At 43.3% G+C, this 72,089-nt stretch overlaps 4 protein-coding genes and 1 long non-coding RNA gene across 8 annotated transcripts in view; 3 read left to right on the top strand and 2 right to left on the bottom strand.

Moving 5' to 3' along the window:
• LOC135510278 (gastrula zinc finger protein XlCGF57.1-like) overlaps positions 1–13,554 on the bottom strand; it is a 14,168-nt gene extending 614 nt beyond the window's left edge. The window contains exons 1-2 of the mRNA XM_064931086.1: positions 13,285–13,554; positions 1–1,836 (exon numbers count right to left, since the gene is read on the bottom strand). The exon at positions 1–1,836 is cut by the window's left edge and continues 614 nt beyond it. Of these exons, the coding sequence (XP_064787158.1) occupies positions 407–1,836; positions 13,285–13,450 (1,596 nt within the window). The 5' untranslated portion in view covers positions 13,451–13,554 and the 3' untranslated portion in view covers positions 1–406. The remainder of the gene's footprint in view (positions 1,837–13,284) is intronic.
• Positions 13,555–19,721: 6,167 nt separating this feature from the next.
• Positions 19,722–26,634, top strand: LOC135510277 (zinc finger protein 100-like). Its single transcript, XM_064931084.1, has 2 exons — positions 19,722–19,979; positions 24,011–26,634. Exons 1-2 carry the CDS (start codon positions 19,814–19,816, stop codon positions 24,967–24,969), a joined length of 1,125 nt encoding a protein of 374 aa, XP_064787156.1. The 5' UTR covers positions 19,722–19,813; the 3' UTR covers positions 24,970–26,634.
• Positions 26,635–33,122: 6,488 nt separating this feature from the next.
• LOC135510276 (zinc finger protein 250-like) lies at positions 33,123–34,942 on the top strand. Its single transcript, XM_064931083.1, has 2 exons — positions 33,123–33,374; positions 33,710–34,942. Exons 1-2 carry the CDS (start codon positions 33,209–33,211, stop codon positions 34,807–34,809), a joined length of 1,266 nt encoding a protein of 421 aa, XP_064787155.1. The 5' UTR covers positions 33,123–33,208; the 3' UTR covers positions 34,810–34,942.
• Positions 34,943–51,118: 16,176 nt separating this feature from the next.
• LOC135510275 (zinc finger protein 287-like) lies at positions 51,119–59,973 on the top strand. Its single transcript, XM_064931082.1, has 2 exons — positions 51,119–51,394; positions 57,218–59,973. The coding sequence occupies exons 1-2, from the start codon at positions 51,229–51,231 to the stop codon at positions 58,126–58,128; spliced, it is 1,077 nt and encodes a 358-aa protein (XP_064787154.1). The 5' UTR covers positions 51,119–51,228; the 3' UTR covers positions 58,129–59,973.
• Positions 59,974–68,129: 8,156 nt separating this feature from the next.
• On the bottom strand, positions 68,130–71,523 carry LOC135509905 (uncharacterized). Of its 4 annotated transcripts, none has more exons than XR_010451011.1 (5): positions 70,532–71,523; positions 70,211–70,428; positions 69,554–70,103; positions 69,110–69,205; positions 68,130–68,799 (listed from the first exon to the last, which is right to left on the bottom strand). It is a non-coding gene; the product is annotated as an uncharacterized LOC135509905 (long non-coding RNA). The 4 variants fall into 4 exon arrangements; XR_010451012.1 differs by having other exon boundaries at positions 70,211–70,643; positions 71,073–71,523; XR_010451009.1 differs by having other exon boundaries at positions 70,211–71,520.
• Positions 71,524–72,089: the final 566 nt, after the last annotated feature.

The raw sequence follows: 72,089 nt of genomic DNA, 5'->3' as shown, positions 1-72,089 counted from the left end.
CATGGTTCACAGAAATTCTGATTCATTTTAGAAACAAATCTAAATGTGTTTTTTTTTTTTTTGAATCAATTAGACCATGCCCATTTCAAGATCTGTCTAAATAAATATAGATATTTTGAAATGATAGAATATTTAGGCATGTTAGCTGGCGAACTCCAGCTTTGTAGTACATCCCTCAGATCTGTGATATCCCATAATACTGGGATGCTACTCTTAGAACCTCATCGTTCAAATTAAACTTTATTCGTATAAAACGTTTCACAAAAAGTAAATCCATCACACATTCATTTATATGAAAAACCACAGCGTCAATAATCCAGAGATGCTTTGTTTTTCTAAGTGTCCACATCCTGCCTTTTAAATTCCCATCTGCTAACCCGCAGATCCTCTTTGTCCTAACTAGATTTTAATCGTAATTTTCATTGTTCATGTTTTCATCCCGTTTTCTTTCTTTGTGGACGTTATTCACATGCTTCAGCAGATGAGCCTTACGAATAAATCTTTTACCACAGACTGAACACCCATGTTGTTTCTCTCCTGTGTGAGTCTGTCTATGCCTACTTAGGTCCCCCTTCTGATTGAAGCTTTTCCCACAGTCACCACAGCTAAATGGTTTCTCTCCTGTGTGAGTCAGTATGTGTCTCCTTAGGTCCCCTTTCTGTCTGAAGTTTTTCCCACAGTCACCACAGCTAAATGGTTTATCATCTGTGTGAGTCAGTTTGTGCCTCCCTAGGTCCCCTTTCTGACTAAAGCTTTTTCCACAGACACCACAGCTAAATGGTTTCTCTCTTGTGTGAATCAGGTTATGCCTGGTTAGGTTATTCTTGAGATTGAAGCTTTTCCCACAGTCACCACAGCTAAATGGTTTCTCTCCTGTGTGAATCAGTTTATGCCTGGTTAGGTTATTCTTGAGATTGAAGCTTTTCTCACAGTCACCACAGCTAAATGGTTTCTCCCCAGTGTGAGTCAGTTTATATACGTTTAGGGCACCCTTGTGACTGAAGCTTTTCTCACAGTCACCACGGCTTAAAGATTTCTCTCCTTGGTGAATCCTCATGTGCTTGGGCAGAACTCCTTTGTATTTGAAGGTCTTGCCACAAACAGGGCAGGTGCAGGGTTTACCACTGTGACAGAGTCGGACATGGGCCTTCAGTTTACAGGTGGAGTTGTAGCGTTTCTTGCAGAAGCGGCATTCACTGAGTCTCTTCTTGGTGAGAGTCATATGCCTCTGCAGGTCAGCTTTCAGAGCAAATGTTTTACCACAGTCATGGCAGTGGTGAGTTCTTCTAGATGTGATGCTGGGTTTGGAACAGTGTTCCTCCAATGGTGAGTTGAGATCCAATAGTGGACTGGGATCCAATGGTGGACTGGGATCCAATAGTGGGCTGGGACCCAATGGTGAGCTGCTGTCAAGTCCTACTGGGTTGCTGATTACGGCTGAGCTGTGGCTGGAGGCATTGTTTTGATTATCTGGAGGGTCACAGTGAATGTCAAGACCCTTAATGTGGGTCACAGTGCCAAAAGGTTTGAGATCCACCGGTTTAGAGTCACTCTCTCTGTTTTCCTCAGTCTGGGTTTGAGGAAGAGTCGAGGACCAAAGTGGGTCCTCCAGATCACATTCACTTTTCACACAGGGAGGAGTAAAATCTAAATCTATGATATCAGGCTCCACCCCTTGAAGCTGCTCTTCCTTCTGACTGCTCCTCAGTTCCTCCTGTTCCTCTTTAATCTGTATGGGCTCTTGGTCCTCCTGCTCCAGACTGGGGCTCCACTCCTGCTCACAGTGCTGCTGCTCAGGGGGAACCTCCTCTTCAGAGACAGAGAGCTGCAGGGAGTCTGGAGGGAAGGAGAGAAGGAGCAGAGGTTACCTATACCAAAGAGGAAGAAGCGAAGCGAGAGGGTTTACTCCACCCAAAATCTTTCCACGTTAAGCAGATCATTAATTATCACTGAGTGGCTGCAGGATCTTTTCCCGAAATTTAGTCCCCTTCACTAAAAGATCTGGAGCTTCCCGAAGTTTCTTTGCCATTCACTATGTGTCTACTCTACTACATGCAGAGAACAGACTTTTCTGGTGCTCGTTTAATAAAGGTAAATCAGTGTCAACAAGATAAAAGCATTGTACATAACAAAACCCAATTTATTAAAATAAAAAAATGTCTTGAGGCCAAATAGTGCGCACCACCAGGCAAAATAAAAAAAGGTAGGCTATGCTACACAGCATTGAAAACACAATCTGCCCTAAAAATATATTCCCTCCATCATTCAACACAACACTGTAGGATACTTAAAAACAATACTGCATAACTCAGGAAGATCCAAAACGCATATCCCCATGAAATTGACTGAGATCAAAAGGTTGCTATGCAGAATGATGGGATGTTTCACCGGTAAAACCTGGAAGAATTGTGATGCACGATTGAATGCGGTGTTGTTTTAGTCTTTAAGTAATGTTATTCTATGCTATTATAGTCGGTTCTGTTATCTAGAATACTGTGATCATTATGCAAATCACAGCATCTCACTCTCCATTGAATAGAGGCGGTTGATGTTTCTAATATTCAAAGACGTATTCAAAGAATGAGATGTCTCCACCAATCCAAAGAGAGGAATAGACAGCCTGACCATTCCGCTCTGTGGACAGCGAATCCAATTGTTTGGGCAGAGACATCTCATTATATCCAGTATTTCCAATAGTGTGTGATTGCAGCCCCCCCCCCCTCGAGCATCCCGTTGGTTTCTTCATGAACGCACCCCCCCCCCACCCAGCATCCCGTTGGTTTCTCCATGAACGCCCCCCACCCAGCATCCCGTTGGTTTCTCCATTAACACCCCCCCCCAGCCCAGCATCCCGTTGGTTTCTACATGAACGCCCCCCCCCAGCCCAGCATCCCGTTGGTTTCTACATGAACGCCCCCCAGCCCCCCCAGCCCAGCATCCCGTTGGTTTCTACATGAACCCCCCATCCTCCGAGCTAGCTACCAGTGTCAGCCCCACCTCTTCTTCTGTGGGGTTTATCTGCATACAACGTTATTTTGCATCATCGCCTCCTACTGTACAGGAGCGGCCCCGCCTGTCTTAGCTTCAACATTTTAAATTTACCAAAATATAACGCCCACATGCAGCAATGCCCCAAATTGCACCATTCTCAGTATCTCTGCCCATACAAACTTTAGAGTCAATTTGAACCTTTAAGCCAGTTAAATCAGGACTACGTGAACTATAATTCTAAATCAATATTTGAAAACTAGAATCTATTTTTAAATTTCTCAATAAAATTGAAGAGAATAAGCTACTTATTTTTTTATAATCCTTTTTTGAATTAAATTCAAATCACTTCTTGGTTTTCATGACAAATGTTTTTCTCCTAAAGATTAAAAACAACTTAATCAATGAAATGATGATCAGTTAGTTAACAGTTTATCAATAAAATACAGTGGTGTAAAGTAGAGGTCGACCGATTAATCGGAATGGCTGATTAATTAGGGACGATGTCAAGTTTTCATGACAATCGGTAATCGGTGTTTTTGGACACCGATGTGCAGAATTAAAAAAGTATTGTTATTTTAAAAAAATTACACCTTTATTTGACTTGGCAGGTCAGTTAAAAACACATTCTAATTTTCAAGGACGGCCTTGGAGCGGTGGGTTAACTGCCTTGTTCAGAGGCAGAACAACAGATTTTTACCTTGTCAGCTCGAGGATTCGTTTTTGCAACCTTCCGGTTACGAGTCCAACGCTCTAACCACCTGCCTTACATTGCACTCCACAAGGAGCCTGCATGGCAGGCTAATTACCTGTTACGCGACGGCAGCAAGAAGCCAGGGTAAGTTGCTAGCTAGCATTAAACTTATCTTATAAAAAAACAATCAATCTTAACATAAATCACTAGTTAACTACACATGGTTGATGATATTACTAGTTTATCTATTGTGTCCTGCATTGCATATAATCGATGCGGTGCCTGTTAATTTATCATTGAATCACAGCCTACTTCGACAAACGGGTGATGATTTAACAAGCGAACATTTGCGGAAAAAAACACTGTCGTTGCACCAATGTGTACCTAACCATAAACATCAAAGCCTTTCTTTAAAATCAATACAAAAGTATATATTTTTAAACCTGCATATTTAGTTAATATTGCCTGCAAACATGAATTTCTTATAACTAGGGAAATTGTCACTTCTCATGTGTTCCGTGCAAGGAGTCAGGGTATAACAGCAGTTTGGGTATAACAGCAGTTTGGGTATAACAGCAGTTTGGGTATAACAGCAGTTTGGGTATAACAGCAGTCAGGGTCTATGCAGCAGTCAGGGTCTATGCAGCAGTCAGGGTCTATGCAGCAGTCAGGGTCTATGCAGCAGTCAGGGTCTACGCAGCAGTCAGGGTCTATGCAGCAGTCAGGGTCTACGCAGCAGTCAGGGTCTATGCAGCAGTCAGGGTCTATGCAGCAGTCAGGGTCTATGCAGCAGTCAGGGTCTACGCAGCAGTCAGGGTCTACGCAGCAGTCAGGGTCTATGCAGCAGTCAGGGTCTATGCAGCAGTCAGGGTCTACGCAGCAGTCAGGGTCTATGCAGCAGTCAGGGTCTACGCAGCAGTCAGGGTCTACGCAGCAGTCAGGGTCTATGCAGCAGTCAGGGTCTACGCAGCAGTCAGGGTCTATGCAGCAGTCAGGGTCTATGCAGCAGTCAGGGTCTATGTAGCAGTCAGGGTCTATGCAGCAGTCAGGGTCTATGCAGCAGTCAGGGTCTACGTAGCAGTCAGGGTCTATGCAGTAGTCAGGGTCTATGCAGCAGTCAGGGTATATGTAGCAGTCAGGGTCTATGTAGCAGTCAGGGTCTATGCAGCAGTCAGGGTCTATGTAGCAGTCAGGGTATATGTAGCAGTCAGGGTCTATGCAGCAGTCAGGGTCTATGCAGCAGTCAGGGTCTATGCAGCAGTCAGGGTCTATGCAGCAGTCAGGGTCTACGCAGCAGTCAGGGTCTATGCAGCAGTCAGGGTCTACGCAGCAGTCAGGGTCTACGCAGCAGTCAGGGTCTATGCAGCAGTCAGGGTCTACGCAGCAGTCAGGGTCTATGCAGCAGTCAGGGTCTATGCAGCAGTCAGGGTCTATGTAGCAGTCAGGGTCTATGCAGCAGTCAGGGTCTATGCAGCAGTCAGGGTCTACGTAGCAGTCAGGGTCTATGCAGTAGTCAGGGTCTATGCAGCAGTCAGGGTATATGTAGCAGTCAGGGTCTATGTAGCAGTCAGGGTCTATGCAGCAGTCAGGGTCTATGTAGCAGTCAGGGTATATGTAGCAGTCAGGGTCTACGCAGCAGTCAGGGTACATGGAGTCAGTCAGGGTCTACGCAGCAGTCAGGGTATATGCAGCAGTCAGGGTCTATGCAGCAGTCAGGGTATATGCAGCAGTCAGGGTATACGCAGCAGTCAGGGTATACGCAGCAGTCAGGGTATATGCAGCAGTCAGGGTATATGGAGTCAGTCAGGGTCTATGTAGCAGTCAGGGTCTATGCAGCAGTCAGGGTCTATGTAGCAGTCAGGGTCTATGCAGCAGTCAGGGTCTATGCAGCAGTCAGGGTCTATGCAGCAGTCAGGGTCTATGCAGCAGTCAGGGTCTACGCAGCAGTCAGGGTCTATGGAGTCAGTCAGGGTCTATGGAGTCAGTCAGGGTCTATGCAGCAGTCAGGGTCTACGCAGCAGTCAGGGTCTATGCAGCAGTCAGGGTCTACGCAGCAGTCAGGGTCTATGGAGTCAGTCAGGGTCTATGGAGTCAGTCAGGGTCTATGCAGCAGTCAGGGTCTACGCAGCAGTCAGGGTCTATGCAGCAGTCAGGGTCTATGCAGCAGTCAGGGTCTATGCAGCAGTCAGGGTCTATGCAGCAGTCAGGGTCTATGCAGCAGTCAGGGTCTATGCAGCAGTCAGGGTCTATGCAGCAGTCAGGGTCTATGCAGCAGTCAGGGTCTATGGAGCAGTCAGGGTCTATGCAGCAGTCAGGGTCTATGCAGCAGTCAGGGTCTATGCAGCAGTCAGGGTCTATGGAGCAGTCAGGGTCTATGCAGCAGTCAGGGTCTATGCAGCAGTCAGGGTCTACGCAGCAGTCAGGGTCTATGGAGTCAGTCAGGGTCTATGGAGTCAGTCAGGGTCTATGCAGCAGTCAGGGTCTACGCAGCAGTCAGGGTCTATGCAGCAGTCAGGGTCTACGCAGCAGTCAGGGTCTATGGAGTCAGTCAGGGTCTATGGAGTCAGTCAGGGTCTATGGAGTCAGTCAGGGTCTATGCAGCAGTCAGGGTCTACGCAGCAGTCAGGGTCTACGCAGCAGTCAGGGTCTACGCAGCAGTCAGGGTCTATGGAGTCAGTCAGGGTCTATGGAGTCAGTCAGGGTCTATGGAGTCAGTCAGGGTCTATGGAGTCAGTCAGGGTCTATGCAGCAGTCAGGGTCTATGCAGCAGTCAGGGTCTATGCAGCAGTCAGGGTCTATGCAGCAGTCAGGGTCTATGTAGCAGTCAGGGTCTATGCAGCAGTCAGGGTCTATGCAGCAGTCAGGGTCTATGCAGCAGTCAGGGTCTATGCAGCAGTCAGGGTCTATGCAGCAGTCAGGGTCTATGCAGCAGTCAGGGTCTATGCAGCAGTCAGGGTCTATGCAGCAGTCAGGGTCTATGCAGCAGTCAGGGTCTATGCAGCAGTCAGGGTCTATGCAGCAGTCAGGGTCTATGCAGCAGTCAGGGTCTATGCAGCAGTCAGGGTCTATGCAGCAGTCAGGGTCTATGCAGCAGTCAGGGTCTATGCAGCAGTCAGGGTCTATGCAGCAGTCAGGGTCTATGCAGCAGTCAGGGTCTATGTAGCAGTCAGGGTCTATGCAGCAGTCAGGGTCTATGCAGCAGTCAGGGTCTATGCAGCAGTCAGGGTATATGGAGTCAGGGTCTATGCAGCAGTCAGGGTCTATGCAGCAGTCAGGGTCTATGCAGCAGTCAGGGTCTATGCAGCAGTCAGGGTCTATGCAGCAGTCAGGGTCTATGCAGCAGTCAGGGTCTATGCAGCAGTCAGGGTCTATGCAGCAGTCAGGGTCTATGCAGCAGTCAGGGTCTATGCAGCAGTCAGGGTCTATGCAGCAGTCAGGGTCTATGCAGCAGTCAGGGTCTATGTAGCAGTCAGGGTCTATGCAGCAGTCAGGGTCTATGCAGCAGTCAGGGTCTATGCAGCAGTCAGGGTATATGGAGTCAGGGTCTATGCAGCAGTCAGGGTCTATGCAGCAGTCAGGGTCTATGCAGCAGTCAGGGTCTATGCAGCAGTCAGGGTATATGCAGCAGTCAGGGTCTATGGAGTCAGTCAGGGTCTATGCAGCAGTCAGGGTCTACGCAGCAGTCAGGGTCTACGCAGCAGTCAGGGTCTACGCAGCAGTCAGGGTCTACGCAGCAGTCAGGGTCTACGCAGCAGTCAGGGTCTATGCAGCAGTCAGGGTCTATGCAGCAGTCAGGGTCTACGCAGCAGTCAGGGTCTATGCAGCAGTCAGGGTCTATGCAGCAGTCAGGGTCTATGCAGCAGTCAGGGTATATGCAGCAGTCAGGGTCTATGGAGTCAGTCAGGGTCTATGCAGCAGTCAGGGTCTACGCAGCAGTCAGGGTCTACGCAGCAGTCAGGGTCTACGCAGCAGTCAGGGTCTACGCAGCAGTCAGGGTCTACGCAGCAGTCAGGGTCTATGCAGCAGTCAGGGTCTATGCAGCAGTCAGGGTCTACGCAGCAGTCAGGGTCTACGCAGCAGTCAGGGTCTACGCAGCAGTCAGGGTCTACGCAGCAGTCAGGGTCTATGCAGCAGTCAGGGTCTATGCAGCAGTCAGGGTCTATGGAGTCAGTCAGGGTCTATGCAGCAGTCAGGGTCTATGCAGCAGTCAGGGTCTATGTAGCAGTCAGGGTCTATGCAGCAGTCAGGGTCTATGTAGCAGTCAGGGTCTATGTAGCAGTCAGGGTCTATGTAGCAGTCAGGGTCTATGTAGCAGTCAGGGTCTATGCAGCAGTCAGGGTATATGGAGTCAGTCAGGGTCTACGCAGCAGTCAGGGTATATGCAGCAGTCAGGGTATATGGAGTCAGTCAGGGTCTACGCAGCAGTCAGGGTATATGCAGCAGTCAGGGTATATGGAGTCAGTCAGGGTCTATGTAGCAGTCAGGGTCTATGCAGCAGTCAGGGTCTATGCAGCAGTCAGGGTCTATGTAGCAGTCAGGGTCTATGCAGCAGTCAGGGTCTATGCAGCAGTCAGGGTATATGGAGTCAGGGTCTATGCAGCAGTCAGGGTCTATGCAGCAGTCAGGGTCTATGCAGCAGTCAGGGTCTATGCAGCAGTCAGGGTATATGCAGCAGTCAGGGTCTATGGAGTCAGTCAGGGTCTATGCAGCAGTCAGGGTCTACGCAGCAGTCAGGGTCTACGCAGCAGTCAGGGTCTACGCAGCAGTCAGGGTCTACGCAGCAGTCAGGGTCTATGCAGCAGTCAGGGTCTACGCAGCAGTCAGGGTCTACGCAGCAGTCAGGGTCTACGCAGCAGTCAGGGTCTACGCAGCAGTCAGGGTCTACGCAGCAGTCAGGGTCTATGCAGCAGTCAGGGTCTATGTAGCAGTCAGGGTCTATGCAGCAGTCAGGGTCTATGCAGCAGTCAGGGTATATGGAGTCAGGGTCTATGCAGCAGTCAGGGTCTATGCAGCAGTCAGGGTCTATGCAGCAGTCAGGGTCTATGCAGCAGTCAGGGTCTATGCAGCAGTCAGGGTCTATGGAGTCAGTCAGGGTCTATGCAGCAGTCAGGGTCTACGCAGCAGTCAGGGTCTACGCAGCAGTCAGGGTCTACGCAGCAGTCAGGGTCTACGCAGCAGTCAGGGTCTACGCAGCAGTCAGGGTCTATGCAGCAGTCAGGGTCTATGCAGCAGTCAGGGTCTACGCAGCAGTCAGGGTCTACGCAGCAGTCAGGGTCTACGCAGCAGTCAGGGTCTATGCAGCAGTCAGGGTCTATGCAGCAGTCAGGGTCTATGCAGCAGTCAGGGTATACGAGTCAGTCAGGGTCTACGCAGCAGTCAGGGTCTACGCAGCAGTCAGGGTCTATGCAGCAGTCAGGGTCTATGCAGCAGTCAGGGTCTATGCAGCAGTCAGGGTCTATGCAGCAGTCAGGGTCTATGCAGCAGTCAGGGTCTATGCAGCAGTCAGGGTCTATGCAGCAGTCAGGGTCTATGCAGCAGTCAGGGTCTATGCAGCAGTCAGGGTCTATGCAGCAGTCAGGGTCTATGCAGCAGTCAGGGTCTATGTAGCAGTCAGGGTCTATGCAGCAGTCAGGGTCTATGCAGCAGTCAGGGTCTATGCAGCAGTCAGGGTCTATGCAGCAGTCAGGGTCTATGGAGCAGTCAGGGTCTATGTAGCAGTCAGGGTCTATGTAGCAGTCAGGGTCTATGGAGCAGTCAGGGTCTATGTAGCAGTCAGGGTCTATGCAGCAGTCAGGGTCTATGCAGCAGTCAGGGTCTATGCAGCAGTCAGGGTATATGCAGCAGTCAGGGTATATGCAGCAGTCAGGGTCTATGCAGCAGTCAGGGTCTATGCAGCAGTCAGGGTCTACGGAGCAGTCAGGGTATACGCAGCAGTCAGGGTCTATGCAGCAGTCAGGGTCTATGCAGCAGTCAGGGTCTATGCAGCAGTCAGGGTATACGCAGCAGTCAGGGTATACGCAGCAGTCAGGGTATACGCAGCAGTCAGGGTCTATGCAGCAGTCAGGGTCTATGTAGCAGTCAGGGTCTACGCAGCAGTCAGGGTCTACGGAGCAGTCAGGGTCTATGCAGCAGTCAGGGTATACGCAGCAGTCAGGGTATACGCAGCAGTCAGGGTATATGCAGCAGTCAGGGTATATGCAGCAGTTTGGGCCGCCTGGCTCGTTGAAAACTGTGTGAAGACCATTTATTCCTAACAAAGACCGTAATTAATTTGCCAGAATTGTACATAATTATGACATAACATTGAAGGTTGTACAATGTAACAGCAATATTTAGACTTAGGGATGCCACCAGTTAGATATTATACGGAACGGTTCCGTATTTCACTGAAAGAATAAACGTTTTGTTTTCGAAATGATAGTTTCCGGATTCGACCATATCAATGACCAAAGGCACGTATTTCTGTTTGTTATTATGTTATAATTAAGTCTATGGTTTGATATTTGATAGAGTAGTCTGACTGAGCTATGGTAGGCAGCCGCAGGCTTGTAAGCATTAATTCACATCAAATCAAATTGTATTTGTCACATACACATGGTTAGCAGATGTTAATGCGAGTGTAGCGAAATGCTTGTGCTTCTAATTCCGACAATGCAGTAATAACCAACGAGTAATCTAAAGTAACAATTCCACAACTACTACCTTATACACACAAGTGTAAAGGGATAAAGAATATGCACATAAAGATATTTGAATGAGTGATGGTACTGAACGGCATAAGCAAGATGCAGTAGATGGTATCGAGTACAGTATATACATATGAGATGAGTAATATAGGGTATATAAACAAAGTGGCATAGTTTAAAGTGACTAGTGATACATGTATTACATAAAGATGGCAAGATGCAGTCGATGATATAGAGTACAGTATATACATATACATATGAGATGAGTAATGTAGGGTATGTAAACATTATATTAAGTGGCATTGTTTAAAGTGGCTAGTAATACATTTTGACATCAATTTCCATCAATTTCTAATATTAAAGTGGCTGGAGTTGAGTCATTATGTTGGCAGCAGTCACTCAATGTTAGTGGTGGCTGTGTAACAGTCTGATGGCCTTGAGATGAGGGTGGCAGGGTAGTCTAGTAGTTAGAGCGTTGGACTAGTAACCGGAAGGTTGCGAGTTCAAACCCCCGAGCTGACAAGGTACACATCTGTCGTTCTGCCCCTGAACAGACAGTTAACCCACTGTTCCCAGGTCGTCATTGAAAATAAGAATTTGTTCTTAACTGACTTGCCTGGTTAAATAAAGGTAAAAAAAAAAAAAAAAAAGATAGAGTCTGATGGCCTTGAGATAGAAGCTGTCTCTCGGTCCCTGCTTTGATGCACCTGTACTGACCTTGCCTTCTGGATGATAGCGGGGTGAACAGGCAGTGGCTTGGGTGGTTGTTGTCCTTGATGATCTTTATGGCCTTCCTGTGACATCGGGTGGTGTAGGTGTCCTGGAGGGCAGGTAGTTTGCCCCCGGTGATGCGTTGTGCAGACCTCACTACCCTCTGGAGAGCCTTATGCTTGTGGGCGGAGCAGTTGCTGTACCAGGTGGTGATACAGCCCGACAGGATGCTCTCGATTGTGCTTCTGTAAAAGTTTGTGAGTGCTTTTGGTGACAAGCCGAATTTCTTCAGCCTCCTGAGGTTGAAGAGGTGCTGCTGCGCCTTCTTCACAACGCTGTCTGTGTGGGTGGACCAATTCAGTTTGTCCGTGATGTGTACGCCGAGGAACTTAAAACTTACTACCCTCTCCACTACTGTCCCATCGATGTGGATAGGAGGGTGTTCCCTCTGCTGTTTCCTGAAGTCCACAATCATCTCCTTTGTTTTGTTGACGTTGAGTGTGAGGTTATTTTCCTGACACCACACTCCGAGGGCCCTCACCTGTAGGCCGTCTCTTCGTTGTTGGTAATCAAGCCTACCACTGTAGTGTCGTCCGCAAACTTGATGATTGAGTTGTGGGGCCCCAGCGTTGAGGATCAGCAGGGTGGAGATGTTGTTACCTACCCTCACCACCTGGGGGCGGCCCGTCAGGAAGTCCAGTACCCAGTTGCACAGGGCGGGTCGGAACCCAGGGTCTTGAGCTTGATGACGAGTTTGGAGGGTACTATGGTGTTAAATGCTGAGCTGTAGTCGATGAACAGCAGTCTCACATAGGTATTCCTCTTGTCCAGATGGGTTAGGGCAGTGTGCAGTGTGGTTGCGATTGCATGGTCTGTGGACCTCAGTTAACTTAGCTTTCGTGCGTTTGCCAGCAGCTCTTCGCAATGCTTCAAGCATTGCGCTGTTTATGACTTCAAGCCTATCAACTCCCAAGATTAGGCTGATGTAACCGTTGTGAAATGGCTAGTTAGTTAACGTCACTCACTCTGAGATTTGGAGTAGTTGTTCCCCTTGCACTGCAAGGGCCGTGGCTTTTGTGGAGTGATGGGTAACGATGCTTTGAGGGTGTCTTATCGATGTGTTCCTGGTTCGAGCCCAGGTAGGGGCGAGGAGAGGGACGGAAACTATACTGTTACACTGGCAATACTAAAGTGCCTATAGGAACATCCAATAGTCAAATGTATATGAAATGCAAGTGCTATAAAGAGAAATAGTCTTATAATTCCTATAATAACCTCAACGTAAAACTCCTTACCTGGGAATATTGAAGACTCATGTTAAAAGGAACCACCAGCTTTCATATGTTCTCATGTTCTGAGCAAGGAACTTAATCGTTAGCTTTTTTACATGGCACATATTGCACTTGTTCTTTCTTCTCCAACACTTTGTTTTTTTTCATTATTTAAACCAAATTGAACATGTTTCATTATTTATTTGAGGCTAAATTGATTTTGATGTATTATGTTAAGTTTACTGAATGAACACTTATTTTTTGTTTTAATTGTCATTATTACAAATAAATAAATACATTTAAAAATAAATAATTGTCCAATTAATCGGTATCAGCGGTTTTTGGTCCTCCAATAATCGGTATGAAATAAAATCATTAAAAAAATCATAAAGTACTGAAATAAAGTACTGTAAAATACTACTTTAGTAATTTTTTGGGGTAAGTATTTATATTTTTGACAACTTTTACTTTTTTACATCCCTAAATAAAATAATGTTATTTCTACTGCAAACATTTTCCCCGACACCCAAAATGACTCGTCACATTTTGAATGTTTAGCAGAACAGGAAAATGGTCCAAAGCTCATGAAGATAAAATCCCTGGTCATCCCAACAACATCTGATCTGGCGGACTCACAAAACACACATGCTTTGTTTGTAAATTATGTTTGGGAGTGTGGCCCGGGCTATCCGTAAACTTTTGATACTTAAGTATATTTTAGCAATTACATTTCCTTGTGATACTTAAGACAAGTGTATTTAAAACCAAATACTTTTAGACTTTAACTCAAGTAGTATTTTACTGGGTGACTTTTACTTGAGTCATTTTCTATTAAGGTATCTTTACTTTTACTCAAGTATGACAATTGGCTACTTTTTCCACAACTGATAAAACATAGCTATAGTTAGCTAGATCAGTATATCTACATACTAACCTATTCCACATAGTTGTGTCTCCGGTGTGATCCGCAGCAGTCTCCGTAGCCGATCATTCTCCTCCTGGTACTCCACTACCGTTTTCTCAACTGCCCCGAAAATCTCCACAACAGCCGCCATTAAACGATCATTTAAAAACACACGCAACAACTGTAGTTTAGACATTTTCAGTCGAATTGGAGTTTGGTAGCCTATTTAGTTCAGTTAGTATGTATTTGTTAACTCCACACACGGAATGCAAAATCAAAACAAACTCGTGTCTAATCCAACTTCCATGTTCTAGTCAAGGAATTGGATAAAGTCCTTTGTTCAAGTTGGTGACGAGCCCAGAAACACACAATAGCGCCCCCAGCTGGATGGGAGTTTACTACTGTGCAAGGCAGCCTACAGGCCAGTAGGAAGGGGAAACAATAACTACATGTAGACAGAGGTTATCATAAATTCTTATGCAGGAGTCGACAGTATATCATTACTCTATACAATATCAAATCAATAATCATGAATGAGCAGCATTAGGTCAGAATTGATGAGAAATACTCTTTGACAAATGAAAGGAGTCCTTTTCTGGAATTGTATTTAATATAATGTATAAATTACTACATCCTGACCATTATGTCATCACCTTAAATACATTCCAAATCCAACAACCAGAAATTCCTGTTCCTAATGAAGGGAAAAATTCTACAGACTTTGTACAGCAGACCATTGAATTTCCTACAATACTCTATGCTGCTTTATCATTACCTCGTCATTGAAATCAAACTTTATTTACATACAACGTTTTACGACAGTAAATCCATCATAGATCTATTTACCAGTTTATGCATAGTAAGATTCTGCTTGAGACTGAAACTTATCCTGTGTCAGTCTTTATATGTGCAATTAGGAGCTCCTTGCAAATGAAGTTTTTAGCGCAGTCACCACAGCTAAATGGTTTCTCTCATGTGCGAGTCAGTATGTAACTCCTTAAGTCCCCGTTCTGATTGAAGCTTTTAAAACCAAAAATTACAGCTGAATGTTTTCTGTCCTCTGTGAATGCATATGCAGTATGTCTGGTTAGTTGCTCCTTGAGTTTGAAGCTTTTCTCACATTCACCACATTTAAATATGTTCCCTCCTGTGTGAATCCTCATGTGCATGGACAGATTTCCTTTTTGTTTGTCACAAGAGGGGCAAGTGCAGGGTTCCCCCATTGGTGTGTTTGAATCCAATGCTGGGCAGCTGTCAAGTCCAAATGTGTTACTCCTTATACGGCCTTAGCTGTGGCTCTAGGCATTGTTTTGATTGTCTGGAGGGTCAGAGGGAATTTCAAAACCCCTTAGGTGGGTCACAGTTCCAAAAGGTGTGAGATCCACTGGTTTAGAGTCACTCTCTCTGTTCTCCACAGTCTGGGTTTGGGCAAGAGTCAAGGACTGAAGTGGGTCCTCCTGATCACATTCACTTTTTACACAGGAAGGAGTGAAATTGAACTCTATGATATCAGGCTCCAGCTCTGAAAGCTGCTCTTCCTCCTGACTGGTCCTGACTTCCTCCTGTTCCTCTTTAATCTGTATGGTCTCTGGGTCCTTCTGTCCCAGACTGGGGCTCCACTCCTGCTCACAGTGCTGCTGCTCAGGGGGAACCTCCTCTTCAGAGACAGAGGGCTGCAGGGAGTCTGGAGGGAAGGAGAGGAGGAGCAGAGGTTATTTATATAATACATAATTAAATAGAACACTTCAATTATACATGTACATTTACATTTACATTTAAGTCATTTGGCAGACGCTCTTATCCAGAGCGACTTACAAATTGGTGAATTCACCTTATGACATCCAGTGGAACAGCCACTTTACAATAGTGCATCTAAATCATTTAAGGGGGGGGGTGAGAAGGATTACTTTATCCTATCCTAGGTATTCCTTAAAGAGGTGGGGTTTCAGGTGTCTCCGGAAGGTGGTGATTGACTCCGCTGTCCTGGCGTCGTGAGGGAGTTTGTTCCACCATTGGGGGGCCAGAGCAGCGAACAGTTTTGACTGGGCTGAGCGATAGATCTCTATGATCTACAGAGCCAAGTTGGCTTGAATCTCCAGCACCATAGATAAAGCTTGTGCCTGAGGTCAGGCAGAGGGTCCATTGACAAAGGATCTATTGACAATATGGTACAACAACTATTAACCAACCTTTGTGTGGTGATACTCGGGAACCTTGCGGCTCCTAGTCCAACGCTCTAACCACTAGGCTACCCTGCCGCCCCAAGGTCAGGCAATCCAGAAAATGTCAAGAAATTTGAACGTTTCTTCAAGTGCAGTCGTAAAAACCATCCAGCGCTATGATGAAACTGGCTCCCATGAGGACCAACACAGGAAAGGAAGACCCAGAGTTACCTCTGCTGCAGAGGATAAGTTCATTAGAGTTACCAGCCTCAGAAATTGTAGCCCAAATAAATGCTTCACAGAGTTCAAGTAGCAGACACATCTCAACATCAACTGTTCAGAGGAGACTGCGTGAATCAGGCCTTCATGGTCGAATTGCTGCAAAGAAACCACTACTAAAGGACACCAATAATAAGAAGATACTTGCTTGGGCCAAGAAACACGAGCAATGGACATTAGACTGGTAAGAATCTGTCCTTTGGTCTGATGAGACCAAATTTGAGATTTGGTTCCAACAACCGTGTCTTTGTGAGACGCAGAGTAGGTGAATGGATGATCTCCAGATGTGTGGTTTCCACCGTGAAGCATGGAGGAGGAGGTGTGACTATGTAGGTGGTGACACTGTCAGTGATTTATTTAAAATTCAAGGTGCACTTAACCAGCATATCAAGGCACACTTAACCAGCATGGCTACCACAGCATTCTGCAGCAATACGCCATCTTATCTGGTTTCCACCTAGTGGGATTATCTTATCTTTTTCAATAGGATAATGACCCAACACACCTCCAGTCTGTGTGAGGACTATTTGACCAAGAAGGAGAGTGATGGAGTGCTGCTTCAGATGACCTGGCCTCCACAATCACCGACCTCAATCCAATCGAGATGGTTTGGGATAAGTTGGACCGCAGAGTGAAGGAAAAGCAGCCAACAAGTGCTCGGCATATGTGGGAATTCCTTCAAGACTGTTGGAAAAGCATTCCTCGTGAAGCTGGTTGAGAGAATGCCAAGACTGTGCAAAGCTGTCATCAAGGCAAAGGGTGGCTACTTTGAAGAATCTAAAATCTAAAATATATTTTGATTTGTTTAACACTTTTTTGGTGAATACATGATTCCATGTAGTTATTCCATGTTATTTCATAGTTTTGATGTCTTCACTATTATTCTTCAATCTAAAAAATAGTAAAAAATAAACTTGAATGAGTTGGTGTGTCCAAACTTTTAACTGCTACTGTATAGACGGTGGAGTTGAGTTTTCTCAGTGACTCTAAAGGCTGTATAACCTCTACACTCCTCTCCTTCTCTCCAGACTCTCCTTGCAGCTCCCCCTCGCCGTCTCTGAAAAGGAGGTTCCCCCTGAGCAGCAGGAGTGGAGCCCCAGTCTGGGGCAGGAGGACTCAGAGCCCACACTGATTGAAGAGGAAGAGGCGGAACTCAAGACCAGTCAGGAGGAAGAGCAGCTTCAAGGGGTGGAGCCTGATATAGAGTTCATATTCACTCCTTCCTGTGTAAAAAAAGTGAATGTGATCTGGAGGACCCACTTCGGTCCTTGACTCTTCCCCAAAACCAGACTGTAGAGAACTGGGAGAGTGACTCTAAACCGGTGAATCCTTAACTTTTTGGCACTGTGACCAACCTAAAGGGTTTTGACATTGCCTGTGACCTTCCAGATAATCAATACAATGCCCACAGCCAGAGCTCAGCCATAAGGAGTGGCCCAGCAGGACTTGACAGCAGCCAATCATTGGATCCCAACCCACCATTGGATTTGAATGCTCAAATTGGGGAACCTGCACCTGCCCCTTTTGTGGAAAGACCTTCTCTTCAAACAAAAAGGAAATCTGTCCATGCACATGAGGTTTCACATCATTTAGCTGTGGAGACTGTGGGAAAAGCTTCAATCGCAAGGGGCACCTAACTGAACAGACAGAGTATTGTAGGAAATTCACAGGTCTGCTGTACAAAGTCTGTTCAATTTTCCCGTCATTAGAAACATGAAAATCTGGTTGTTTGATTTAGACTGTCTTTAAGGTGATGACATAATGGTCTCTAAGGTGATGACATAATGATCGGCCTGATGTAATTAATACTGTAACGACCCTGGGTTTATAAGCGTGGAAATCGACCGTACCGCATGAGCGTGCTTTTACGGCACAGTCGATAGCGCGCTGGACCTCGGGCTAGAAGGTCGAGGGTTCGAGACCTGCTCCCTGCTGTTTCATTACATTGGTGTCAGAAGTGGAATGTGAAGGACTTTTTGTCACCGCTGAGCGAGAAAAGGCCCCCCAGGCCGCTCTCATGCTCAGCTCCAACAGTTCCCAGTGGGGGCTCCCATGGAGAGGGTGGGAGTGGATGTAGTTGGGCCTTTCCCCTCCATAGACAGTGGAAACCGCTGGGTACTCACGGCCATGGACTATTTCACAAAATGGCCCGAGGCCTATGCTCTGCCTGACCAGGAGTCAGAGACCATCGTCGACGCCCTGACAGCGGGGATGTTCAGCAGGTTTGGAGCTGCAGAGTCCATCCACAACGACCAAGGCAGAAACTTTGAGTCCAGTGTGTTCACCACCATGTGTGAGAGGCTGGGTATTCACAAGACCCGCACTACTCCTCTCCATCCACAAAGTGATGGCCTTGTGGAGCGCTTCAACAAAACGCTTGGACAGCAGCTGGCCATCGTCTCTTCCAAACACCAGCGTGACTGGGACCAGCACCTGCCTATGGTCCTCATGGCATGCCGCACCGCTGTCCAAGACTCCACCTCCTGCACGCCTGTCCTCGTCATGCTGGGGAGAGAGATCCGCACCCCTGCGGAGATGGCGTTTGGTCGGCCCCTGGATAGCCCTCATGTTCCCCCGGTGCTGGACTATGCCCAGAGACTCCAGGACCGCCTGGAGACAGCCCACACCTTCGCCAGAGAGCAGCTGGTGAATGCAGGTCTGAGGCAGAAAAGGAACTATGACGTGCACACCCGGGGAAGGCACTTTGTGGCTGGGGAGCTGGTCTGGGTCTACAGCCCCCTATGGAAAAAAGGCAGATGCCCCAAGTTGGACAGTCACTGGGTGGGACCCTGCAGTGTCCTGGAGAGGGTAGGGGAGGTTGTTCACCGTGTGCAGCTTCCTCCCAGGGGGAGAAAGGTGACACTGCACCGGAACAGGTTAGTCCCATACAACCCTCCACACGAGCTTCAATGCCATACAACTCTCCTTCCGTGGCCTCCAACTGTTCTTAAATACAAGTAAAACTAAAACGCCCATGCTGCCAAACATACCCTCGTAAAACTGACCATCTTACCGATCCTCGTATTTGGCAATGACATTTACAAAATAGCCTCCAACACCCTACTCAACAAATTGGATGCAGTCTATCACAGTGCCATCCGTTTTGTCACCAAAGCCCCATATACTACCCATCACTGCGACTTGTACTCTCTCGTTGGCTGGCCCTCGCTTCATACTCGTCGCCAAACCCACTGGCTCCAGGTCATCTACAAGACCCTTCTAGGTAAAGTCCCGCCTTATCTCTGCTCACTGGTCACTATAGCTGCACCCACCCGTAGCATGCGTTCCAGCAGGTATATCTCACTTGTAACCCTCAAGCCAATTCTTCCTTTGGCCGCCTTTCCTTCCAGTTCTCTGCTGCCAATGACTGGAACAAACTACAAAAATCTTTGAACCTGGAAACACTTATCTCCCTCACTATTTTTAAGCACTAGCTGTCAATACAGCTCACAGATCACTGCACCTGTACATAGCCCATCTATAAATAGCCCAAACAACTCCCTCTTCCCCTACTGTATTTATTTATTTTGCTCCTTTGCACCCCAGTATTTCTACTTTGCACACTCATCTTCTGTCAAATCTACCATTCCAGTGTTTAATTGCTATATTGTAATTACTTTGCCACCATGGCCTATTTATTGCCTTTACCTCCCTTATCTCACCTCATATCTTGGCCAGGTCGCAGTTGTAAATGAGAACTTGTTCTCAACTAGCCTACCTGGTTAAATAAAGGTGAAATAAATCAAATAAAATACAAATTCATGATATTGCTTTCATCTCGTATAGTAATGATAAACGGTTGACTCCTGACTAATAATTGATTATCTCAGATCATCCTTTACTTATGATAACCACTGTTTGTCTACATGTAGTTATTGTTTCCCTTTCCTACTGGCATGTAGGCTGCCTTGCACAGTAGTAAACTCCCATCAAGCTGGCGGCGCTGTTGTGTGTTTCTGGGTTCGTCAACAACTAGAACGACGGATAAACTAAAAATTAAGATATTCCTTGACTAGAACACGGAAGTAAGATTGGAAAAGTTTGCATTCATTGTGTGGAGTAAAGAAAGACATACTAACTGAACGAAATAGACTATCCATCTCTTATTCGACTGAAATATGTCTAAACTACAGTTGCTGCGTGCGTTTTTAAATGAGCGTTTAACGGCGGCTGCTGTGGAGATTTTCGGGGCAGTTGAGAAAACGGTAGGAGAATACCAGGAGGAGAATGATCGGCTACGGAGACTGCTGCGGAGGACACCGGAGATACAACTATGTGGAATAGGTACGTATGTAGATACTGATAGCTATATATAATTATAATTTATTGATAAATTTAACTGACAACCATTTGATCGATTTTAAGAAGTTGATTTTTAAATTTGCCGCGCATGGATAAAAACCTTGCGTCATAAAAACCAGGAAGTGATTTGAATGTAACTTTAAAGGGCTGAAGATGGCGGTATCAGAGGTTAAAATTTGTAGCTGAGGAACAATTTTAGGGTTTTCTCACAAAGTTTATAGTTTTACACTGCAGTTGCAAAAAAATAAAAAATAAAATAACCATACAATGTAGCTGTTTTAAATAATTTTGTAATTAATCAAACCATTGAAATATAATTTTGACGATTTCCAACGAACAAGCGAGCAAACGAAAAGTTTCAGCTTGTCTTGTTAAGTTAGCTTGCTAACGTCTTCATAGCTAGTAGCATGGAATCAGAACATGACCAAACTTTTGCTGAGATAATGAATGTTGAACTATGTCGCTATTTTAAAAGGCAACTTTAAGGGTCATATTGAGTCATGAAGCAGATAATACAGGGAGATGGATTATATTATTGGTAGATGTCAACCACGTTCAATTCATTGTTGTAAATACTTATGCTTCCAATAACAAGTCAAGTAACTATTTTATTTAGTGACATTGAGAGGAAAATAAGTTAAATTATGTCTAAATTTCCATTGGCCAAAGTCATATGGGGTGGAGATTTTAATACAGTATTACATGATAATCTAGATAGATGGCCTCCCAAGGATAGCAATTCTGTTTGTAAGATAAGGAACATATGTCTAAGGTTAGGTGGTCTAGATATTTGGAGACATAAAAACCCAGATAAATCTTTGGTACTCCATGTAAACATAATCTTATCTATACAATCCTGTAATGATTTCTGGCTGATATCTGAATATATGGCTGACAGGGTTGATACAGTCTCGATTGAACCATCGTTTTTAACAGACCACAAAGGGATCTCAATAAAGGTTTGTCAACAAGAAAAAGTTAAAGGTTACTGGAAAATGAATGAGACTTTACTAGAGAATTAAGTATTTAAGAAGGAAGTAGCAGGAATTATTGATAAATACTGGAATTGTGCCTGTGGTTTGGGAGCTAATGAAATTTGATATAAGGCTATTGGCTATTTCAATGTGGAAAGAAATTGCTCGTGCCAAGAGAGAAAGAATATGACATCATAAAGGGAATAGTGGATTAATTTAAACTGAACTAACCAGGAATTACTGGAGCTATCATCATTGCAAATGCAGTTAGACTGTATCTATGAGGAAAAGGCCCGGGGAATGTTTGTAAGATCAAGACAAATGGCTGGGAGAGAAAATTAAATGTAGAAAAAAGTGCAGGCGAAAAGACTTCCATATGTAAATTAATGATGAATAATACTCCCAATGAAAATCCAAAAGAAATCTCTCAGCATGTTGCCCAGTTTCATCAGAAGCTGTACATCAGCCCAGTCAACTTCCAATATGGATCCTTTGTTAGACAATGTCGCAAACATTGCTAAGAAGGTAGATAATGATTTCAGTGATTTTTGTAATGAATTAACTGAAATTGAGATAAAAAACTGTATTAAACGCCTTAAGGGCAATAGGTCCCCTGGAAATGATGGTTTAATAACAATAAAGCATTCAACGATAAATTGATTCCTTTCATTCTTGCTATGTTTCAAGAATCAATAGAAAAGGGGGATTTACTGGCTTCCTTAAAGCAAGGTGTAATTACTTTGATTCCCAAACCTAATAAGGATACTCTTTGTGTAGACAACTGGAGACCCATTAGCCTGTTGAATAATGATGGGAAATTATTTGCCCTTGTGTTTGCTAAGAGGTTGAAACAAGGCTTGCATCATATCATTGATGAAGAGCCATCTGGTTTTATGCACGTTCAACACATTAGTAGTAACATCAGGTTGGTCTTAGATATGACTATAATGACCTCATCCTTGATAATAGTTTTCTTATGTTTGTTGGTTTTTATAAACTCATGTTCTACAGTGTCAAAAGCTTTATGTTCAAAGCAATACATTTGTGGGGGGTTTGGTTAGCTCACGGGACACCCCAAAGATTTAATATTGGCTGTGGCATTAGGCGGGGCTGCCCAATTAGTCAATTTGTATTGGTTACTCAAATTATGTCTTCATATCAAGAAAGGGAATTTTCAAGGTGTTTCAGCACTTGGCAATGCGTTTAAACTACGTCAACTGGCTGAAGATACCACCATATTTTTTAAGAGACAGGAATGAGGTTTCTAAAGCAGTTTCCTGTATTGAAGACTTTTCCTTCGTTTTGGGTTTGAAAATGAATATCAATAAGTCAGTCTTATTTCCACTCAAGGATTGTGTTTTACAGGAAGTATATGGTATCCCAGTTAAAGATAAGGTAACTTATCTTGGAATAGTTATATGCAAGGATTCAAAACAAAGGAGTGAATTAAACTTTAACCCCATTATTGAGAAAACAAAGAAGAAATTCAACCTCTAGTTGCTGAGAGATATTTCGTTATACGGTCGGGTTTTATTGTCCGAAGCTGAAGGGTTATCCAGATCGGTTTATGTCTCGTTATCACTTGAATTATGCCCTGAAATTGTAAAGGACTTAGATAAGATTCTGTATAATTTTATTTGGAGGAACAAGCCTCACTATTTACGAAAATATATTCTCACTAATACCCAAGAACAAGGAGGTCTTGAGGTTTTAGATTTGAATACTCTAAATAATACTTCAGAATCCAATTTATTTTAAAAGTATGTTAAGAACCAGAACAGTATTTGGAATGTCTTCCCTAAGTATTTATTTGACTGTTGGTTTAGAATGTTTTTGCTTCGATGTAATTTTTATGTTGATAAAATCTCAGTAAAGTTGGCCAAATTCCATAAACAGGAAATTTTAGCTTTGATGTTAGCATATAAACACAATTTTCCCCCCACAGATACTTTATATGGAACAACAAAGATATACAAAAAAATTTTAAGAGCCTTTTTTTGCTAACTGCTTTGAAAGAATATGCAATTGTTTTTGATGCGATTCCAAGGGGGGTTGTACCTCTTTTAAATTCCTCTGGTTGATGTAAGTAACATAGATTTACATGAAAATATATTCATTGGCAATATTACCATCAAATATAAATGTAGTAATAAACAGATTAGAAATATTGTTTGATACTACAATTCCCTCAGCAAGATTCTTTTGGTCAAATATCTATGGTGATATACAATGGGCGAAAGCATGGAAAATTGCTAACAAATATTGTATCAGTAACAAGGTAAAGGAAGTTTAATTTAGCATGTTACATAGAATTTATCCTGTTAAACATGTTTTGGAATGATTCAAGCTGAATATTGACTATAAATGGGATTTCTGTGAAATGGAGGTGACCATTTTGCATTTATTTTTTGCCTGTATTTATAGTAGAATGCTTTTGGATTCACATACAGAATTTTGTTACAAAAAAAATAGGGCCGGTTGTACTATTTAATGGTTTTTATATGATTTATTTCAGAAATTCTGACATAGATAAAGATGTAGTATATTTAATTCAACTGCTAATGATGCTAGGTAAATTTCATATTTGCAAATGGTCTAATTCAAAACCTAACTTTTTTTCACTTTATAAATTAATTTAAACATTATGGCACTACTTTAACTAAAATGAAAAACAAAAAGGCAATTTAAACTTGTTGTATTATTAATGAATATGATTTGTTTGTTTAGGATTCCTGGCAATGTAAATAGTTTGTTTGCATGTGACTAATCCTCTTTTTGTTTGTTGATATTTGTTTAATACATTTAAAAAAATTAATGTTATGTTTTAATAAGAAAATGGAAAAACATTAATAATAAATAGCTTCTTCTCTACAATTTATTGAGAAGTAATTGAACATAGATTATAGCTTTCAGGTATTGATTTGGAATTATAGTTTAACAAGTCTTGAATTTACTGGTTTATAAATTCAAGTTGACCACAACCCTGATATCTAAAGTCTCTATGTAGGTAACCTCTGCTCCTCCTCCCCTTCCCTCCAGACTCCCTGCAGATCTCTGTCTCTGAAGAGGAGGTTCCCCCTGAGCAGCAGCACTGTGAGCAGGAGTGGTGCCCCAGTCTGGGACAGAAGGACCCAGAGACCAAACAGATTGAAGAGGAACAGGAGGAATTTAGGACCAATCAGGGGGAAAAGCAGCTTCAAGGGGTTGAGCCTGATATCATTAAGTTTATATTCACTCCTTCCTGTGTGAAAAGTGAATGTGATCTAGAGGACCCACTTCGGGATCTGAAACATTTTGGCACTGTGACCCATCTAAAGGGTCTGGACATTCCCTGTTACCCTCCAGATAATCAAAACAATGCCTCCAGCCACAGTTCAGCCATAAGCAGTGACCCAGTAGAATTTGACAGCAGCCCACCAATGGATCTCAACTCACTATTGGAGAAACACTGTTCCAAACCCAGCACCACATCTAGAAGAACTCACCACTGCCGTGACTGTGGAGAAACGTTTGCTCTGAAATCTGACCTGCAGAGACATGTGACTCTCCCCAAGAAGAGACTCAGTGACTGCAGCTTCGGCAATAAACGCTACAACTCCACCTGTAAACTGAAGGCCCATGTCAGGCTCTGTCACAGTGGGAAACCCTGCACCTGCCCTGTTTGTGGAAAGACCTTCAAATACAAAGGAGATCTGTCCAAGCACATGAGTATTCACACAGGAGAGAAACCCTTTACATGTGGGCACTGTGGAAAGAGCTTCAATCGCAAGGAGCATCTAACCAGGCATAAACTGACGCACACAGGAGAGAAACCATTTAGCTGTGGTGACTGTGGGAAGAGCTTCAATCGCAAGGAACATCTAACCATGCATAAACGGACTCACACAAGAGAGAAACCTTTTATCTGTGGTGACTGTGGGAAGAGCTTCACTCAGAAGATTAACCTGCTGACTCATGTCAAAAAAATCCACAAAGGAGGAAAACAGGATGAAAACTGAAAGGGGAAAAAATTACATTAGAACTAAGATCTTCGGTCAGAAGATGGGAATAAAAAAAGCAGGATGTGAGCAGAGCAACTTCATGTTGCTCTCAGATAATTGGATGTGAGAAAGTTATGTAAACATTTTTATGAAATTAAGTTTGCTTTGAATAATGAGGTAATGATCAAACACTACTGTCGGAAAATCACAGCTCTGCTGTTCAGTGTCGATATTTTCACATCATTATAAGAGGAATTCTTGATCGTTTGTTTAGGAATGTCCCCCAGGGTGATGACAGGCGAATGCCTGAGTGAGTGTGCAAAGCTGTCATCAAAGGAAAAGGGTGGCTTTCTCAAATCATCTCAAATATAAAACATATTTAGATTTATTTAACACTTCTTAGGTTAGGACATGATTCCATATGAGTCATTTCATAGTTTGTCTTCTGTTATACTGGCTGGGCCGGTAACTGAAAGGTTGCTAGTTCAAATCCCAGGGCTGACAAGGTACACGTCTGCCGTTCTTCCCCTGCACAATGAAGTTAACCCACTGTTCCTAGGCTTTCATAAGAATTTGTTCTTAAATGACTTGATTAGTTGAATAAAATAAAAATATTACCACTGGTCTGTAGCTTGTAGTAGAACTCCGTCCACCAGGGGCACTGTGTTTTTAATATAGATTAACATGACACAAACGGAAGAAGAAAATGCAGTTTTGTTTTTTTCGTTGTCACTAGTTACAACAATAACAAAGTCAAAATTGGCTATATCGTAAGAATAAACAAGAACCAAAATGGCTTTTTTGGTCTTAGTCTAAAATTAGGATTAGGCAATAGGTTAACGGTGGGGTTAGGGTTATGTTTAAAAATTGGAATTTAAGAAGAGAAATTGTAGAAACGGGTGTGGTACCTTTGTGGCTGTGGTAACTGATGAGTGACAACCTTTGTTTTTCTTTCTACTAGCTTCTCTAGGCATAAAGTCAGATTCCACAGCCACAAAGTTAAGTTTTGGTCTTCATTTACGGTTAGGGTTAGGCATAAGGTTAGCAGTGTGGTTAAAGGGATAGTTCATCCAAATAACAAATTGGTTTCCTGACCCTTGTCTATGGACAAGTGTATGACAACAAACCATGCTTTGGTTTATTTTCCCTGGGACCGTTTCCATATGCTAATGTTTTAGCATTTTTGGCACAATCCCAATTCAATTCATGGGACCGATATTGACATTTTTCGCACATCATGTCCAAATCATCTGAAAGTATCTAAAATTGATTTTGAAGCTCAACAAAAGTCACTTATAGATGTTAGAATACAACATTACGTGCGAGAAATGCCAGTATTGCTCCCAGTACCAATATTATACGTTATTTACTGCGTAGGCTGTGAGGGCATTTTCTGTTTAACCTTACTAATGCTTGTGTACTAAAATATCGTTCTTTAAGACTAGGCGTTGTGCTTGAGATAGTTCCTTTTAACAAACTCCTATAAGATAGTAAAGTGTGTGTGCTTAAGCAGAGGTCTGTTCTAACTGTTCTGTGGGTGTGTAGAATGACCCCATGATGTCTGGGGAAACTGACTTGTTCCTCTTAGCTTAACTAGAGACAGAGTGAAGGTTATATCTTACTCACCAGTGATAAAGCTGTTGTTCTGTTTGGAGCCTGTTTCCGGGCAAAGGATTTGTGTGTGTGTGTGTGTGACCAATAGGACCATAAATCATCTGGGTTCACGATCAAAGGCGCTTGCTTGCACAATTTCGGGGAACCGTTGAGCTACTGTTAGAGGAAGTATGTCTGGAGTGACTTCCTGTCACTTTGGGTGCCTATTGTCCCCACTCAGTTGTGACGGACTGAGACAACCTCTATTATAGTCTGTACCCTGTAACCTAGTTTTGTGTCTCTCCACATACACATAAATAAGGTCACATGTTTTGCAGATGTTTGAACTCTGTTTGAACTTTTTTTTTTTAGCGGGGGCTCTCACTCTGTTCACTCTGTTTGTGATACAACCAGCTTCCTTATTGCAATAAGTTTTTAATAAAAGTAACACCTTGATTTAATTATTGACGTTGCCTCTCCTCATTATTAGTAAATAAAGGTAGAATTTCCACCACGGCGTAACGACGGTGACAGGTGTGCGTCATAATAAGCGGACTGGTGACCTCGAGCGCCGGAGAGGGAGTATACGTGGCAGATGTGGAGTCTCTCCCTGCTCAAGTGCAGTTAGGATATGATACATTGCCTTTGGGAAGTATTCGGACAGCTTGACTTTTTCCACATTTTGTTACTTTACAGCCTTTCCTCAACAATCTACACACAGTACCCCGTAATGACATCACAGTACCCCGTAATGACATCACAGTACCCCGTAATGACGTCACAGTACCCCGTAATGACGTCACAGTAACCCGTAATGACATCACAGTACCCCGTAATGACATCACAATAACCTGTAATGACAAAGCGAAAAGTTTATATAATTTTTTTTTTGAAAAAATACCTTATTGTGTGCACACATATTGCTATGAGACTCAAAATTGAGCTCAGGTGCTTCCTGTCTCCATTGAGCATCCTGGAAAGGATCGAAAGTCGTGTGTCCTCAGAAACACGACCCCGCCAGCCGCACCAATGTGTCGGAGGAAACACCTGGCAACCGTGTCAGCGTGGATGCGCCCGGCCCGCCACAGGAGTTACTAGAGTGTGATGGTACAAGGACATCCCAGCCAGCCAAAACCTCTCCTAACGCCTGGAATCGGGGCGAAGTTTCACCTGCCAACAGGACAATATCATAAGCACACAGTCAAAACAATGCAGGAGTTGTCCTTGTGTGGCCCAGACTTGAACCCAATCTAACATATCTGGAGAGGCCTGAAAATAGCTGTGCAGCGACACTCCCCATCCAACCTGACAGAGCTTGAGAGGATCTGCAAAGAAGAATGGGAGAAATTCCCTAAATACAGGGGTGCCAAGCTTGTAGCTTCATACCCAGGAAGACCCGAGGCTGTAATCGCTGCCAAAGGTGCTTCAACAAAGTACTGAATAAAGGGTCTGAATACTTATGTAAATGTGATATTTCAGTTTTGTATTTTTAATTAAAAAAAATATATTATTTGTCATTATGTGTATCATTATGTGTAGATTGATGCGGGGGAGGGGGGGGGGGGACAAGGCTGTAACGTAAAACAAAATGTGGAAAAAGTCAACGAGTCTGAATACTTTCCGAAGGCACTGTAAACTACAGAGTCAGAGCATATATCCCAAGATCAATGCAGTGTTATCACTCTAAAAGCTTTTGGTGGTGTTTGCAGAAGGGAGAAACCGAGATGTCCAAGGCGTGGAAAAGATCCTATCCCGTGTTATATAAGTGATGAAAATGTGAAGTGTTGCAAAAAAAGATAACGAGGTGACCCAAAGTCATGGTTGTCCAACTTTTTAAAAGGGTTGAGGGTTTAAATGGTGCTCCTGAAGAGTCCTTGGAGGTGGATAGGCCATCACCGAAGGCTGCAGGGGTTGCCTTTCACCAGCAGGACCCTGATATTTGAAAGGTTAAGAAGGTGGACTTTGTAGCCTTTATAGCTGTGGTAATTAATGGAACTGCAAAGGTGGAGAGAAGGTCCAGGAAAATAGATATTATTATTATTATTGTGGATGTCGTCACAAGCTGTACCACCCTCTCAGACCCTAGAGAAGGGAGATATGAAGTGGGAGGTTTTTTTGTTTGTCATTTTACTCTTTTTTTTTATTTTGTTGGATTATAAATTTGTTTCCCTATCACGTATGGATTAGATATTTTAACAACAACAACAAATTCAACCTGCCCAGTTGGTGGCGGCAATACACCTTGTTGGGTTGTAGTCTGCCATAAAACCCACAGTTTTTATTTATTTATGTTTTTATCACTTTTTCACGCGGTTCCAATATAAAAGCAATCACTTTTAACTTTAACGTTCGTTACGTTTCATTCCAGAAAGCCATGTTCTTGGCACAAGCGCTCGAGCCAACAGCTCGCAGATACAGTGCGTGTCATTGGTACCACCTGTCACCAGAGGGCGGCAGAGACCATCCTAGAGACATTAGTGACACTCCAGGTATGTCCTATTATTCATTATGATTTCCCTGTTAAAAGAGGTGTGTTTCTGGTTTCCTTTGCAGAAGCTTGAATTGTTTACCGGGTGTATTTGTTTCCTGAGTGAGTTTTTGAGACTTAGTGTTTGTTGTTTTTTCCTGTGTTACTGTGATCCTTCGGCTACCGTTCTCAGCACACTATAATATGTTATCCTTAACCACTGATTCCTCGTCTGGTCTTTTCTCTGTACCTGGGTCCAACCTCACCACGTCACAGCAAGCTTCTGCCTCAAGCATGCACCCAGTAGAGATCACCCAGATTCTAACTTACCAAGGAGCACTGCTGGGGCGGCAGCAAGAACAACTCTCCCAAATATCAGAGACCCTCTGGGCACTTACCGACACCCTCCAACCACAACCGAGGAGGAGCATCATCACCCAGTGCTATAGGCATCTCCGTAGTTCCTCCAGGGAACCTGCACCGGGAACCCAAGATCCCAGCCCCCGAGCGGTATGACTGCCACCCGAGAGGATGCAACGGGTTCCTCACTCAGTGCTCTCTGTTCGAGCTACAGTCCTCCTCGTTCCACACCGATCGGGCTATGATCACCTACAGTATCTTTCAACTCTCAGGCAAGGCCCTGGCTTGGGCAACGGCGGTGTGTTGACCAGCAGCCACCATCCTGCAGCTCCATTTTAGCCTTTGACCACCGAGAAGCGGTGGACTCTGGGGCTGCAGATAATTTCATTGATCAAGACAGATAATTACAAATCCCCTGGCGTGAAATGTCCCGTCCCTCTGCAGATTCAAGCCTTGTTGGACGCCCCATTGGCTCCGGCCAGGTGGAATATCAGACCAAAGCCCATTCTACTGCAGGTTGTGGTGAATAACTCAGACTCTTAGTTTTCTTTTGCACAAGGGCAGAACAGAAGATTTTTACACATTGCCAGCTCGGGGATTCGAACCAGCAACCTTTCGGTTACTGTACCAACATTCTCAACTGCTAGGCTACCTGCCAGCCCACAGAATGGTGTGACTACTAGGCGGACTGATGTCGTTATCATGGCGTCTTCCGTCGTATGTGGCTCTACTGTCCGAACTGGTGTCCCTACTAGTCCTGACACAGTTTCCTGTTCAGAAATCTTGCTCTGATAATTGTGCTGTCCCAACGTTAGTAGGGATTTATTTGTTTATTTATTTTAGTGGTACAGAACTTGGCAAACCATGATTGATTGCTCACTCCAGAACAGTAGTTGGTGGCATGCACATTGAACGTTTGTTTGTGGACCGCCAATCAACCATAGAAGAAGAAGAAGATTTACACCTGTCAAAATGGAGGGAGATTCTATATAGTTTACACCTGTCACACATTGAGGAAACATGGAGGTAGATTCTAAATAGTTTTGCTTTGGAGTAATTTTTATTTAGCCTTTATTTAACTAGGCAAGTCAGTTAAGAAGAAATTCTTATTTACAATGACGGTCTACCAAAAGACCACCTGCGGGGACTGGGTCCTGGGATTAAAAAAATAAATAATGTATATATAACATAAATATAGGATAAAACACACATCATGACAAGAGAGACAACACTACAAACATTATTGGCCACAGACAACAGCACAACGGGCAAGAAAGAAGAGGCAACAATACATCACGCAAAGCAGCCACAACTGTCAGTAAGAGTGTCCATGTCTGTGCATGACCCTGCATTGTATCAATTGATACCTGGTGGCATTGATGGAACAAAAGTGAATTCTAGACAGGGCTTTTCCCCAGATATCTTCCAAGATTGCAGTATTCAACTCTTCACCCCAGGTCTCCTTGAGAAGACTAGTATGGACAAAGAAAAAGGATACAAACTGAAGGGCTTAGGCCTAGAATTCAATCAGATCAAGCTTTAACCAGCGATAGGCAAAACCTGCAAAGCTGAAGTTTTGGCAGTGTGTCGAAGGTGTAACTGTTGGGGCTGTCAAAGCAGTGATCATCTTGATTATTGTCAAGAAACCCTATCCGTTAAATCTTACCGTATGCTTCCCATTCGAAAACAGTTTGCGCATATATTGTGTTTTTGTGACATTTTAGTGTTCGGCTGTTTGAGGAAACAACATTTTTTTTTCTTGAGGTTCGTCGATAGTTTGGTAGCTGAAGTCTATGCCCCTTTGTCAGTAATTGGTTGACAGTAGGGATTCTTGAACGAAGTGTTTGTCATTCAACGAGAAAATACTTGTTTTCATGCCAATCTTTCACTTGAGAAAGACTGTACCAAACATCTTAGAAAGACGTTAAAAATGCGCGACTAAGATCTCCTTGGCAAAAATGTCAATTTATTACACATTTCTTGATTTATCTATTTTGAGGAAGTGTTTATTGGCTATTTGTTGCTACGGCATCTCAAGAGGGGCAAATTGTAATAATTCTGCTGGACTTTTCATTTTTCAACCGAAGAAGGCGTTAAGGGCACAGATGTTCGCTTTCTCCTAGTCGAGTTCTGCTTGGAGCAAACCGAACCTTGTATATGAACACATTAAGCTAAAAGCAGTTGCACCTCCAACACTGATGCGGATGTCAGATCTGATTGAATAGAGCTGTTGTGAGGGAGCTGTAAACAGGTCATTAAATGATACAAACTGGGAGACTAGGTGTGTTGAGTTGGGAGGGTGCTGTAACAGGTCATTAAATGAATGTTGCACAGGGAGGATTTCAAAGTTTTAAATGTTTTCCCTTTGATATAGTGTCTGACTTGTAAATAGCAGAACCATTTGGAATTCGAGAGTTCAAATGTGTTCTTTAACTGGTTAAAAGATGCAAATTGCTTCTCTATGTCTAGGTTTTCAGTTGTGTGCCAGCCCATTCTCACTCCATTCAACAAACACTTTATCAGACTGAGGTGGAACAAAAGCACGATTGAAATATATTGGAGTGTATACAGAGGTATCGGTCACCTCATGAACATGTTTAATCTGGTTTAGAATTCTGAATGAATTTTTGGGCAATCTGCTTTGGAGAAAAGCATAGCTGGAGGAGAGGAATTTGTTGTGAACCTGACTTCCTTATTTAGCCACGGGGGAGTCAGGAAAACAAATCAGGGAAACGCAACAATTTTGTGTCCTTAAATTTAGAGTTGTTTTTAGTGTAACTGTTTCCCCACATGTATTTATCCATTTCCATTATCCCTGTTCTGTAATAAAACACCAAGTTATTGATACATTTAAAATATGGTTTCAAGAAAACATCTTGCATTTGTCCATGAGTATTTATCATCACCACTCCTACCGGTCATAGACTATGGCGACAATGTCTACGTTAATGCAGCTGCCAAATACACTGAAACCATGAGATGCAGTTTATCACAGAGCACTACACTTTATTACGGGCGACAGGTTCAGTTCACATCACTGCATTCTGTATCAGAAAGTAGGTTGGCCCTCTGCAGTCTCGTAGATCGATGCATTGCTTTTCTTACAAAACCTCCCACTATACCTAACATCATTAATAACTTTTTAGAAGTACAAGTTACCAAGGATGGCTAACTCTGTAAATTCCTTGGTTCTCTACAGTTAGGTAAATCAGCTTTTGAGTTGTTTTTTTTGCAACTTACTTGTGGAATAATCTCAAACTCTCAAAGGTGATGATGCCCTCTAGGGCATTTTGGATGCTGATTGAGGACATTTTGTAGTATGTGTTTGTTTTCTGTGACTGTGTTTTGTATCTCTGATTTGCTTTTCATCTTGTATTAATGTATATATTTTTGTAATTACAGGGTTTAGTCTCAGTATGACTCTGTGGTAAAATAAAGGTTAAATACAAATGTTGACTTAATGCTCCTCATTCATGATATTGAATAAATTCTGTATAAAGTAATGATATACAGTCGACTCCTGCTTAATAATCCCAGATCATCCTTTACTTATGATAACCACTGTTTGTCTACATGTAGTTATTGTTTCCCTTTCCTACTGGCATGTAGGCTGCCTTGCACAGTAGTAAACTCCCATCCAGCTGGCGGCGCTGTTGTGTATTTCCGGGTTCGCCACAGTTTCCGGGTTCGCCACAATTAGAACCGAGGTATTTTCTGAAATTTCCTTGACTAGAACACGGAAGTAGGATTCTGTTTTCATTTTGCTTTCATTGCGTGGAGTAACAAAGTATCCACTAACTGAACTGAATAAGATAACCGAATCTCATTCGACTGAAAATGTCTAAACTACAGTTGTTGCGTTTGTTTTTAAATGAGCGTTTAACGGCGGCTGCTGTGGAGATTTTCGGGGCAGTTGAGAAAACGGTAGTGGAGTACCAGGAGGAGAATGATCGGCTGCGGAGACTGTTGCGGAGGACACCAGAGATACAACTATGTGGAATAGGTACGTATGTAGATAGCTAGCTATAGTTATTTCTACCTTATTGATAAACTGTTTGGGCTAACAGTGATAATCAATTTTAAGACTTTTTTTTTAATTTACCGCGCATGGATAAAAACATTGTGGAATAAAAACCAGGAAGTGATATGGATGTAAAATAAAAATAAAATAGAAAACTAGAAATAAATATTATTCTCTTTATTTATTGAGAAATAGTCTAAAATAGATTCTAGTTTTCCAGTTATTGAGTTGGAATTACAGTTGACCTAATTAAAATGGACCCCAACCCTGATGTCTAAAGTCTAGGTAAACTCTGCCCCTCCTCTCCTTCCCTCCAGAATCCCTGCAACTTTCTGTCTCTGAAAAGGAGGTTCCCCCTGAGCAGCAGCACTGTGAGCAGGAGTGGAGCCCCAGTCTGGGACAGAAGGACCCAGATACCACACTGATTAAAGGGAAACAGGAGGAAGAACAGCTTCAATGTCTGGAGCCTGATATCATAGAGTTCATATTCACTCCTTCCTGTGTGAAAAGTGAATGTGATCAGGAGGACCCACTTCAGTCCTTGACTCTTCCCCAAACCCAGACTGTGGAGAACAGAGAGAGAGACTCTAAACCGGTGGATCTCAAACCTTTTGGCACTGTGACCCACATTAATGGTCTTTACATTCCCTGTTTATCGCCATATACTCAGAACAATCCCTCCAGCCACAGTTCAGCCGTAAGCAGCGACCCAGTAGGACTTGACAGCAGCCCACCATTGGGTCCCACCCCACCATTAGATCCAAACCCACCAATGGGGGAACGCGGTTCCAAACTCAGCACCACGTCTATAAAAACTCACCACTGCCATGACTATGGTGAAATGTTTCCTCTGAAAGCTGAACTGCAGAGACACATGACTCTTACCAAGAAGAGACTCGGCGAATGTCACTTATCCAATAAACAGTACAACTCCACCTGTAAACCGGAAGCCAATGTCCAACTCTGTCCCATGGAGAAATCCTGCACTTGCCCTATTTGTGGCATGACCATCAAACACAAGGGAGATCTGTCCAGGCACATGGGTATTCACACAGGAGAGAAACCATTTAGCTGTGGTGACTGTGGGAAAAGCTTCTATCAGAAGGGACACCTTACAGATCATAAACGGACTCACACAGGAGAGAAACCATTTAGCTGTGGTGACTGTGGGAAAAGCTTCAATTTGAAGGGCAACCTAAGGAAGCATAAACTGACTCACACAGGAGAGAAACCATTTAGCTGTGGAGACTGTGGGAGAAGCTTCAGTCTCAATATGAACTTAACCAGGCATAAACTGACTCACACAGGAGAGAAACCATTTAGCTGTGGTGACTGCGGGAAAAGCTTCACTCAAAAGACGAATCTGCTGATGCATGTGAAAAACATCCACAAAGGAGGAAAGCAGGACAAAAACTGAAAGAAAGAAAATGAGGACAAAGTTGTTCTGTCAAAAGAATGGGAAAAACAGGCAGTATGTGGACAACACGTTTTAAGTAGGGCTGGTGTGTGTGTATATATATATATAAAAAATTAAATGGATGATATTTGATGTTTTTGAATAGTTAAAATTCTACATTTGCTTCATGAGTAGTGCATGACCCTAAGATGGCAACATATACAGTATCAGTCAAGTTTGAACACCTACTCATTCAAGGGTTTTTTTTATGTTCTACCTTGTAAAAGTGTGCAAAGCTGTCATCAAGTCAAAGGGATGCTACTTTGAAGAATCTAAAATATATTTTGGTTTGTTTTAACACTTTTTTGGTTGCTACATGATTACTGTATATAAGTGTGTTAGCTAGCACGCACCGATGTAATGGTCACACAAGCTCACTACTGACAGTTTTCATGCTACAGATTTTACCATCAAACATCAACATCGTTAAGCTCTGCACAACTAACGTTTCTGTTTCCTTTTTAACTACAGATAATAAATAATGCTCAACTGGGACCACTGGCTGGGGGGTGATTTATTTTGGACAAAACACAACGCAAGGAGAGTACGACAGACATCTGTTACATCTCTCAGGTGATGAGAGAATGGTCTGACTGATGTCATTGATACATTAAAACATGTTTACTTTCTGGGAAATATCTCCCCCAATTCGTCCAAGAGTATTTCTCAGAAATGTTGACTTACTGCTGCTCGTTCATGATGTTGATTTAATATTTTATGGTGTATTGAGGTACAGTCGAGTGTCCTCCACTCCGAGGTAGCCTATTTTTTTTGGCGAGGAAGTACAGGTGAAGCCAACCACGGAAGAGTTTTGCTGTCTTCCACACCCCCCTTTTAAATCAGCAGTTGTATTGTCGGAGTAGAAAACCATACACACCTCTAAAACGATAAGTAGCATATTGTTTTTATCTATAAAATGGCTTCCACAACGAATTTAAATTTGTTTTGAGCACTTTACACAGTTTGGGATCCAAATCAAATTGTATTTGTCACATGCACGGATACAACGGGTGTAGACCATACAGTGAACTGCTGACTTACAAGCCTTTAACTAACCAACAATGCAGTTTTACAACAAACAAAAAAGTGTTAGAAAAGTATTTACTAAAGGGAATTTGCCTAATGATGCAAGAGTGGAGGACCGTCTCATTTCAAACGAGCGCATTTCCATCCACTTTCACTCTGCTTGCTGACTCTCCTCGATTAACTTTGACCTTTTTCAAAAGGAGGCGAGAGAGGACTGAGGAGAGAGGACACAAGAGTTTAGCAAATCTAACTGTATAAAAATGTTTTTTTTAAATTTCATTGTCTGGGAGAATCTCAATTGCGTACTCCTTGCGTCCTCTCACGTCTCTTTTCACCACCTTAAAACCTATTGGATGAGCAAGCCAGAGGTCCAGCCTCTCTGACATTCTCCTCCAATGAGTGTTGAGGAGGAGGCATAGCTGTGGGAAGTAGTTGTGCTGAGGGTGTTGCACCCCCTGAAAAATCTGAATAAAATAAAATATATACCAAAAAAAATGTATATTTTTTTGCTCACAAATGTAGTGCACTGGGCCTTTATTAGTGCTGTATTTGCGCACTGATATAGATGTTTTCAGCACAGGCAACCCCAAAAAATATGCATTATATTATATATATTTGAAGACTAACTAGGGATGAAAGCAGATTGAATTTCTTCCCGGTATGAGACCTCCTACAGTATGTGTGCACACGGTTGCACACATTGGAGGTCCCATAAAAAAAAGGCTCATGTATTTCATTTTTTATGACTCTAGTCATAGAATTCCATATAGAACCCCTATTAATTCAATAGGATCTCTGTGGGCCTAGTTGTAAAGATTTGTCATTTAACTTTTTTTTATGTTTGACCTTTTATTGCGGCATAAGCACAACCAGTCATGATGTTTTCATCTGATTGTCAAACAGTCACTTCAAAGAGCTGCTTTACGAGGCTACTCTTTCAAGTTCATCCACACGCAACGTAGGGGAGAGCGAGGTAAGTTGTCACGCGGGTAAACTGTTCATACCTCCAACACTAGAGGCGCTAGCTCCAAAATCAAACAGCTACTTTGTGTGACTACATGTTCTATGGTCAACTTCCTGTTCACATGTGGTAAAGGTCACTCATCTGAGGGAAGCACAAGTTAATTTCCCTCCCCCTTCAAAAGTAAAAGATTTACCACTATAAATGTTATGCAATACTATGTGAGGTTTTAAAATTATAATTTTACACTGAGTAGAGGAGACAATAATGTGTATTTTTGGTACTTTAGCTGCAGTTCTATGTTGAGCTAACGCTGAGATTTAGCCAACATTAGCACACACGTCAGTTTCCCGGGCAAGTTGTCTCAATGACCTTGGGGCAAGTCTTCACATGTGACAACTTGCCCCAGTATACATAGACACATAGCTCAAAAAACATTGTGATGTTGTGTAATCAGCTTGGATAATAGTATCAAATGGTTACAGTAAATTGATTATTATATACATATCGTTTAGAGCAGCAGACATATCCCTGGACTACACAAGACAGGCTCTGGTGTGTGTGTCCTAACACACTGCATGCCTACTGTATGAGACAGCATATCCACACACACTACTTCATACAGCGTCATGATTTTTTAATATATTTTTTTATTTCACCTTTATTTAACCAGGTAGGCTAGTTGAGAACAAGTTCTCATTTGCAACTGCGACCTGGCCAAGATAAAGCAAAGCAGTTCGACACATACAACAACACAGAGTTACACATGGAATAAACAAACACAGTCAATAATACAGTAGAAAAAAGTATATATACAGGGTGTGCAAATGAGGTAAGATAAGGCAATAAATAGGCCATAGCGGCGAGGTAATTACAATATAGCAATTAAACACTGGAATGGTAGATGTGCAGAAGATGAATGTGCAAGTAGAGATACTGAGGTGCAAAGGAGCAAGATAAATAAATACAGTATGGGGATGAGGTAGTTGGATGGGGTATTTACAGATGGGCTATGTACAGCGGCAATGATCTGTGAGCTGTTCTGACAGTTGGAGCTTGAAGTTAGTGAGGGAGATGAGAGTCTCCAGCTTCAGTGATATTTGCAGTTTGTTCCAGTCATTGGCAGCAGAGAACTGGAAGGAAAGGTGGCCAAAGAAGGAATTGGCTTTGTGGGTGACAAGTGAAATATACCTGCAGGATCGCGTGCTGCTATGGTGACCAGTGAACTGAGATAAGGCAGGGCTTTACCTAACAAAGACGTGTAGATGACCTGGAGCCAGTGGGTTTGGCGATGAGTATGAAGCGAGGGCCAGCCAACGAGAACGTACATGTCGCAGTGTTGGGTAATATATGGGGCTTAGGTGACAAAACAGATGGCACTGTGATAGACTGCATCCAATTGGTTGAGTAGAGTGTTGGAGGCTATTTTGTAAATGACATCACCAAAGTCGAGGATCGGTAGGATAGTCAGTTTTACGAGGGTATGTTTGGCAGCATGAGTGAAGGATGCTTTGTTGCAAAATAGGAAGCCGATTCTAGATTTAATTTTGGATTGGAGATGCTTAATGTGGGTCTGGAAGGAGAGTTTAGAGTCTAACCAGACACCTAGGTATTTGTGCTTGTCCACATATTCAGAACCGTCCAGAGTAGTGATGCTGGACGGGCGGGAAGGTGTGGGCAGTGATCAGTTTAAGAACATGCATTTAGTTTTACTTGTATTTAAGAGCAGTTGGAGGCCATGGAAGGAGAGTTGTATGGCATTGAAGCTCGTCTGGAGGTTAGTTAGCACAGTGTCCAAAGAAGGGCCAGAAGTATACAGAATGGTGTCGTCTGTGTAGAGGTGGATCAGAGAATCACCAGTAGCAAGACCAACATCATTGATGTATAGAGAGAAGAGAGTCAGCCCGAGAATTGAACCCTGCGGCACCCCCATAGAGACTGCCAGAGGTCCGGACAACAGGCCCTCCGATTTGACACATTGAACTCTATCAGAGAAGTCGTTGGTGAACCAGGCAAGGCAGTCATTTGAGAAACCAAGGCTGTTGAGTCTGCCGATAAGAATGTGGTGGTTGACAGAGTCAAGCCTTGGCCAGGTTGATGAGTACGGCTGCACAGTATTGTCTCTTATCGATGGCAGTTATGATATAACGTTTAGGACCTTGAGCGTGGCTGAGGTGCACCCATGACCAGCTCGGAAGCCAGATTGCATAGTGGCGAAGGTACGGTGGGATTAGAAATGGTCGGTAATCTGTTTGTTAACTTGGCTTTCAAAGACCTTAAAGGCAGGGCAGGATAGATATAGGACTGTAGCAGTTTGGGTCTAGAGTGTCTACCCCTTTGAAGAGGGTGCAGGGCAGTTAACCGGGGTAGAGGTAGCCAGGTGGAATTTAATGTGGTGTTATGAATTGCATTGTGGCAACAAGGATATTAGACAGGGAGGTGGGTATAATTAGCCTGTCATGAATATGTAATTGCAATGAGGAAATATGTTTTTGAAGGAAGGAAGGAAGGAAGGAAGGAAGGAAGGAAGGAATGATAGACAAAATAGCAGACCACACCACCTGGCATAATGTTAAAGGATGTGAGGCAGGTGAAGTTGCAGAACAAGTCAATCAGGAGTACAGCAAAGTTTTTTTGACATAAATTACTGTACTCTGACTCGGTATTGTCATAAGGTTACCAGAGAAGAAGTTGAAAGTCAGACAGCCACGCCAACAACAGTAGTTGGCTATACAAAGCCACGGCAGGTTTTTCAACCTGATTTGGAGATGCAGCTTGTTCAGTATATTAATAGGTCAGCTGACATTTATTTTGGTCTGTTGCCAAGTGAGGTCAGAAGACTTGCCTACCAGTTTGTGGCACATCAGCTCAAGTTTGTGCAAATGGGGGCAGAAAAAGGCCAGCTTGGAGTGGTTTACAGGAGTTAATGCTTTCTTCGACAATGTAGCAGAAGTGCTACAGAGGTATCAATTTGGACCAGGAGACATATGGAATGTACATACACCTGACAAAGTGGTGGGCAGATGTGGATTCAAACAAGTAGGGTCACTGACCTCCGCTGAAAGGGGAACCCGTCGTCACACACACATGGTTAGCAGATGTTATTGGTCACATGGTTAGCAGATGTTATTGGTCACACACACATGGTTAGCAGATGTTATTGGTCACATGGTTAGCAGATGTTATTGGTTACATGGTTAGCAGATGTTATTGGTTACATGGTTAGCAGATGTTATTGGTTACATGGTTAGCAGATGTTATTGATCACACACACACACATGGTTAGCAGATGTTATTGGTCACATGGTTAGCAGATGTTATTGGTCACACACACATGGTTAGCAGATGTTATTGGTCACATGGTTAGCAGATGTTATTGATCACACACATGGTTAGCAGATGTTATTGGTCACATGGTTAGCAGATGTTATTGGTCACATGGTTAGCAGATGTTATTGGTCACTCACACATGGTTAGCAGATGTTATTGGTCACAAACACATGGTTAGCAGATGTTATTGGTTACATGGTTAGCAGATGTTATTGGTCACATGGTTAGCAGATGCTATTGGTTACATGGTTAGCAGATGTTATTGGTTACATGGTTAGCAGATGTTATTGATCACACACATGGTTAGCAGATGTTATTGGTCACATGGTTAGCAGATGTTATTGGTCACATGGTTAGCAGATGTTATTGGTCACATGGTGAGCAGATGTTATTGGTCACTCACACATGGTTAGCAGATGTTATTGGTCACAAACACATGGTTAGCAGATGTTATTGGTCACATGGTTAGCAGATGTTATTGGTCACATGGTTAGCAGATGTTATTGGTCACATGGTTAGCAGATGTTATTGGTCACATGGTTAGCAGATGTTATTGGTTACATGGTTAGCAGATGTTATTGGTTACATGGTTAGCAGATGTTATTGGTCACACACATGGTTAGCAGATGTTATTGGTCACATGGTTAGCAGATGTTATTGGTCACATGGTTATCAGATGTTATTGGTCACACCCGCATGGTTATCAGATGTTATTGGTCACATGGTTAGCAGATGTTATTGATCACACACACATGGTTAGCAGATGTTATTGGTCACATGGTTAGCAGATGTTATTGGTCACACACATGGTTAGCAGATGTTATTGGTCACACACACATGGTGAGCAGATGTTATTGGTCACACACACACATGGTTAGCAGATGTTATTGGTCACATGGTTAGCAGATGTTATTGATCACACACACATGGTTAACAGATGTTATTGGTCACATGGTTAGCAAATGTTATTGGTCACACACACATGGTTAGCAGATGTTATTGGTCACACACACACACATGGTGAGCAGATGTTATTGGTCACACACACACACATGGTGAGCAGATGTTATTGGTCACATGGTGAGCAGATGTTATTGGTCACATGGTGAGCAGATGTTATTGGTCACATGGTGAGCAGATGTTATTGGTCACATGGTGAGCAGATGTTATTGGTCACACACACATGGTGAGCAGATGTTATTGGTCACATGGTGAGCAGATGTTATTGGTCACATGGTTAGCAAATGTTATTGGTCACACACACATGGTTAGCAGATGTTATTGGTCACACACACACACACATGGTAAGCAGATGTTATTGGTCACACACACATGGTGAGCAGATGTTATTGGTCACATGGTTAGCAGATGTTATTGGTCACATGGTTAGCAGATGTTATTGGTCACATGGTTAGCAGATGTTATTGGTCACACACACATGGTGAGCAGATGTTATTGGTCACATGGTGAGCAGATGTTATTGGTCACACACACATGGTGAGCAGATGTTATTGGTCACATGGTTAGCAGATGTTATTGGTCACATGGTTAGCAGATGTTATTGGTCACATGGTGAGCAGATGTTATTGGTCACACACACGGTGAGCAGATGTTATTGGTCACACACACGGTGAGCAGATGTTATTGGTCACACACACGGTGAGCAGATGTTATTGGTCACACACACGGTGAGCAGATGTTATTGGTCACACACACGGTGAGCAGATGTTATTGGTCACACACACGGTGAGCAGATGTTATTGGTCACATGGTTAGCAGATGTTATTGGTCACACACACATGGTGAGCAGATGTTATTGGTCACATGGTTAGCAGATGTTATTGGTCACACACACGGTGAGCAGATGTTATTGGTCACACACACATGGTGAGCAGATGTTATTGGTCACATGGTGAGCAGATGTTATTGGTCACATGGTTAGCAGATGTTATTGGTCACATGGTGAGCAGATGTTATTGGTCACATGGTTAGCAGATGTTATTGGTCACATGGTTAGCAGATGTTATTGGTCACGTGTTTAGCAGATGTTATTGGTCACGTGGTTAGCAGATGTTATTGGTCACGTGGTTAGCAGATGTTATTGGTCACATGGTGAGCAGATGTTATTGGTCACACACACATGGTGAGCAGATGTTATTGGTCACATGGTTAGCAGATGTTATTGGTCACACACACACACATGGTGAGCAGATGTTATTGGTCACACACACATGGTGAGCAGATGTTATTGGTCACACACACATGGTTAGCAGATGTTATTGGTCACATGGTTAGCAGATGTTATTGGTCACATAGTTAGCAGATGTTATTGGTCACATGGTTAGCAGATGTTATTGGTCACATGGTTAGCAGATGTTATTGGTCACATGGTTAGCAGATGTTATTGGTCACACACACACACATGGTTAGCAGATGTTATTGGTCACATGGTTAGCAGATGTTATTGGTCACACACACGGTGAGCAGATGTTATTGGTCACACACACGGTGAGCAGATGTTATTGGTCACACACACGGTGAGCAGATGTTATTGGTCACATGGTGAGCAGATGTTATTGGTCACATGGTGAGCAGATGTTATTGGTCACACACACATGGTGAGCAGATGTTATTGGTCACACACACATGGTGAGCAGATGTTATTGGTCACACACACGGTGAGCAGATGTTATTGGTCACACACACATGGTGAGCAGATGTTATTGGTCACATGGTGAGCAGATGTTATTGGTCACATGGTTAGCAGATGTTATTGGTCACATGGTTAGCAGATGTTATTGGTCACGTGGTTAGCAGATGTTATTGGTCACATGGTGAGCAGATGTTATTGGTCACACACACATGGTGAGCAGATGTTATTGGTCACACACACATGGTTAGCAGATGTTATTGGTCACATGGTTAGCAGATGTTATTGGTCACACACACACACATGGTGAACAGATGTTATTGGTCACACACACATGGTGAGCAGATGTTATTGGTCACACACACATGGTTAGCAGATGTTATTGGTCACATGGTTAGCAGATGTTATTGGTCACACACACACATGGTGAGCAGATGTTATTGGTCACATGGTTAGCAGATGTTATTGGTCACATGGTTAGCAGATGTTATTGGTCACACACACATGGTGAGCAGATGTTATTGGTCACACACACATGGTTAGCAGATGTTATTGGTCACATGGTTAGCAGATGTTATTGGTCACACACACACACGGTGAGCAGATGTTATTGGTCACACACACATGGTGAGCAGATGTTATTGGTCACACACACATGGTTAGCAGATGTTATTGGTCACATGGTTAGCAGATGTTATTGGTCACACACACACATGGTGAGCAGATGTTATTGGTCACATGGTTAGCAGATGTTATTGGTCACACACACGGTGAGCAGATGTTATTGGTCACACACACATGGTTAGCAGATGTTATTGGTCACATGGTTAGCAGATGTTATTGGTCACACACACATGGTTAGCAGATGTTATTGGTCACATGGTTAGCAGATGTTATTGGTTACATGGTTAGCAGATGTTATTGGTTACATGGTTAGCAGATGTTGTTGATCACACACACACGGTTAGCAGATGTTATTGGTCACATGGTTAGCAGATGTTATTGGTCACACACACATGGTTAGCAGATGTTATTGGTCACACACACATGGTTAGCAGATGTTATTGGTCACATGGTTAGCAGATGTTATTGGTTACATGGTTAGCAGATGTTATTGATCACACACACACACATGGTTAGCAGATGTTATTGGTCACATGGTTAGCAGATGTTATTGGTTACATGGTTAGCAGATGTTATTGATCACACACATGGTTAGCAGATGTTATTGGTCACATGGTTAGCAGATGTTATTGGTCACATGGTTAGCAGATGTTATTGGTCACTCACACATGGTTAGCAGATGTTATTGGTCACAAACACATGGTTAGCAGATGTTATTGGTTACATGGTTAGCAGATGTTATTGGTCACATGGTTAGCAGATGCTATTGGTTACATGGTTAGCAGATGTTATTGGTTACATGGTTAGCAGATGTTATTGATCACACACATGGTTAGCAGATGTTATTGGTCACATGGTTAGCAGATGTTATTGGTCACATGGTTAGCAGATGTTATTGGTCACATGGTGAGCAGATGTTATTGGTCACTCACACATGGTTAGCAGATGTTATTGGTCACAAACACATGGTTAGCAGATGTTATTGGTCACATGGTTAGCAGATGTTATTGGTCACATGGTTAGCAGATGTTATTGGTCACATGGTTAGCAGATGTTATTGGTCACATGGTTAGCAGATGTTATTGGTTACATGGTTAGCAGATGTTATTGGTTACATGGTTAGCAGATGTTATTGGTCACACACATGGTTAGCAGATGTTATTGGTCACATGGTTAGCAGATGTTATTGGTCACATGGTTATCAGATGTTATTGGTCACACCCACATGGTTATCAGATGTTATTGGTCACATGGTTAGCAGATGTTATTGATCACACACACATGGTTAGCAGATGTTATTGGTCACATGGTTAGCAGATGTTATTGGTCACACACACATGGTGAGCAGATGTTATTGGTCACACACACACATGGTTAGCAGATGTTATTGGTCACATGGTTAGCAGATGTTATTGATCACACACACATGGTTAACAGATGTTATTGGTCACATGGTTAGCAAATGTTATTGGTCACACACACATGGTTAGCAGATGTTATTGGTCACACACACACACATGGTGAGCAGATGTTATTGGTCACACACACACATGGTGAGCAGATGTTATTGGTCACACACACATGGTGAGCAGATGTTATTGGTCACACACACATGGTGAGCAGATGTTATTGGTCACATGGTGAGCAGATGTTATTGGTCACATGGTGAGCAGATGTTATTGGTCACATGGTTAGCAGATGTTATTGGTCACATGGTTAGCAGATGTTATTGGTCACATGGTTAGCAGATGTTATTGGTCACACACACATGGTGAGCAGATGTTATTGGTCACATGGTGAGCAGATGTTATTGGTCACACACACATGGTGAGCAGATGTTATTGGTCACATGGTTAGCAGATGTTATTGGTCACATGGTTAGCAGATGTTATTGGTCACATGGTTAGCAGATGTTATTGGTCACACACACATGGTGAGCAGATGTTATTGGTCACATGGTGAGCAGATGTTATTGGTCACACACACATGGTGAGCAGATGTTATTGGTCACATGGTTAGCAGATGTTATTGGTCACATGGTTAGCAGATGTTATTGGTCACATGGTTAGCAGATGTTATTGGTCAAACACACATGGTGAGCAGATGTTATTGGTCACACACACGGTGAGCAGATGTTATTGGTCACACACACGGTGAGCAGATGTTATTGGTCACACACACGGTGAGCAGATGTTATTGGTCACATGGTGAGCAGATGTTATTGGTCACACACACATGGTTAGCAGATGTTATTGGTCACACACACATGGTGAGCAGATGTTATTGGTCACATGGTTAGCAGATGTTATTGGTCACATGGTTAGCAGATGTTATTGGTCACACACACGGTGAGCAGATGTTATTGGTCACACACACGGTGAGCAGATGTTATTGGTCACACACACATGGTGAGCAGATGTTATTGGTCACATGGTGAGCAGATGTTATTGGTCACATGGTTAGCAGATGTTATTGGTCACATGGTTAGCAGATGTTATTGGTCACGTGTTTAGCAGATGTTATTGGTCACGTGGTTAGCAGATGTTATTGGTCACATGGTGAGCAGATGTTATTGGTCACACACACACATGGTGAGCAGATGTTATTGGTCACATGGTTAGCAGATGTTATTGGTCACACACACACATGGTGAGCAGATGTTATTGGTCACACACACATGGTGAGCAGATGTTATTGGTCACACACACATGGTTAGCAGATGTTATTGGTCACACACACATGGTTAGCAGATGTTATTGGTCACATGGTTAGCAGATGTTATTGGTCACATAGTTAGCAGATGTTATTGGTCACATGGTTAGCAGATGTTATTGGTCACATGGTTAGCAGATGTTATTGGTCACACACACACATGGTTAGCAGATGTTATTGGTCACATGGTTAGCAGATGTTATTGGTCACACACACGGTGAGCAGATGTTATTGGTCACACACGGTGAGCAGATGTTATTGGTCACACACACGGTGAGCAGATGTTATTGGTCACACACACGGTGAGCAGATGTTATTGGTCACACACACGGTGAGCAGATGTTATTGGTCACACACACGGTGAGCAGATGTTATTGGTCACATGGTGAGCAGATGTTATTGGTCACATGGTTAGCAGATGTTATTGGTCACACACATGGTGAGCAGATGTTATTGGTCACACACACATGGTGAGCAGATGTTATTGGTCACACACACGGTGAGCAGATGTTATTGGTCACACACACATGGTGAGCAGATGTTATTGGTCACATGGTGAGCAGATGTTATTGGTCACATGGTTAGCAGATGTTATTGGTCACATGGTTAGCAGATGTTATTGGTCACGTGGTTAGCAGATGTTATTGGTCACATGGTGAGCAGATGTTATTGGTCACACACACATGGTGAGCAGATGTTATTGGTCACACACACATGGTTAGCAGATGTTATTGGTCACATGGTTAGCAGATGTTATTGGTCACACACACACACATGGTGAACAGATGTTATTGGTCACACACACATGGTGAGCAGATGTTATTGGTCACACACACATGGTTAGCAGATGTTATTGGTCACATGGTTAGCAGATGTTATTGGTCACACACACACATGTTGAGCAGATGTTATTGGTCACATGGTTAGCAGATGTTATTGGTCACATGGTTAGCAGATGTTATTGGTCACATACACATGGTGAGCAGATGTTATTGGTCACACACACATGGTTAGCAGATGTTATTGGTCACATGGTTAGCAGATGTTATTGGTCACACACACACACATGGTGAGCAGATGTTATTGGTCACACACACATGGTGAGCAGATGTTATTGGTCACACACACATGGTTAGCAGATGTTATTGGTCACATGGTTAGCAGATGTTATTGGTCACACACACACATGGTGAGCAGATGTTATTGGTCACATGGTTAGCAGATGTTATTGGTCACATGGTTAGCAGATGTTATTGGTCACACACACGGTGAGCAGATGTTATTGGTCACACACACATGGTTAGCAGATGTTATTGGTCACATGGTTAGCAGATGTTATTGGTCACATGGTTAGCAGATGTTATTGGTCACATGGTTAGCAGATGTTATTGGTCACATGGTTAGCAGATGTTATTGGTCACATGGTTAGCAGATGTTATTGGTCACATGGTTAGCAGATGTTATTGGTCACATGGTTAGCAGATGTTATTGGTCAAATGGTTAGCAGATGTTATTGGCCACACACACATGGTTAGCAGATGTTATTGGCCACACACACATGGTTAGCAGATGTTATTGGCCACACACACACGTGGTTAGCAGATGTTAATGCGAGTGTAGCGAAATGCTTGTGCTTCTAGTTCCGACCCTGCGGTAATATCTAACAAGTCATCTAACAATTTCACAACAACTACCTTATACACACAAGTGTAAAGGAATGAATAAGAATATGTACATGTAAATATATGGATGAGCATTGACCGAACGGCATAGGCAGAATGCAGTAGATGGTATAGAGTACAGTATATACATATGAGATGAGTAATGTAGGGTATGAAACATTATATAAAGTGGCATTGTTTAGTGTGTGACTAGTGATGGCTGTTTAACAGTCTGATGGCCTTGAGATAGAAACTGTTTTTCAGTGTCTCGGTCCCAGCATTGATGCACCTGTATTGACCTTGCCTTCTGGATAGTAACGGGGTGAACAGGCAGTGGCTCGGGTGGTTGTTGTTCTTGTTGATCTTTTTTGCCTTCCTGTGACATCGGGTGGTGTAGGTGTCTTGGAGGGCAGGTAGTTAGCCCCCGGTGATGCGTTGTGCAGACCTCACTACCCTATGGAGAGCCTTGCGGTTGTGGGTGGAGCAGTTGCCGTACCAGGCAGTGATACTGTCCGAGAAGATGCTCTTGATTGTGCACCTGTAAAAGTTTGTGTTTTTGGTGACAAGCCAAATTTCTTCAGCCTCCTGAGGTTGAAGACGCGCTGTTGCGTCTTCTTCACCACGCTGTCTGTGTACATGGGCCATTTCAATTTGTCAAGTGATGTGTACGCCGAGGAACTTAAAACTTTCCACCTTCACCACTACTGTCACGTCGATGTGGAAAGGGGGGTGCTCCCTCTGCTGTTTCCTGAAGTCCACGATCATCTCCTTTGTTTTGTTGACGTTGAGTGTGAGGTTGTTTTCCTGACACCACACTTCGAGGGCCCTCACCTCCTTCCTGTAGGCTGTCTTGTCGTTGTTGGTAATCAAGCCTACCACTGTGGTGTTGTCTGCAAACTTGATGATTGAGTTGGAGGCGTGCATGGCCATGCAGTCATGGGTGAACAGGGAGTACGGGAGAGGGCTGAGAACGCACCCTTGTGGGGCCCCAGTGTTGAGGATCAGCGGGGTGGAGATGTTGTTACCTACCCTCACCACCTGGGGGCGGCCCGTCAGAAGGTCCAGGACCCAGTTGCACAGGGCGGGGTCGAGACCCGGGGTCGAGACCCAGGGTCTCTAGCTTAATGCCGAGTTTGGAGGGTACTATGGTGTTAAATGCTGAGCTGTAGTCGATGAACAGCATTCTTACATAGGTATTCCTCTTGTCCAGATGGGTTAGGGCAGTGTGCAATGTGATTGCGTCGTCTGTGGACCTATTGGGGAGGTAAGCAAATTGGAGTGGGTCTAGGGTGTCAGGTAGGGTGGAGGTGATATGTTCCTTGACTAGTCTCTCAAAGCACTTCATGATGACGGAAGTGAGTCCTACGGAGCGATAGTCGTTTAGCTCAGTTACCTTAGCTTTCTTGGGAACAGGAACAATGGTGGCTCTCTTGAAGCATGTGGGAACAGCGGACTGGGATAGGGAGTGATTGAATATCTCCATAAACACACCAGCCAGCTGGTCTGTGCATGCTCTGAGGACGCGGCTAGGGATGTCGTCTGGGCCAGCAGCCTTGCGAGGGTTAACACGTTTAAATGTTTTACTCACCTTGGCTGTGGGCGAAGGAGAGTCAGCAGGTTTTGGTAGTGGGCAGTGTCGGTGGCACTGTATTGTCCTCAAAGCGAGTGAAGAAGTTGTTTAGACATCGGGGTCCACGACGAGGCTGGTTTTTATTCCCCCCGTGTCAACTTCTGCTATCATTTCCTGATCAATGGGCCCAGCACCATTCCAGCCCTGCCAGGCCCCAGCACCAACTTGCCAGACCCCAGCACCAACCTGCTAGGCCCCAGCACCATTCCTGCCAGGCCCCAGCACCATTCCTGCCAGGCCCCAGCACCATTCCAGCCCTGCCAGGTCCCAGCACCATTCCAGCCCTGCCAGGCCTCAGCACCAACATGCCAGGCCCCAGCACCAACCTGCCAGGCCCCAGCACCATTCCAGCCCTGCCAGGCCCCAGCACCAACTTGCCAGACCCCAGCACCAACCTGCCAGGCCCCAGCACCATTCCAGCCCTGCCAGGCCCCAGCACCATTCCAGCCCTGCCAGGCCCCAGCATCATTCCAGCCCTGCCAGGCCCCAGCACCATTCCAGCCCTGCCAGGCCCCAGTACCAACCTGCCAGGCCCCAGCACCATTCCAGCCCTGCCAGGCCTCAGCACCAACCTGCCAGGCCCCAGCACCATTCCAGCCCTGCCAGGCCCCAGTACCAACCTGCCAGGCCCCAGCACCATTCCAGCCCTGCCAGGCCCCAGTACCAACCTGCCAGGCCCCAGCACCATTCCAGCCCTGCCTAGCACGAGCTCAGACAGGCTGTTCTTATTTGTTGATAATACAATGTGATAATTTACCTGACATAGTGTGACAATTTACCCGCTGATGGGGAAAATTGTCTCACAAGTGCACAATCTATATTTAACGGTCGACAACTCCCTACTGAAATAAGATATGAAGATGTAATGAATACAACATATGTGCCCAAGACTTCCTTATTTCATTTGGTATGACATGTATACGATTGTGATGTATAGTGCTCCATTGTGATGTATTGTGCCTAGTAAATGTTACAGTGTAAAAAGTGTGTCAACATACCTCGCTCTCCCCTACCATATTTCCAGCCTCCAAACAGTAGTGAATGGAAAGAGACATATTTTACACAAAACACCAAAAAGTGTAATGACATTGGCCGATTGTCATTAAGGCCAGAATTTATGCGTTCACAGTTGTCCCCTCGCGCATCTTGGTGTCGGCCACTCATCTCTGCCTTGGCGAAATTTCAGTGTTATCATAGAACCACATCGCATTTTGAATTGTAGGCAATACCACAAGTCCATTCGCAAATTGTTAATTCCTCTGACATGCGTAATGATAAATACGTGTGTCATAGCCTACAGTTTTCTTGACATTTTGTTTTAGTTATTGTGATAGGCTGATGTTTTACCGGTACAGGCTACCCCCACTATTTATTTGTCTGGAACGCCATACCGGACCATACCGCCTTGCTTTCACCCCTGACTAAAACTACATTTAAAATAGCTGCCAAAGTTAACACTGATATACAGTCGACTCCTGATGAAGAATTGATTACGCCACGTTATGCTATACTTATGATAACCACTGTTTGTCGACATTTATGGTTTCCCTTTACTTCTGGTCTGTAAACTTTCTTGCACAGTAGTTAAACCCCCATCCAGGTGGCGGCGCTGCTGTGCGTTTCTGGGTTTGCCACCCACTAAAACCAAGGAGTTTTCTAAAACTCCTTGACGAGAACACGGAAGTAGGATTGGAAACGACTGTTTTGATTTTGCATTCCTTGTGTGGGGTAAAGATATACATACTGACTAAACTGAATAGACTACCCAACTCACATTCGACTGAAAATGTCTAAACTACAGTTGTTGAGTGTTTTTTTAAATGAGCGTTTAACGGCGGCTGCTGTGGAGATTTTCGGGGCAGTTGAGAAAACGGTAGGAGAATACCAGGAGGAGAATGATCGGCTACGGAGACTGCTGGGGATCACACCGGAGATACGACAACGTAAAATAGGTACTTAGCTACTGTGCCTAAAGAAAGTATTCATACACCTTGACTAATTCTACATTTTGTTGTTACAGCCGGAATTCAAAATATATTTTTGTCGCTCCCATCAACACACAATACCCCATAATGACAACGTGAAAACGTGTTTTTAGAAATGTTTCCAAATGTATTGAAAATGAAATACAAGTCTCATTTTCGTAAGTACTCACACCCCTGAGTCAATAAATGTTAGAATCACCTTTGGCAGCGATTACAGCTGTAAGAATTCTGCATAAGTCTCTATGAGATTTGCACACCTGGATTGTACAATATTTGCACATTATTCTTTTAAAAATTCTTCAAGCTCTGTCAACTTGGTGGTTGATCATTACTAAACAGACATTTTCAAGTGTTGCCATAGATTTCCAAGACGATTTAATTAGTGATTACATTTTTGGCCGATACCGATATCCAATATTTTCCTTGCCAAAAAAAACAATACCCGATATTTAACATTTTAGCCAACATACAGTGCCTTGCGAAAGTATTCGGCCCCCTTGAACTTGGGTGTGTTCCTTGTTCTTCATGATGCTCTCTGCGCTTTTAACGGACCTCTGAGACTATCACAGTGCAGGTGCATTTATACGGAGACTTGATTACACACAGGTGGATTGTATTTATCATCATTAGTCATTTAGGTCAACATTGGATCATTCAGAGATCCTCACTGAACTTCTGGAGAGAGTTTGCTGCACTGAAAGTAAAGGGGCTGAATAATTTTGCACGCCCAATTTTTCAGTTTTTGATTTGTTAAAAAAGTTTGAAAAATCCAATAAATGTTGTTCCACTTCATGATTGTGTCCCACTTGTTGATTCTTCACAAAAAAAATACAGTTTTATATCTTTATGTTTGAAGCCTGAAATGTGGCAAAAGGTCGCAAAGTTCAAGGGGGCCGAATACTTTCGCAAGGCACTGTCTGTGCTCTGGGTCATGAGACACCATTAGACATGCACAACGGGTTATTCCTGTAACTGTGTTATGGCCAACTATGTACTATTGCTATGGTTACACCTCCTGGGTATTTTCCAGAACAAGGGGTGTCCCTTTCAGAGGAGTTAGCAGGATGACATGTATGGTTATTTCTGTAGGTTGCCATGGTCTGTTACTATGGTTACACCTCCTGGGTATTTTCCAGAACAAGGGGTGTCCCTTTCAGAGGAGTTAGCAGGATGACATGTATGGTTATTTCTGTAGGGTGCCATGGTCTGTTACTATGGTTACACCTCCTGGGTATTTTCCAGAACAAGGGGTGTCCCTTTCAGAGGAGTTAGCAGGATGACATGTATGGTTATTTCTGTAGGGTGCCATGGTCTGTTACTATGGTTACACCTCCTGGGTATTTTCCAGAACAAGGGATGTCCCTTTCAGAGGAGTTAGCAGGATGACATGTATTGGTTATTCCTGTAGGTTGCCATGGTCTGTTACTATGGTCCTACATACATTAAACTATTTCTGTGACTCCACAGGTTCCTTGTCCTAATATGAAGGCAATGTGGTAACGGTTGCTAAATGCTAGAGGGGATGAGCCTTTAAGAGGAGTTACTATGAGTATGACGTAAGGAGGACAAATGTATAAGTAGTCTGGAAGTTAGTTGTTTTCATGAATCAGCTCGGCTTTTATTATGAAGTCATTAAAAGTCTATTTGAACTCACAGGCTCCGGTATTTGTGAAATATGATTGGCCGAATATTTCCACGACAGGATTTCTATGGAACGCCGTTTTGGGTCTTTGCATATCAAAAAAAAGATACACGTCAAAAAACACTGTTTGACCAATCAGCACGTGAATATGACTGCACGTCACACAATAATTGAACGCGCTCATACATTTTTCACTTAGTTATTACACATTGATTACACTATCACTCGTCTTTCAAATGTCACCACGATTCATCAATACGTATGCTATGATGCTGGTAAAGTTGTCTCGCTCACCTACAACACTGGTCATCAAAAATAAAAAAGCTAGCTCGCTCATGGATGCAAACAATGTTCTTCCCCAAATATATAGCAAAACAACAGTCTGTTTCAGTAGCTAGGTGTAACTCTAATTTATAAGACAGTTGTTATTTGATTAATGTGGTCGGACCCATCGATGTGAAGCTGGCTACAGTAAGGAATTAGCCACAATAGTGGACTTTGCGGTTAGCCTTAAATAAATGTATGGCGTAATTCTACTATTTGTATTAATTTGCATCACTGTCAATTACATACTTTTATTTTGAAGGCAAACCTCAAATTCCACTATTGTGCCTAATCTTTATTGTGGCTAGCTTCACAACACATGGTGCGATGGAGCCTCATCTAGCCAGATGAAGCTAGCTGGCTGCTTATAATTTGGGCAACAGGTTTAAGTAGCTACCTAGCTATTTATTTTAACGAACTGAAGTTCAATTTCAATAGGCGAACAACAAGTGGCTACCTAGCTAATACTTACTCACTAGGATTCTTAAATCATTGCTAAGAATAATGACAATGACTGCAGTTTCTACTGGTCATTGTTTTCAGGCTGGTTGTATTGGTGCTAGCTAGGTACCAAGCTAAAGCTAGCTACCTCAGAAGTCGCGGTCGAACAAATTAAGCTTTATTACCAACGCGGTATTGTAAACACATCGTTCGTAGCCGGTGTTTGCTTGTTTGCTGACTTTTTTGTACAGCTTTGACAGTGCTACTGTATATTTTTCAACACGCAAAGACCCAAACGGCGTTCCATAGTATGTATGCCGTGAAACTAATAGCAGTGATGCTATCACTGTGTAACTCTGGTAGGGCAACATCGGAAAAATTGCGCACTTGGTAGTGTGTACCTGTGAAAACGTACAAAGCCAACATCACCCACGATAGAGAATGGTTGATTGTCAAGGGCAATAAATTCCATTATTTTGGCTTTCATGGATTTCGCCTTTGAGTTGTGTCGCTGAAATGTTATTACTCTTTCAAATGACTGCTCAATCCACACATTGTGGGCTTGGTTAGGAATGCTGTGTTGCACGTGTAGCGCAAAATTTTACGTGCCGTCATTGTGTCATGTGCCTACGTTATATAGGTATGCACGGTAGCCTTGACATCGTTTTTTATTTTGTGAATTTTACCCCCTTTTCTCCCCAATTTCGACGGGCTCGGGAGAGACGAAGGTCGAAAGCCATGCGTCCCCCGAAACACAACCCACATTCTTAACACAGCGCGCATCCAACCCGGAAGCCAGCCGCACCAATGTGTCGGAGAAAACACAGTGCACATGGCGACCTGGTTAGCGTGCACTGCGCCCGGCCCGCCACAGGAGTTGCTAGTGCGTGATGAGACAAGAAGACCGGCCAAACCCTCCCTAACCCGGGCCAATGGGGGAGGAGGCAGTTGTGTGTCGCCCCACGGACCTCCCGGTCGCGACAGAGCCTGGGCGCGAACCCAGAGTCTCTGGTGGCACAGCTAGCACTGTGATGCAGTGCCCTAGATCACTGCGCCACCCGGGAGGCCCGGCATCGGTTTTTAACATCGGCATTAAACTAGACATCAGGCCGATACCGATGTTGGCATTTTTAGCTAATATTGGCCAATTCCGATATGTTCACCGACATATCGTGCATCCCTAGATTTAAGTCAAAACTGTAACTAGGCCACTCAATGTCTTATTGGTAAGCAACTCCAGTGTATATTTCGCCTTCTGGTTTAGGTTATTGTTCTACTGAATGGTGAATTTGTCTCCCAATATCTGTTGGAAAGCAGACTGAAACAGGTTTTCCTCTAGGATTTTGCCTGTGCTTAGCTCTATTGCATTTCTTGTTATCCTAAAAAACTCCCCAGTCCTTTGCCAATGACAAGCATACCATAACATGATGCAGCCACAACCATGCTTGAAAATATGAAGAGTGGTACTCTGAGATGTGCTGTGTTGGATTTGCCCCAAACTTAACGCTTTGTATTCAGGACATGAAGTTAATTTCATTGACACATGTTTTAGTTTGTTGCCGTTTTAAGTTAGTTCCTTATTGTAAAGAGCATGCATTTTTTGCAATATTTGTATTCTGTACAGGCTTCTTTCTTTTCACTCTGTAATTTAGGTTAGTATTGTGAGTAACTACAAGGTTGTTGATCCATCCTCAGTTTTCTCCTATCACAGTCATTATTCTCTGTAGCTGTTTTAAAGTGGGACTATTGGCCTCATGGTGAAATCCCTGAGTGGTTTCCTTCCTCTCCGGCAACTGAGTTAGGAAGGATGCCTGTATCTTTGTATTGACTGGGTGTATTGATACACCATCCAAAGTGTAATTAATAACTGCACCATGCTCAAAGGGATATTCCATGTCTGCTTTTTATTTTTACCCATCTACCAATAGGTGCACTTCTTTGCGAGGCATTGGAAAACCTCCCTGGTCTTTGTGGTTGAATCTGTTTGAAATTCACTGCTTGACTGAGGGACCTTATAGATAATTGTGTGAGACAGAGATGAGAAAGTAGTTCAAAAATCAGGTTAAACACAGGAGGGCGGCAGGTAGCCTGGCGGGTAGGAGCGTTATTCGTAACCGAAATGTTGCTGGATCGAATCCCCAAGCTGACAAGTTAAAAATCTGTCATTCTTCCCCTGAGCAAGGAGGTCAAAACCTCTTTGGGATCCTAGGGATCTTAGGATCAATTTCTAAAGACTGTTGACATCTAATGGAAGCCATAGGAACTGCTATCTGGGCCCTAATAAATCAGGTTTCCCATAGAAAAGCATTGGAAAACACAATGACCAAGAAAACAAAATCCCTGGATGGATTGTGCTCGGGGTTCCGCCTGCAAAATCAGTTCTGTTACACTCACAGACATTATTTTAACAGTTTAACAGAAACTTTAGAGTGTTTTCTATCCAATACTACCATGCATATGCATATCCTAGCTTCTGGGCTTGAGTGACAGGCAGTTTTCTTTGCGCACGCTTTTCATCCGGACGTGAAAATACTGCCGCCTAGCCCAAAGAGGTTTTAACCTACTGTTCCCCGCGCACCAATGATGTGAATGTCAATTAAGGCAGCCCTCCGCACCTCTCTGATTCAGAGGGGTTGGGTTAAATGCGGAGGACACATTTCAGTTGAATGCATTCAGTTGTACAACTGACAAGGTTTCTCTCTTTCCTATTATTGTTGGTGACAGAATGCAATATTATTTGACTAGTTTAGCACATTTTTACTCCTGAAATTATTTAGGTTTGCCATAGCAAAGGAGTTGAATAATTCCACCTTGACATTTTGGGGTTATTGTATGTAGGCCAGTGACACAACATCTACATTTAATCCATTTTAAATTCAGTCTCTAACAACAAAATGTGGAGGGAGAAAAAAAAAAGTCAAAGGGGTGTGGCTACTTTCTGAAGACACACCCCCTTTTCACACCCCTTTTTCTACATTTGGTTGTGTAGTGCATGTTTAAAGTCGTGTGGTTCTGTTGGTAGATCAGTAAGAAAATGTATGCACTCACTACTGTAAGTCACTCTGGATAAGATTGTCTGTTAAATGACAGATTGGACCGACTTCACATAGAATTAAGTTTTGTTTTTTAAAATCAAAAACGACGTATTGCAACACCCAAATAAAATTACACAGGTCAAACACAGGTACAAGTTAGGCATTAAAGAATGGACATTTTTACAGGTTGGACAGATAGGGACTCGATGCAACCAGAGATACAATCCGCCGACACTCATCACAACTCCATTGAGATGTATATATATATATATGGTGGAATTGAGTTTTCTCAGCTTGTCTAAAGTCTGTATATATGACCTCTGCTCCTCCTCCTCTCCTTCCCTCTAGACTCCCTGCAGCTCTATGTCTCTGAAGAGGAGGTTCCCCCTGAGCAGCAGCACTGTGAGCAGGAGTGGAGCCCCTGTCTGGGGCAGGAGGACCCAGAGCCCACACAGATTAAAGAGAAACAGGAGGAAGTCAGGACCAGTCAGGAGGAGCTTCAAGGTCTGGAGCCTGATATCATAGAATTCAAATTCACTCCTTCCTGTGTGAAAAGGGAATGTGATCCGGAGGACCCACTTTGGTCCTTGACTCTTCCCCAAACCCAGACTGTGGAGAACAGAGAGAGCGACTGTAAACGAGTGGATTTCACACGTTTTGGCACTGTGACCCACATTAAGGGTCTCAACATTCCCTGTGACCCTCCAGATAGTCAAAACAATGCCTTCAGCCACAGTTCAGCTGTAAGCAGCGACACAGTAGGACTTGACAGCAGCCCATCATTGGATCCAAACCCACCAATGGGGGAACACTATTCCAAACTCAGCACCACGTCTATAAAAACTCACCACTGCCATGACTGTGGTGAAACGTTTCCTCTGAAAGCTGAACTGCAGAGACATGTGACTCTCACCAAGAAGAGAGTCAGCGAATGCCACTTATGCAAAAAACTCTATAACTCCACCTGTAAACTGAAGGCCCATGTCCAACTCTGTCATGGTGGTAAACCCTGCACCTGCCCCTTTTGTGGAAAGGCCTTCAAACAAAAAGGACATCTATCCAGGCACATGAATATTCACACAGGAGAGAAACCATTTACCTGTGGTGACTGTGGGAAGAGCTTTATTCAGAAAGGGGACCTAAGGAGACATATACTGACTCACACAGGAGAGAAACCATTTAGCTGTGGTGACTGCGGTAAAGGCTTCATTCGCAAAGAGCACCTAACTGCACATGTACGGACTCACACAGGAGAGTAATCATATGGCTGCTCAGTCAGAGGTAAAAGATGAATTCAGATGGTAAACGTGCTGACGCACGTGAGATACATCCACAAAGAAAGAAAATAGGATGAAAACACAAAAAAGAAAGACCGTTAGGACAAAGATCTCCTATCAGGAGATGGGAATAAAAAGGCAGGATGTGAACAACGCTCTTAGGACAGCAGAGAAAGACAGGACAAAGATCCCCTGTCAGGAGATGGGAATAAAAAGGCAAGGATGTAAACAACACTCTTAGGACAGCAGAGAAAGACAGGACAAAGATCTCCTATCAGGAGATGGGAATAAAAATGGAGAATGTGAACAACACTCTTAGAAAAGCAAAGCTACTCTGGATCATTCCTGCTGTGGGTTTCAGATAAATAGATACATGATGGATTTACTTTAGTAAAATGTTTTGTGTAAATAAAGTTTGATTTGAATTAAAAGTTTAGGAAATTAAATAACAGTAGTGTCTGTATTTTGTATTTTGTTCAACGTCTGTTGATGTTTCCACGAAATTAGAAACAGGGATATCTGGTGATGACAGAATGTTCTGACTGATGTTATTATAATTTTTTTTTTTTTTTTTATGCATTAATTCCAGAAGTTATCTCCTTCCGTCTGTCCATGAGTGTTTCTCATCCATTCTGACCCAATGTTGCTCATTCATGATATTGTTTGAAATTGTAACTTCTGGGAAGTAGTGATAGTGATAGTCAACTCCTGTCCCAATTCAATAACATCTACACTACCGTTCAAAAGTTTGGGGTCACTTAGAAATGTCCTTGTTTTTGAAAGAAAGGCACATTTTTTTGTTTGTTAAAATAATATCAAATTGATCAGAAATACAGTGTAGACATTGTTAATGTTGTAAATGACTATTGTAGATGGAAACGGCAGATTTTTAATGGAATATCTACATAGGCGTACAGAGGCCCATTATCAGCAACAGTCACTCCTGTGCTCCAGTGGCACGTTGTGTTAGCTAATCACAGTTTATCGTTTTAAAAGGCTAGTTGATCATTAGAAAACCCTTTTGCCACTATGTTAGAACAGCTGAAAACTTGTGCTAATTAAAGAAGCAATAGAATTGGCCTTTAGACTAGTTGAGTATCTGGAGCATCAGCATTGCGGGCTCGATTATAGGCTCAAAATGGTCAGAAACAAAGAACTTTCTTATGAAACTCATCAGTCTATTCTTGTTCTGAGAAATGAAGGCTTTTCCATGCGAGAAATTGCCAAGAAACTGAAGATCTCGTACAACACTATGTACTACTCCCTTCACAGAACAGCGCAAACTGACTAACCAGAATAGAAAGAGGAGTGGGAGGCCCCGGTGCACAACTGAGCAAGAGGACAGGTACATTAGAGTGTCTAGTTTGAGAAACAGACGCCTCACAAGTCCTCAACTGGCAGCTTCATTAAATAGTACCCGCAAAACACCAGTCTCAACGTCAACAGTGAAGAGGCGTCTCCGGGATGCTGACCTTCTAGGCAAATAAAAAGAAAAGATTAAGATGGACAAAAGAACACAGACACTGGACATCGTCTGAATACCTCTCGTATTGCCAACCTTACAACAATGGCAGCAAATATTCTTATGAATTCAACAACACAATGAAAGGAAACTATTTATATCACCCCTTTTCCTGAAGTGAATGGTTTCACCCACTACTCTACCCGCGAACTGCGGCATTCTTTGATCTCTACATTTTCACTTTGTCACACTGGCATGCCATGCCTAAAGTTTGCTAATCTTGCCAATTAAACTATAATTAAAGTAATTAGCAATATCATTGGGTTTTGTGATGAATGAGCCATCTGATTCAATGAATGATGGAACTGAGTTTGCCTTTTTGCCCAAAATGTCATTTAAGGTGCTTCAAAGATTTTTACTATAATTCTTTAAATCATTCTTTATTGTAATTTATCTTTGTTTCATAGTGTAGTTTTTTATTTATTTTTTATTCAGTTTGGTCACATGATTTCTCAATATGCAATACGTTTGCCAATCGGTTGTGAAGCCAAACATATTTTCCATTCCCTTTGCCTCATCCCTCTCAATTTTCAATTCCTCATCAATCGAAGGGGGATTTAACTTTTTTTTTTACAGTCATTTTCTTAATAGATGCATTCGTATTAGTAACTGGAATAAGCAATTTCATAAATGTGTCAAGTGCAGCATCTGGTTGCTCCTCATTACATACCGCAGACCAACAAATATGTTTTACATCAACAACATAGGAATCACTACAAAACTTATTGTATGACCTCTTATACAGTAAACAGCAAAAAAAAGAAACATTACTTTTTCAGGACCAGGTCTTTCAAAGATAATTTGTAAAAATACAAATAACTTCACAGATCTTCATTGTAAAGGGTTTAAACACTGTGGGACGGTCGTTAAGACACTAACAGCCTACAGACGGTAGGCAATTAAGGTCCCAGTTACAAAATCTTAGGACACTAAAGAGGCCTTTCTACTGACTGAAAAACAGCAAAAGATATATGCCCAGGATCCTTGCTCATCTGCGTGAACGTGCCTTAGACATGCTGCAAGGAGGCATGAGTACTGCAGATGTGACCAGGGCAATAAATTGCAATGTCCATACTGTGAGATGCCTTTCGCGGGCCCACGAGAAACAGAAAATCATACGCCTGCTGCTCCCGACAATAGGTCCAGACCTCCCACAGCAGTTTCCCATCAGATCCAAAGAGTGGGAATGGAGCCGAACTTGATGCCAAAGCTGCTAATGGAGTCAGCACAGCCGTCGCAGACAAAGGCAGTCCCAGAGATGAAGGCGCAGGTAGATCAGGCACCAGTGTGGCGAAGCTATTCCTCGTGTCAATTTGCTCCGAACATCAGGCAGACACTCCAGTCCGCTTACCAGCATGCCCCTGCTTTCGGTTTCCACGACTTGTGACATGGAACCAGCGCTGATTGGATCGGCAGTGTAGCCTAGTGGTTAGAGCGTTGGACTAGTAACCGGAAGGTTACCAGTTCAAACCCCCGAGCTGACAAGGTACAAATCTGTCGTTCTGCCCCTGAACAGGCAGTTAACCCACTGTTCCTAGGCCGTCATTGAAAATAAGAATTTGTTCTTAACTGACTTGCCTGGTTAAATAAAGGTTAAAAAAAAATCCTCTTGCTGTTCTCCGTCTACTCCACTACAGGACGGAGGACGAGAAGCGGATGGAGACGACTTCCTCTGCAGGCAAGTTCCAGGTAGCACAGGCCTTTTGGATGGGGACGGATGACAAGGCAGGGAAACATCCATCAGGCCCGAGCGGCTTCCAGCCACAGGAGTTAAGAACGAGAAAGTTCAAATTTCAAGTTTTCCCCATAAATTTGTGCAGAATTGAAATTTGCTTGCACATTTTACTCCCCCATGGCTGGAGCCCATAGGCTTCTCTCGGCTTTCTGCAGTTTTGTTGGTTATCAGTAGGCTACAGTTGATCAGACTGAAGGCAAATCAGTCTAAACAACAGCTTTTGTTTCAATATTTATTTTTAAACTGAATCAAAAGTGTTGAAGCATATGCCAGCCTGCCACACGTTTGCCAGCAGCCTTGCTTACCATCTTATATATCTTGTGTTCTACCTAACCAGTGAATGTGTGGCTGTGACCGTCCTGTCAATGCCTGTCATCACTGTTTGATAACTTTTACTGCAGATAAAAGTCAACCTGAAGTGTGGGTGTTCGTGTGCCTTTCTTGTGGGGGACTATGTGAAGTTGGTTACATTTGGACATGTGTTTTAAGTTTGACATTTGTAACTAATCTGTATTTCACTCAAATGTGGGGTGTGAATATAAGCCCTGCTTATAATTGTCTACTACAAAGTGACTGTTAAACAGACACTCCTGTAATTTATATGGTCCCCTCTAACTTCAAAATGGTAACGGTGATCTGAACTGTTTTAAGTGCAAAAGATAAGCGTACAAGAGGCACGGTAAAGATTTATTTTACTTTAGTATACATTCAAAACAGGAAAGGGAAATTAAAAAACTATAATACCTATAAGAATTTGTGTGAGTGCAGTGAATATTGACAATGTATGAAATCGAAATATGAACTGCAAAAAAATGTTTAAAAGAGTAATGAGTTGATTAGAATACAATGACATTGTTATTTTTTGTCTACTACAAAGGGATAGTTTCACATTTAACTTGTGTGTCTTGTAATTTAGTCCATCTTCTATCACCTTAACTTGCACAGTCGGTATACAGGGGACATACAGACAGTGGGGTGATTGTGCTGTGACTGTGTGGGTCACACATTATCCTGTCATTTCTTGCACTGTGTTCTTTTCCACGTCTGGTGTGAGCTGATGTTAACCCTGCTGTGAAAACGTGACTTAAAAAAAAAATGTTGATTACATTTCTGTCCAGTTTTCAGTCACAAGACACCTGTCACTAATTTACAGTGGTCCCTGTGGGACGACATAATGGGGAAAAAAAAATTTAAACAATGAAGCAACAAGCAGCCATGGTGGGGTTCAAGTTAGGGCTGTGTATACAGACTAATGATTTTGTAAATTAATTAAATTTGTATCCAGTTTACAATCACAAGGTAACTGTTACAAATGTAGTCAGCTGCTAAAGCTCAAGGATGACACGCAAATTCGTGAAGCGTTCCTTATTTTGCCCCCCCCCCCCCCGGGATCGTTCTGGCTTTTTTTTTAGAACTAAAACTTGTGTTTACTGTGTTCACTGTGTGGTGGAGAAAGCACTGCGAAACTCCTGTGGAGGTTCGCTCCCCTCTAGTGGTCATGTTGGGTAAGTGCAACAGGACGGCTGAACAAAACGCAAATCAAGTCAGATACTGTGTCCCAATCGACAAGGATAAAAGGCAGCATTTCAAGGCAAGATGTAAAAAGTGACATGTCTCAAGCTCAATGAAACTTTAATACGGAATGGAAACACTTTAGGAAGTACATCTAAGCAAAGAGATGTATTCAATCCACTAATACTAAACGTGTGCATTTAACATTAAAAAAAAACGTCTCTATATTTAGTGTTTTGATCGTCGACCTGGTTTATTTGCCATTTTAAATTGCCATAGTAACGACTGACAGGAATCAGCAAGTTGTCTGGTATTTCGTTTTCGCGTGGAGAGTGAATCGAAGAGAGTGAGGTTTTTATTTAACAACAAATCAATACAGGAAGTACATGTGGGAACATAAGTACAGTGCCTTGCGAAAGTATTCGGCCCCCTTGAACTCTGCGACCTTTTGCCACATTTCAGGCTTCAAACATAAAGATATAAAACTGTATTTTTTTGTGAATAATCAACAACAAGTGGGACACAATCATGAAGTGGAACGACATTTATTGGACATTTCAAACTTTTTTAACAAATCAAAAACTGAAAAATTGGGCGTGCAAAATTATTCAGCCCCTTTACTTTCAGTGCAGCAAACTCTCTCCAGAAGTTCAGTGAGGATCTCTGGACGATCCAATGTTGACCTAAATGACTAATGATGATAAATACAATCCACCTGTGTGTAATCAAGTCTCCGTATAAATGCACCTGCACTGTGATAGTCTCAGAGGTCCGTTAAAAGCGCAGAGAGCATCATGAAGAACAAGGAACACACCAGGCAGGTCCGAGATACTGTTGTGAAGAAGTTTAAAGCCGGATTTGGATACAAAAAGATTTCCCAAGCTTTAAACATCCCAAGGAACACTGTGCAATTGATAATATTGAAATGGAAGGAGTATCAGACCACTGCAAATCTACCAAGACCTGGCCGTCCCTCTAAACTTTCAGCTCATACAAGGAGAAGAATGATCAGAGATGCAGCCAAGAGGCCCATGATCACTCTGGATGAACTGCAGAGATCTACAGCTGAGGTGGGAGACTCTGTCCATAGGACAACAATCAGTCGTATATTGCACAAATCTGGCCTTTATGGAAGAGTGGCAAGAAGAAAGCCATTTCTTAAAGATATCCATAAAAAGTGTTGTTTAAAGTTTGCCACAAGCCACCTGGGAGACACACCAAACATGTGGAAGAAGGTGCTCTGGTCAGATGAAACCAAAATTGAACTTTTTGGCAACAATGCAAAACGTTATGTTTGGCGTAAAAGCAACACAGCTCATCACCCTGAACACACCATACCCACTGTCAAACATGGAGGTGGCAGCATCATGGTTTGGGCCTGCTTTTCTTCAGCAGGGACAGGGAAGATGGTTCAAATTGATGGGAAGATGGATGGATCCAAATACAGGACCATTCTGGAAGAAAACCTGATGGAGTCTGCAAAAGACCTGAGACTGGGACGGAGATTTGTCTTCCAACAAGACAATGATCCAAAACATAAGACAAAATCTACAATGGAATGGTTCAAAAATAAACATATCCAGGTGTTAGAATGGCCAAGTCAAAGTCCAGACCTGAATCCAATCGAGAATCTGTGGAAAGAACTGAAAACTGCTGTTCACAAATGCTCTCCATCCAAACTCACTGAGCTTGAGCTGTTTTGCAAGGAGGAATGGGAAAAAAATTTAGTCTCTTGATGTGCAAAACTGATAGAGACATACCCCAAGCGACTTACAGCTGTAATCGCAGCAAAAGGTGGCGCTACAAAGGATTAACTTAAGGGGGCTGAATAATTTTGCACGCCCAATTTTTCAGTTCTTGATTTGTTCAACATTTTTGAAATATCCAATAAATGTCGTTCCACTTCATGATTGTGTCCCACTTGTTGTTGATTCTTCACAAAAAATACAGTTTTATATCTTTATGTTTGAAGCCTGAAATGTGGCAAAAGGTCGCAAAGTTCAAGGGGGCCGAATACTTTCGCAAGGCACTGTATCTATTAATAATTTACAAAGGACAATTGGGCTAGGGGGTACAATATCACATTACACAAGGATCTTAAGGGACATACATACACTTATAATTCTAACAGCTTTTTTGTTAGTTGAGTATTTAATTGCCTTAAAATACAGTTCAATTTCGAAGAGAGTGAGGTTAGGACAACGAAGATGGCAACAAAACGTGGTAATTCAAACATTAACTGTATAGCACCCGGCTGTGGGATTTGGCTCAACAACAAAAAATCCCTCGGTAAACGACCATCGGCTGCCCAAGGACCCACAACTTTTGAAGACGTGTCTCCAAGGCCTTAAGACTTGTCAGCTGGCACGAGCAGGATCTGCAGCCAGCACTTCCGGAGGAAGGGCACTTCCGATGCGGAAACCGGGAGTTTCCGAATGGAAAGGAATCATTGGCCTGCGCTGAAGCCCTCCATTTGACATTTCTATAAGGTTATGATGTATTAGGGGTTACTGACCGACAATTAACAACATTGCTGATAATGTTGGAGTGAACGGAGGAGTCAGTGGAGCCTGAGGTAACGTTAAACCGGTCATGAGTCATGACTGTTGTTGACTAGGTTAGCGTTAGACACTGGACAACTTTGTTGCAACTCTAGTTGAAGGTAACAAGATAACGTAAACTTGTACATCGCCTTCGTCCGTACAATTGCCCTGATTTTAGCGCCCCAAAAACGTAATACATCCAGATCAACTGTAATGTCAATACCATTGTAAAGCAAAATTTCTCCCTTTTCCAACAGAATCAATTACATGACCTAAACACTGTCCGTTAATGCATAATTCAAGCAGGCAATGAGCCACGTCGGGTCTTTTTAAAAATGGCGGGTGGGGAAGCGAAACTAATGCGTGATAGTGAGAAGGAGAGATGTTGTGTGGGAAAATTGCTTTTTGTCCAACTTATAACCTTTAAAATGTAAATAAAACACTATAAAGAGTTTATATAATGTGTCATTACATACCTATTTGAAAGTTTGTGTCGAATTTGAATAAGGTTTTTAGGGCGGCGCTAAAGTGATCTTAGAAGTAAAGTAAACAGTGGCTTTGAGAATGATGATCGCATGCAATGATGACGAAACACATGACTAGGTATCCCCCCCTTACCCCCGCCACTGTCCATGTCTTGTTTTTAAAGGATGATAGAAGTGCTACACCTGGTGGAGAGAGATTGTAAGACAGAAACAGTTGCTTTATGCGTGCTGTACGTTACGACATGACACGTCAAGATGTAACGGAGCGTCCGTTTTTTTCCCAACTTTTCCCCAATACTATAGAGCCATTACCATGTCGATCAACGCTTGAATAGAAACCTAGTCCACACCCCTGATTTTGAAGTCAACACAGTCGCTGCAGTCCCATTAGTTTTCTTTGTAGCCTCGTTTGAATGTTGCGGTTGCGCACATTTGTACGGAATGGCGTGAGTTTACGTTAATTGCATCTGAAATGTTTTGTGTAACCCCCCCCCCCCCCCCCAGCGTTATCAAGTAACTCTACTGCACCTAAAATTGCAACACAGGTTCTCTGTGCAGCCCTGTTATTAGTTACTCTGTAGCTAGCTTCCACCTCAGTCAAGTAACGTTACTGTAATACATTTAGTTGCCATTTGTTCTTTGAATGTTTTGTTAGCCCCACTTTATTTAGCTAGACTTTTTTATTTTTACTGTGTTATAGCCAGCAGCATACCGCCCTGCATACCAATGCTGGCTTGCTTCTGAAGCTAAGCAGGGTTGGTCCTGGTCAGTTCCTGGATGGGAGACCAGATGCTGCTGGAAGTGGTGTTGGAGGGCCAGTAGGAGGCACTCTTTCCTCTGGTCTAAAAAAAAAAACCATTGCCCCAGGGCAGTGATTGGGGACACTGCCATGTGTAGGGTGCTGTCTTTCAGATGGGATGTTAAACGGGTGTCCTGACTCTGAGGTCATTAAAGATCCCATGGCACTTATTGTAAGGGGTTAAATTCCCAATCTGGCCAATCAAACCATCATGGTCACCAAATAATCCCTAGTTTACAATTGGCTCATTCATCTCCTCTCCCTTGTAACTATTCCCCAGGTTGTTGCTGCAAATGAGAACTTGTTCTCAGTCAACTTGCCTGGTAAAATAATGGATAAATTGACTTGTTAATTGTTTACTCTGTGTTGCTGTCTGTTCACGCTGCTATGCTTTATCTTGGACAGGTCGCAGTTGTAAATGAGGACTTGTTCTCAATTAGCCTACCTGGTAAAATTAAAACATTTAAAAAAAGTTGACATAGCTAATGTTTGCTGGGGGAAAATGGCCACGTGTGTGTGTTGTCATCTCCCGTCTGGATTACTGCAACTCGCTGTTGGCTGGGCTCCCTGCCTGTGCCATTAAACCCCTACAACTCATCCAGAACGCCGCAGCCCGTCTGGTGTTCAACCTTCCCAAGTTCTCTCACGTCACCCCGCTCCTCCGCTCTCTCCACTGGCTTCCAGTTGAAGCTCGCATCCGCTACAAGACCATGGTGCTTGCCTACGGAGCTGTGAGGGGAACGGCACCGCAGTACCTCCAGGCTCTGATCAGGCCCTACACCCAAACAAGGGCACTGCGTTCATCCACCTCTGGCCTGCTCGCCTCCCTACCACTGAGGAAGTACAGTTCCCGCTCAGCCCAGTCAAAACTGTTCGCTGCTCTGGCCCCCCAATGGTGGAACAAACTCCCTCACGACGCCAGGACAGCGGAGTCAATCACCACCTTCCGGAGACACCTGAAACCCCACCTCTTCAAGGACTACCTAGGATAGGATAAAGCAATCCTTCTCCCCCCCCTTAAATGATTTAGATGCACTATTGTAAAGTGGCTGTTCCACTGATGGCAGAAGGCGAATTCACCAATTTGTAAGTCGCTCTGGATAAGAGCGTCTGCTAAATGACTTAAATGTAAATGTAAATGTTGACAAAGCATACAAGACAGGTAGCTTGTTAACACCAACTTCTATATCTGGGTTCAGTTGTCTTGACAAAACATTTGTCAAGACAAGGTTTTCATCCTGGAGGAGACTGCAGGAGGAGGCACAAGCAAATCCATGTTATTTATAAGGCTATTGTTTATTTCAAGACACAATCTGTCATCCCTGAGGCCATTTTGGACATAAAATGGACAAGACACAGTGATTCTTGAATATACCTATAGCCTAATAGATGCCTTAATTGTTTTCTACCAACAGGAAAGAACGGTTAGTACAGCATGCCAAACTGACCCCTGGGTGCCAGAGTGTTCCTGTGCTGTGGAGAAGAGATCCACCGGGACCAGCACTAAAGAGCTCGGGGCCCAGCTAGATTACGACGAATACCATCAGTATACTACCGAGTCCTGCCCCTATACGCCAGAGAGGGAGCTGACGGAGAGTGAGATCAGTGAAGACCAGAACTCTCTGTGAGAACCTGAGAGCTCAGAATCACAATCGTCACAGTTCGAGCCAAGATATACTATCGAAGAGTGCGTGCAAGATCAGAAATACATAGTCTTTGATAGCAATCTGAAGGAGTTGTTCAATGTCTGCCATGAGCCAGGATGTTGAGCAGGTGTCATCAGTTCAACCCTGAAAATAAATTGTTTTGCCATCACTATAGGGCCGGGAAGTGCTGGGGGGGGGTTGTTGATCCAGGTGAGCGGGCAGAATGTGCGGGCCGTCCTTGCTGGGTGGCCTGGCGTGGGACCGGCGGTGTAGGGAAAGGTGCCTGGATCCCCTCCCGCTGGTAGTGAAGGGGCTTGGCTGCAGGGAGGGGCTGGGCATTGACCCTGGGGGGCAGGAGCGAGTCCCAATCCCTGCTGCAGCACCATCCTCTCCCTCTGACGCCGGGAGTACCTGAAACAGGGAGGGAAATCAAAAACAAGCTGTCACCTATAGCATGCATTCTTGTCCCAGGCAAGGTGTTGAGCTGCCTTATCCAGCCTATGTAGCTGTGATAACCAAAATAAAGAATTAGCCGACACTAAAAAAAGGTGGATAACAAATATTCAGATTCATAAGTTTTTAAAAAACGAGTTTTTGTTTACAGTCTGTAGAGTTATAGACTACATTGATCACAGTCCCAAAACCTGCCCTCTAGAAAGCTCTATCCATCTTGACTAATAGATATTGGGAAACAGGCTCCCTGAGGATGTCCCAAACTTACAACAAATGGTGTGCAGCAACCAATCAGAGATGAGTGGGCGTCACTGGGGGGCGGTGACTCCCTGCTGTCACCTCGTATCTGCTGGTCCTCTCAAGTCTGAGTAGAAACGGACTTATGTGTGTTACAATTCTGTAAACAGTGTCTTTATTAACTGAGTAGAAAATGATGACCGATTTACTTATTTAAATTTGTTGAACTTTTTATAAAGAGTGTATAAAATTAAATCAGAATGAATTTCAAAGGAGAAAGTGCTTTTATAAAAATAAAAAAATGTATTCAATTATTATTTGTCACAGGGAATGTCATGTGTGCCCAACTCAGCATGATGTCCCCTACACCTACTGTACAAGTTAAGGTGATTAAAAATAAACTAAATATACAAGAGGTTAACAAGTTAAAGTGATTGTAAAAAAAAAAAAAGTGAACAAGAGATAACATATTTACAAAAAAATGTACACAGCAGTCAGTCAGTCGATGTTTACTGGCCCTGGCAAACACCATGCTGGGACCTCATCGGTGCCAGCCACTCCTCCATCGATTGGCTGCCAGAGGTAGAGGCACAGAATCTCACAGTTCCATACATACTTAGGCTTGTCACATTTAGAGCAGTTGTGTCCTTCATACAGCTTGTGAGCCCTGACTTTATTCCCAGACTCCAGCCTCCTCCTCCATTCAGTGGTCCTGGATACTTTGGGTCCACGAGCAGGAGGGGGCAGAGGAGTGCAGGTCTTGGGAGACTGGAGAAATAGGATAGGAGGTGGTAGGCAGACTAGGTAGAGGTAGAGGTGGTAGTGACTGACTAGTGGCTGCTCTACCACACTGTGTAGCCTGCCCCGTTCTGTCCTCTGGCAGATGGTAGGTGCTGCTGGTTGATGAGGCTGGCAGCGGTGATGTTCAGTGTGGATAAGGCCTGACTCCTCCCTCTCTGCAGTCATGCTGTCCTGGGTCTGGTGTCGTCACTCTCTCCAATGGGGGCCATTGGTTTGTTGCACCTCTGAAAAATGTGAAATGTGTTAATTGTTATCATTAACACTGTGTCAACCAGTGAACTACACATAAAATATATAAAACTTATCATTGTGTCAAGGTCAACTTGTTGACCTGGAACAGTTGCAGCCTTGTGTGGGTAATCAGGTTTGGGCTGCCCAGCACCATGGTCCTGATTCTCTTGTAATCCCCCAGGATAGCAGCCCACCTGTTGACCCGGTTCACAAGCACAGCCTGCAGGGTATTTGTGGCACAGCTCAACGAAAATGGCCTCCACTGTCCTGCTGGTGTTGGGCCACTGAGCAGGTCCAGAGCCTTGGCCAAGCAGGGAGCTGAAGGCAGATGAAGTTAACAAAAAGGAAACATCACGTTAATGAGAAATACACTCATGTCTTTATGTGTTGTAGTGAGTTGAGAACAATGTGCAGTACGAACCTCTCGGGGTAGGAGACTGCTGCCTTGTCTCTCTCTGGAAGGTTTTAATTACTTAAAAATCATACATTCTGGATTTTTGTTTTAGATTCCGTCTCTCACAGTTGAAGTGTACCTATGATAAAAATTACAGACCTCTACATGCTTTGTAAGTAGGAAAACCTGCAAAATCGGCAGTGTATCAAATACTTGTTCTCCCCACTGTATGAAATACAAATGGTATAGAGAGAAATAGTCCTATAATAACTACAACCTAAAACTTCTTACCTGGGAATATTGAAGACTCATGTTAAAAGGAACCACCAGCTTTCACATGTTCTCATGTTCTGAGCAAGGGGGGGGGGGGGGGTGAACAAGAGCTTTACAATGATTTCTAAGCCCAGCTAGAATGCGTTTTAACTATTTTATCACTTACCTTAACACTTTAAAGTGGATCCTGTTAATGCTAACAACAACAGATAATAATTACGGGAACGGTCATTTCACATGTATATTCTTCTCAACAGAAGCAGACAAAAAGTGCCATAACATAAAGATAAAGCACCTTGGTTAGCAGTCTCATTGACAGTTATTCTCTGGAAGCGCCCCGATAAGACTCATATGCTTCAAACACACAGCACTTTCTGAGGTAGTATCTAAAAGCTTTAACAATTGCCTTTTACCGAGCCGCTGGGCAGGCTGGGGATTATGCAGAAGAGCAGGGCCGTGCTGGTGCTGTGATTGGTGTCGTCCCCCCACCTCCCAACAATCTTTACTTGGCTAGTAGAAACTAAACTGATCCGAACTCTGTATCTAGGAAAAACATATACTCCGAGCTGGGAGCACTCAGGCTTAGTGTGTGCTTTGAACCCTTTCACATTTGTAAAGCAGCAGAAACTCTTACCAACAAGGAGAGCGGAAAATAAACAAGGACATTTGTGCTGAACACTCACAAGTAGCCATCTTGGATTTGTTTTTAAAGCCGGCCCCCTTTCACGTCCGCTGGTGCAGTACTGATTTTGTCCTCCTTGCCCTCCAGATGGCGCTAAATCCACAGAAAATAAGTCTTCGGCGCACAGAGAGCTAAATAAATGCTGTTCCACCGAACCTAAGAAACACCTTTGCCCGAAAGTCAACATATGTGGACAACAGATACAAATGTTATGAATTTCTCACGTTTGGCATCAACATATTTCAGCAATTTTAAACAAATGATATGGCATGTTCAAATACTGTAACAGGAGTGACATGCCGTCTGCATTGTTTAAATGTAATTTACACCTTTGCAACCCAGTATCTTTACCTACACATTCATCTCCTGCACATCTACCATTCCAGTGTTTAATTGCTATATTGTAATTACTTCGCCACCATGGCCTATTTATTTCCTTAACTTATCTCATTTGCACTGTATATAGACTTTTTGTTTTATTTTGTTCTACTGTATTATTGACTGTATGTTTTGTTTATTCCATTTTTTTGTTGAATTTTTACCCATTTTTCTCCCCAATTTCGTGGTGTCCAATTGTAGTAGCTACTATCTTGTCTTATCGCTGCAACTCCCGTACGGGCTCGGGAGAGA

This window comes from Oncorhynchus masou, chromosome 23 (assembly GCF_036934945.1).
Source record: "Oncorhynchus masou masou isolate Uvic2021 chromosome 23, UVic_Omas_1.1, whole genome shotgun sequence".
Classification (NCBI taxonomy): domain Eukaryota; kingdom Metazoa; phylum Chordata; class Actinopteri; order Salmoniformes; family Salmonidae; genus Oncorhynchus; species Oncorhynchus masou.
The sequence above is the reverse complement of the archived record's forward strand: the minus strand, read 5'-3'. Positions and strand labels throughout refer to the sequence as shown.

Coding starts and splice junctions, on each gene's coding strand:
- LOC135510277 (XM_064931084.1), top strand. CDS start 19,814: ATGTCTAAACTACAGTTGCTGCGTGCGTTTTTAAATGAGCGTTTAACG. Junction 19,980..24,010: donor GATACAACTATGTGGAATAG/GTACGTATGTAG, acceptor CCTTCCCTCCAG/ACTCCCTGCAGATCTCTGTC.
- LOC135510276 (XM_064931083.1), top strand. CDS start 33,209: ATGTCTAAACTACAGTTGTTGCGTTTGTTTTTAAATGAGCGTTTAACG. Junction 33,375..33,709: donor GATACAACTATGTGGAATAG/GTACGTATGTAG, acceptor CCTTCCCTCCAG/AATCCCTGCAACTTTCTGTC.
- LOC135510275 (XM_064931082.1), top strand. CDS start 51,229: ATGTCTAAACTACAGTTGTTGAGTGTTTTTTTAAATGAGCGTTTAACG. Junction 51,395..57,217: donor GATACGACAACGTAAAATAG/GTACTTAGCTAC, acceptor CCTTCCCTCTAG/ACTCCCTGCAGCTCTATGTC.